Source organism: Bos grunniens, chromosome 2, assembly GCF_055505025.1.
Source record: "Bos grunniens cultivar Pamir isolate PY7600 chromosome 2, Bosgru_T2T1.0, whole genome shotgun sequence".
Lineage (NCBI taxonomy): Eukaryota > Metazoa > Chordata > Mammalia > Artiodactyla > Bovidae > Bos > Bos grunniens.
In genome coordinates, this window is record NC_141166.1 from 66,165,005 (window position 1) to 66,236,346 (window position 71,342).

Consider the following 71,342-nt stretch of genomic DNA (forward strand, 5'->3'; position numbering starts at 1 on the left):
ACTGTCCACCTGCTGTCCGAGTTTACTCTCCAAAGTGTCCTGCTTTAGGCAGTGAATTATGTAGTCCCCCAAATGTAGTGTGAAGGTTGTTAATCACTCAGTCATGTCTGATTCTCTGTGACCAGCAGTCAATCCGCTTCCCTAGGTTACAGGTGAGGAACTCCCCCATGTTGATAGTAAACAAGAGACCCTTCTTGGGTGGTGGGGAAGATGGGACTCAGGTCTGCAGTGTAACATTGTCTGGTTACCGAGTCTCTCTCTAAAGGCCCCCAGACGCCCCTCAGTGGGGCGCTGAGACGATAAAAGGAGCTAATGTGTGGAGGGTATCAGGCATGAGTTCTGGCAGCCCCATCAAGTAGCTCCTCCATCTGCCCACCTCCTTATTTCCCATCACATGTTCTCAGTCTTTAAGGACACATTTTTCTAATGGTGGAGCACAATAACCCTTCAGGATAATCACTGTTAACAGGGAGGATGAAGCAGGTGAGTCTCAGTTTATTTGAGAAGGATCAGGGCTGTAAGTGTCCCATACTTGCTAAGCAAGCAGTAGATATTGAACCCTTTCTCCAGTTGGTGCCTCCCTTCACTAAATTCCTGCTTCCTAAAGGCTATCGGCACTTAGAGCAGTGGACAAAGGCCACCCTCTGGGAAGATTGGTCCACCCAGGTACAAGTCCTCCTTGGGAAGTTCAGTTCAGCTCAGTCGCTCAGTCATGTCTGGCTCTTTGCGACCCCATGGACTGCAGCACACCAGGCTTCCTTGTCCATCACCAGCTCCCGGAGCTTATGCAAACTCATGTCCATTGAGTCAGTGATGCCATCCAACCATCTCATCCTCTGTCGTCCCCTTCTCCTCCTGCCTTCAATCTTTCCCAGCATCACTGTCTTTTCAAATGAATCAGCTCTTTGCAACAGGTGGCAAAAGTATTGCAGTTTCAGTTTCAACATCAGTCCTTCCAATGAATATTCAGGACTGATTTCCTTTAGGATGGACTGGTTGGATCTCCTTGTAGTCCAAGGGACTCTCAAGAATCTTCTCCAACACCACAGTTCAAAAGCATCAATTCTTTGGTGCTCAGCTTTCTTTATAGTCCAACTGTCACATCTATACATGACTACTGGAAAGACCATCGCTTTGACTAGACAAACTTTTGTTGGCAAAGTAATGTCTCTGTTTTTTAATATGTTGTCTACGTTGGTCATAACTTTTCTTCCAAGGGGTAAACATCTTTTAATTTCATGGCTGCAATCACCATCTGCAGTGGTTTTAGAGCCCCCAAAATAAAGTCTCTTACTGTTTCCATTGTTTACCCATCTATTTGCTAAGAAGTGATGGGACCAGATGCCATGATCTTAGATTTCTGAATGTTGAGTTTTAAGCCAACTTTTTCACTCTCTTCTTTCACTTTCATCAAGAGGCTCTTTAGTTCTTCTTAGCTTTCTTTCATGAGGGTGGTGTCATCTGCATATCTGAGGTTATTGATATTTCTCCTGGCAATCTTGATTCCAGCTTATGCTTCATCCTGCCCAGCATTTCTCATGATGTACTCTGTATATAAGTTAAATAAGTAAAGTGACAATATACAGCCTTGATGTACTCCTTTAACGATTTGGAACCAGTCTGTTGTTCAATGTCCAGTTCTTTTTTTTTTTTTTTTCAATGTCCAGTTCTAACTGTTGCTTCTTGACCTGCATACAAATTTCTCAAGAGGCAGGTCAGGTGGTCTGGTATTCCCATCTCTTTCAGAATTTTCCACAGTTTGTTGTGATTCACACAGTGAAAGTCTTTGCTATAGTCAATAAAGCAGAAGTAGATGTTTTTCTGGAACTCTCTTGCTTTTTCGATGATCCAACGGATGTTGGCAATTTGATCTCTGATTCCTCTGCTTTTTCTAAATCCAGTTTAAACATCTGGAAATTCTTGGTTCACATACTGTTGAAGCCTAGCTTGGAGAATTTTGAGCATGACTTTGCTAGCATGTGAGATGAGTGCAATTGTGTGGTGTTTGAGTATTCTTTGGCATTGCCTTTCTTTGGGACTGGAACGAAAACTGACATTTTCCAGTCCTGTGGCGATTACTGAGTTTTCTAAATTTGCTGGCATATTGAGTGCAGCACTTTCACATAGTCATCTTTTAGGATCTGAAGTAACTCAACTGGAATTCCATCACCTCCACTAGCTTTGTTCACAGTGATGCTTTCTCAGGCCCACTTGACTTCACATTCCAGGATGACTGATCACACCATCATGGTTATCTGGGTCATGAAGATCTTTTTTGTATAGTTCTTCTGTGTATTCTTGCCACCTTTTCTTAATATCTTCTGCTTCAGTTAGGTCCATACCATTTCTGTCCTTTATTGTGCCCATCTTTGCAAGAAATATTCCCTTGATATCTGTAATTTTCTTGAAGACATCTCTAGTCTTTCCCATTCTATTGTTTTCTTCTATTTCTTTGCACTGAGAACTGAGGAAGGCTTTCTTATCTCTGCTTACTATTCTTTGGAACTCTGCAGTCAAATGGGTATATCTTTCCTTTTCTCCTTTGCCTTTCACTTCTCTTCTTTTCACAGCTATTTGTAAGGCCTCCTCAGACAACGATTTTGCCTTTTTGCATTTCTTTTTCTTGGGGATGGTCTTGATTACTGCCTCCTGCATAATGTCAGGAACCTCTGTCCATAGTTCTTCGGGCACTCTATCAGATCTAATCCCTTGAATCTATTTGTCACTTCCACTGTGTAATTGTAAGGAATTTGATTTAGGTCATACCTGAATGGTTAGTGGTTTTCCCTACTTTGTTCAATGTAAGTCTAAATTTGGCAATAAGGAGTTCATGATCTGAGCCACAGTCCACTCCCAGTCTTGTTTGTGCTGACTTATAGAACTTCTCCATCTTTGGCTGCAGAGAATATAATCAATCTGATTTCAGTATTGACCACCTGGTGATGTCCATGTGTAGAGTCTTCTCTTGTGTTGTTGGAAGAGGGTGTTTGCTATGACAAGTGCATTCTCTTGGCAAAACTGTATTAGCCTTTGCCCTCCTTCATTCTGTACTCCAAGGCCAAATTTCCTGTTACTCCAGATATCTCTTGACTCCCTACTTTTGCATTCCAGTCCTCTATAATGAAAAGGACATCTTTTATGGGTGTTAGTTCTAGAAGGTCTTGTAGGTCTTCATAGAACCCTTCAACTTCAGCTTCTTCAGCCTTACTGGTTGGGGCATAGACTTGGATTACCGTGATATTGAATGGTTTGCCTTGGAAACGAACAGATCATTCTGTCGTTTTTGAGATTGCATCCAAGTACTGCATTTCAGACTCTTTTGTTGACTATGATGGCTACTCCATTTCTTCTAAGGGGTTCTTGCCCACAGTAGTAGATATAATGGTCATCCGAGTTAAATTCACCCACTCCAGTCCATTTTAGTTTGTGGATTCCTAAAATATCGATGTTCACTCTTGCCGGCTCCTATTTGACCACTTCCAATTTGCCTTGATTCATGGACCTAACATTCCAGGTTCCTATGCAATATTGTCCTTTATAGCATCGGACTTTACTTCCATCACCAGTCACATCCACAACTGGGTGTTGTTTTTGCTTTGGCTCTGTCTCTTCATTCTTTCTGGAGTTATTTCTCCACTGATCTCCAGTAGCATATTGGGCACCTACCAATCTGGGAAGTTCATCTTTCAGTATCTTATCTTTTTGCCTTTTCATACTGTTCATGGGGTTCTCAAGGCAAGAACACTGAAGTGGTTTGCCATTCCCTTCTCCAGTGGACCACGTTTTTTCAGTACTCTCCACCATGACCTGTCTGTCTTGGGTGGCCCTACATGGCATAGCTTAGAGTTTCATTGAGTTTTAGATAAGGCTGTGGTCCATGTGATCAATTTGGTTAGTTTTCTGTGATTGTGGTTTTCATTCTGTCTGCCCTCTAATGGATAAAGATAAGAGGCTTATGGAAGCTTTCTGATGGGAGAGACTGACTGAGGGGGAAACTGGGTCTTGTTCTGATGGGCAGGGCTATGCTCGGTTCAGTTCAGTTCAGTTGCTCAGTCGTGTCCAACTCTTTGCGACCCCGTGAATCACAGCATGTCAGGCCTCCCTGTCCATTACCAACTCCCAGAGTTCACTCAGACTCACGTCCATTGAGTTAGTGATGCCATCCAGCAATCTCATCCTCTGTCATCCCCTTCTCCTCCTGCCCCCAATCCCTCCCAGCCTCAGAGTCTTTTCCAATGAGTCAACTCTTCGCATGAGGTGGCCAAAGTACTGGAGTTTCAGCCTTAGCATCATTCCTTCCAAAGAAATCCCAGGGCTGATCTCCTTCAGAATGGACTGGTTGGATCTCCTTGCAGTCCAAGGGACTCTCAAGAGTCTTCTCCAACACCACAGTTCAAAAGCATCAATTCTTCGGCCCTCAGCTTTCTTCACAGTCCACCTCTCGCATCCATACATGACCACAGGAAAAACCATAGCCTTGACTAGATGGACCTTTGTTGGCAAAGTAATGTCTCTGCTTTTCAATATGCTATCTAGGTTGGTCATAACCCTCCTTCCAAGGAGTAAGCGTCTTTTAATTTCATGGCTGCAATCATCATCTGCAGTGATTTTGGAGCCCAAAAAATAAAGTCTGACACTGTTTCCACTGTTTCCCCATCTAGTTCCCATGAAGTGACGGGACCAGAGGCCATGATCTTAGTTTTCTGAAAGTTGAGTTTTAAGCCAACTTTTTCACTCTCCTCTTTCACCTTCATCAAGAGGCCTTTTAGTTCCTCTTCACTTTCTGCCATAAGGGTGGTGTCATCTGCATATCTGAGGTTATTGATATTTCTCCTGGCAGTCTTGATTCCAGCTTGTGCTTCTTCCAGCCCAGCATTTCTCATGATGTACTCTGCATAGAAGTTAAATAAGCAGGGTGACAATATACAGCCTTAACGTACTCCTTTTCCTATTTGGAACCAGTCTGTTGTTCCATGTCCAGTTCTAACTGTTGCTTCCTGACCTGCATACAAATTTCTCAAGAGGCAGGTCAGGTGCTCAGTAAATCTTTAATCCAATTTTCTGTTGATGGGCAGGGCTGTGTTCCCTCCCTGTTGTTTGACCTGAGACCAAACTATGGTGGAGGTAATGAAGATAATGTGTGCCACAGTATCCTATGTGTCACAACTAAGACCCTGCAAAGTCCAATAAACAAGTAATTTTTTAAAAGAAACAAACAAACAAAAGCCAGCGTTCTGCTGGTCTTTGGAGACCCAACTCACGGTTCCATGGCTGCACAGTGCTGGAGCATCTTTAAGGAGATACGCCACGTCCAAGGGCAAAGCAAAAGCCCCAGCAAGATGGTAGGAGGAGTGAAATCGCATTTAGAATCAAACCCCATACCCGCCAGAGATGCTCAGAAGGCTCAAACAAACTTTGTGAGCACTAGGACCCAGAGACCCCACAGAGACTGAGACAGAACTGTGTTTGAGTGTCTCCTGCAAAGGTATGGGTGATCAGTGGACTACTACAGGGACAGAGGTTCTGGGTGCAGTAGACCTGGGTATGGCATAAGCCCTCTTAGAGGAGGTCACCATTAGCCCCACCATAGAGCCATCAGAACTTACACAGGACTGGGGAAACAGACTCTTGGAGGGCACAAACAAAACGTTATGCACACCAGGACTCAGGAGAAAGGAGCAGTGACTGCACACAAGACTGGTCCCGACTTTCCCGTGGTTGTCCTGGAGTCCCTGGCAGAGGCTTGGGTCAGCAGTAGCCTGCTGCAGGGTTGGGGGCACTGCGTAGAGCAGTGTGTGCATGGCACTTTTTGAAGGAGGTCACCATTATCTTCATTATCTCCTTGGGAAAGATCATCCCAAGATCTCCATCTAGTGGCCACACTGTAGAACACACTCCTTGGACAATTTGATGACCAAACAGGTGAGCAGTTACCCTGAGGCCGTTTATGAGACAAAAACCCCAGGCTGGGACCCCTCATGCAGGACACCTAGTGATGTTGCTGACAGAGGCTGCCTGGGGGCATTTGTCTGGGCGTGCATTCCTCAGGCCACACTTAGACATGTATTCAGAGACTGCTCTGCCAGGCTTGCTGCCCTGGGTCCAGAACCAGTTACTCCAGAGTTTTTCAGCCTCAGCATTCTTGATGTTTGGAGCCAAATAATTTTGTCATGAGAGACTTGTCCTGCACATTGTAGGCAGTTTAGCAGGATCCTTGGCCTCTACACACTAGATGCCAGTAGGAACTCCTCCCAGTTCCCAGTTGTAACAACCATGAACATCTCTAAGAAGCTTGCCAAATGTCCTCTGGGGGTTGCTGGGGAGGAGTTGCCCCTGGTTGAAAACTACTGGTTGAAAACCTGGTTCAACAAATGAGCTTTTCAGTTAAACATTTCAGTTCTTAGCAAAGTGGCGAGGAGGGCAGGACCTCCAGGTCCCAGCAGCAGGTCCTGGGACCCACAGTGTGTGGGGTCCAGGAAGCAGGGATTAAACCAGCTGTGGGCTCTAGTACTCCACAAGCTTCACCCATGGGATCTCTCATTGCCCATATATGTGTAGGGGTTTTTGAGACTGATCTCTTTCACATTTCGTGGAAAACAAAGCCTGTTTCAGACAGGCCTGGATGAGTTCATCTCAGAATCCTCAGAATCAGAAAGGCCTGTAATTATAAGAACAGCTATGGTTGTTTTTCTTTCTTTCTTTTTTTTTTTTTCCATCAAGAAATAAGAACCAAGCCCCATGCTACTGTTTTTCTGCCTTTGTTCCTCTTCACTCAACTCTGCAAGGTGGGTGTCATTTTACAGACGAGAAATGGAGTTGCAGTGGTCAAGTAACTTGTCCGAGGCCTTGGAGCTGGTACTTGGTAGAACTGAATTTTGAACTTGGGTTTCACACAATCTTCTGCCAGTCCCCACTGTCCCCAGTGAGCAGACTTCTCAGATAGCCTTTAAAGAATTTGTCATTCGTGTAGGTGCTGATGAAGTTCTCCTTTCCTTCTGCCCTAGGTACGCTAATTTTGTTCTCCTTGAACAAGCTGGGTCACCTCAAGGAAAAACATCATGCCTCCTGCTTTTCTTGTGCTGCCTTCAGAGCCAGTACAGAGATTGGCACAGAGGTCTGAAAAAGCACCTAACAGATTCACCAAGGCAGCCGCCTTTCATTAGAGTCTCTCAAAATTATGTTTGCCCTGCCTGGAAGCCTCCAATATCCCACAGACCTTGCTGGCCCCTCTTTCCTTAGAACCGTACCTAATGAAGAGATCCATTTCATCTCCACCTACATCTCCCTCCGGCGGCAATCTAATTAGGTTCTTTCTACAATTAACTATTAGTAATTAAAGTGGAACAAAGCCCGTGTGTCATTCTTAAACTTCATCCATTAAACAACAATGTCCAATTTTGAAATCCCTCTTCAGGCAAGGAGGCACAGTACATGTGTGGGATAAGAATTCTCCAGATATGCTAACCTAAATTTAATTATGCAAGGAGAACAGAGGTTTAACTTCATTCTTCCCAGAACTGCTGTAATTAAAACTCAATTAGGGGCCGTGCTGGCCAACATCATTATCCAAGTGTCACACTCCTGAAGGGACAAACAGCTCAGCACCGTTCAATGGCTGTTGGCCTGAAGACTTTGTAAGGAAAGGGGCACTTTGGCCCATCCTCTGTCTTTCAATAGTCTTCTTCCCTTCACCACTTGTTCAGTTGCTTTCTCTTCGTTTATAACTTTTGAAAATTGTTCTGTCCAGGTCAATGGAGGAAATGGTCATTGCAATGACTTGTAATAATCTGTCAAGTGCTTATGACAGGCTGGGTGCTTCACATGCAATATCTTATTTAATCTCTACTTCAACTGTCAGAAGTAGATATCATCCTTATTTAAAGATGAGGGAATCAAGGTTCAGAGAAGTTACAGAACCTGCCAGTCACACCATTATGAAACGGTGGGGCCAGGATTTAACCAACCCAGTCCATCTCGAGTCTGTGCTCATTATATTACACTGGTGTTTTGAAATAATTTCCCATATGTCTGATATTTGAATTAAAAACATTCTTATTCTGTTTTTGATTGTAGAACAAACAAACAGGATTCTGGACTCTTCCTACGAGCCTCCTAGGTGGCTCAGTGGTAAAAAATTTGTCTGCCAATGCCAGAGATGCAGGAGACACAGGTTCAACCCCTGGGTTGGGAAGATTCCCTGGTGGAGGAAATGGCAACCCACTGCAGTATTCTTGCTTGGAGGATCTTATGGACAGAGAAACCATATGTACAGGCTACAGTACATATGGTTGCAAAGAGTTGGACATGACTGAGCACACACACATGCATATGCATGAACTCTTCCTGCATGCATTGTGTTAGCAAGTAGAACAAGGCACTGGAAGATTCCATGTCGGCCCCGTGCTGGGTTTGGAGAGTGACTGACTCGTTGAGTCATTCATTCATTCATTCATTCATTCATGTGAGCAGCAAGAGGCTCACCTGACTGGAGAAGGTACTGTTTCTGGGAAACGCACTCTTTCCAAATCTGGGCCACAGCTCTATGAAGTCACAAGGCCAGAGCCACTACAGTTATCAGAATTTCCAGGAACTCAGGGTTCACAAAGGGTTTTGGCAAATGTAAATTTATGGGACTTCCCTGGTGGTAAAATGGATAAGAATCTTCCTGTCAATGTAGAGGACATGGATTAATCCCTGGTCCAGGAAGATCCCACATGCCTTGAAGCAACTAAACCTGTGCACCATAACTCTAGAGCTCAAGAGCTGCAATAACTGAGCCCATACTGGCCACAGTAGGGTAGATCATGCACCACTGTCAGAGAAACACATCCCCGACCCAGTCTATGTCTTTGGTGGGGTTGTCTACACAGATCACCCAGTCAGTGGACAATCCTTGTGACTCTGTCTTGCGAGTACTACCAAAAGTGCACATGTCAGTCAGGCCAAGTACCGCCCAGGGCCACCACTTCCAGTGGGAAAGTTGTGCCCTTCCCTGGGAGGAACCCCTGCAGGGGATGAGTTGCCCCAAGACCCATCTTACACTCTGGTGGTGGTTTAGTCACTCAGTCATGTCTGACTCTTGTGACCCCTGGACTGTAGCCCACCAGTCTCCTCTGTCCATGGGACTCTCTAGGTAAGAATACTAGAGTAGATTGCCATTTCCTTCTCTGGGGGATCTTCCCCACACAGAGATTGAACCTGGGTCTACTGTACTGCAGGCAGTCTCCTGCATTGCAGGTGGATTTTACTGCAACCAAAGGAAGGATACCTTCTGATTTGCCCAAAGGCACTGATGGGATAGCGGTATTGTAGTCCTGCTGGTTTCAGTGTCCAGGCCCACAGTGCACTGGATATGCTACCCCTGGTTCTTCCCACACAGAAAACAGAATGAATCCAAAATCTCTGGAGGCAAGCCTCTGGACCCACTCCAAAACAGGAGGCAGAAGTCATGAGGACCTGGAGGAAAGACCTCTCCTTTGTCAGGTGATCGAGGCCCTCTCCACTCATACCTTCTCTGTCTAATTATTTTGTTCTACCACACTAGTACCTACTTCTCTATAGACAATGAGGTTACGTAAAACAGAGTTCTCTTTCAAGATGAGGACAGGAGGAGCTTGGTGTTGAGATAATCACTTCTTCCAATAACAGAGAATCATGGTAAGGAGCTTCAGAAGCCTCCAGATACAGGAGAGGGAACCCTCTGCACTGTTGCTGGGAATGTAAATTGGTGCAGCCACCACAGTATGGAGACTCCTTTAAAAGCTGAAACTAGAGCTACCACATGGTCTAGTAATCCCATTCCTGGGCATATATCCAGAAAAGATGAAAACTCTAATTTGGAAAGAAACATGCACCCCAGTGTTATAGCAGCAGTATTTACAATAGTCAAGACACAGAAGCAACCTGAATGTCCATCAGCTGATGAACGGCTGTAGAAGATGTGGTACATATACATTAGGTGGATGCAAACATAATTGCAGTTTCAGACGGTGAACTTTAAATCCTTATAACTAGGCTCAAACACACCTTTATTAATCAAGATAGGAACCATTACAATCAACACATTTTTGCCAGGAGAAATAAGTTTGTTTATTCCTGTGGCATAAAAATCTGTGCTTTGTGATTCAGTGAACTCTTGGAAAGTATTTTCTGCATCCTGTTGGTTGTGGAAGTGTTTTCCCTGTTAAAAAGTTGTCGAGATACTTGAAAAAGTGATAGCCAATTGACGAGTGGTCAGGTGAATATGGCAGATGAGCAAACCTTTGTATCCCAATTTGCTCAACTTTTGAAGTGCTGGTTGTGCAACTTGCAGTCGGGTGTTGTTGTGGAGAAGAATTGGGCTCTTTCTGTCGACCAATGTGGGCTGCAGGCAGTTTTGGGTACATCTTATCAGTTTGCTGAGCATACTTCTCAGATGTAATGGTTTTATTGGTATTCAGAAAGCTGTAATGGATCAGACTGGCAGCAGACCACCAAACAGTGACCATGACCTTTTTTTGGTGTAAGTTTGGCTTTGGGAAGTGCTTTGGAGCTTATTCTTGGTCCAACCACTGAGCTGGTCATTGCCAGTTGTCACATAAAACCGCTTTTCATTACATATCACAATCTCGTCAAGAAATGGTTTGTTGCTCTTGTGTAGAATAAGAGAAGATGACACTTCAGAATGACAATTTTTCAGTCAGCTCATGCAGCATCCACTTACTGAGGTTTTTCATCTTTCCAATTTGCTTCAAATGCAGAATGGTCATAGAATAGTTGATGTTGAGTTCCTTGGCAACTTCTCATGTAGTTTTAAGAGGATCAGCTTTGATGATGACTCTCAGTTGTTGTCAACTTCTGATGGTCAGACATTACACTCCTCATCTTCAAGGCTCTTGTCTCCTTTGAAAATTTCTTGAACTACCACTGCACTGTACATTCTTTAGCGGTTCCTGGGCCAGATGCATTATTGATATTGTGAATTGTCTCCACTGCTTTACCACCCATTTTGAACTCAAGATCGCTCGAATTTGTTTTTTGTCTAAAATATTTCCCTAGTCTAAAATAAATATAAAATAAACAGCAAACAATGTCATTAGCAAAAAAAAAAAAAAGTAAGCAATCCCACTGCTGGCATACACACCGAGGAAACTAGAATTGAAAGAGACACGTGTACCCCAATGTTCATCACAGCACTGTTTATAATAGCCAGGACATGGAAGCAACCTAGATGTCCATCAGCAGATGAATGGATAAGAAATCTGTGGTACATAAACACAATGGAGTATTACTCAACCATTAAAGAGAATACATTTGAATCAGTTCTAATGAGATGGATGAAACTGGAGCCTATTATACAGAGTGAAGTAAGCCAGAAAGAAAAACACCCATACAGTATACTAACGCATATATCCTGGAGAAGGCACTGGCACCCCACTCCAGTACTCTTGCCTGGAAAATCCCATGGATGGAGCAGCCTGGTAGGCTGCAGTCCATGGGGTCTCGAAGAGTCAGGCACGACTGAGCGACTTCACTTTCACTTTTCACTTTCATGCATTGGAGGAGGAAATGGCAACCCACTCCAGTGTTCTTGCCTGGAGAATCCCAGGGATGGGAGCCTGGTGGGCTGCCGTCTATGGGGTCGCACAGAGTCGGACACGACTGAAGCGACTTAGCAACAGCAGCAACGCATATATATGGAATTTAGAAAGATGGTAAAGATAACCCCATATTCGAGACAGCAAAAAAGACACAGATGTTTTGAACAGTCTTTTGGACTCTGTGGGAGAGGGAGAGGCTGGGATGATTTGGGAGAATGGCATTGAAACATGTATAATATCATATAAAAAACGAATCGCCAGTCCAGGTTCGATGCAGGATACAGGATGCTTGGGGTTGATGCACTGGGATGACCCAGAGGGATGGTATGGGGAGGGAGGTGGGAGGGGGGTTCAGGATTGGGGACACATGTACACCCGTGGCAGATTCATGTTGATGTATGGCAAAACCAATACAATATTGTAAAGTAATTAGCCTCCAATTAAAATAAATAAATTAAAAAAAAAATAAAGTGAGAAATGTACATTAAAATGATGTATAACACAACCACATTTATTTTATTTTTTTAACCAGTAACAAATGGCAAATTTCAACAACGCAAAACTACAATTACTTTTACACCAGACTTAGCATAGCAATACAATGGAATAATTATTCAACCATAAAAAAGATTGAAATAATGCCCATTTGTAACAACATGGATGGACCTAGAGATGATCATACTAAGTGAAGTAAGTCAGAGAAAGACAAATACAATATGATATCATTTATATGTAGAATCTAAAAAAAAAAAACACACACACACCCAACTAATACCAGTGAATTTATTTACAAAACAAGAACAGATTCACAAACCCAGAAAACAAACTTATGGTTACCGAAGAGGCAAGTGTAAGGGGAGTTAAATTAAGAGTTTTGGAATTAGCAGATACAAACCACTACATATAAAATAGATAATCAATAAGTATTTATTGTATAACACAGGGAACCATGTTTAATATCTTGTAATAACCTATAATGGAAAAGAATCTGAAAAATAATATGTAGTTCAAAAACAAAAGTCTCAAGATACAGCTGCTGCTGCTGCTGCTGCTGCTAAGTCGCTTCAGTCATGTCCGACTCTGTCCGACCGCATAGACGGCAGCCCACCAGGCTCCCCCGTCCCTGGGATTCTCCAGGCAAGAACACTGGAGTGGGTTGCCATTTCCTTCTCCAGTGCAAGAAAGTGAAAAGTGAAAGTGAAGTCGCTCAGTCATGTCCGACTCTTTGCGACCCCATGGACTGCAGCCTACCAGGCTCCTCCATCCGTGGGATTTTCCAGGCAAGAGTACTGGAGTGAGTTGCCATTGCCTTCTCTGCCAGATACAGCTGAGCTATCAAGAAAGGAGAAACACAAGGAGGTGGTAAGGGAAATCCTCAAGCTAATAGAGAAGCTGTGATTCAGATCATGAAGAGGGAAGAGGGTTTGAAAGCTGGATGGACCATGCAGCAGGAACCCCATCCCAGAAAGGGGTGAATCTCTCCTTCCTCCTCCCCCAGCCCACAACCTTCCCCTCTCTCAGCCTCTCCCCAGTCCTTGCCTCCTGGCTCCTTGCCCTCAGAGAAAGCTGTTGGAATCTCTCCTCCAGGCCCTGGCAGTGGTTTATACACAGAAAAGAGACAATGACAGTGGAGTGTGGTCCAGCCCCACTGTGAGGGGAGGGCAGGTGGATTGCCCTTGGGCAGCAGCACAGGACAGAAATGACTCAGACTTTGGAGCCAAGCTGACTTGGGAGGCCTTCAGAAAGGCTCTTGACCTCCATGTGCCTGAAGTTATCATCTATAAATAGGGATACAAGTTGCTCTTTCACGTGGTGTCCTAAAGTCTGGACTAGACAGGGTCTGATACTTAACAGGGCTCTGCACACAGTAAGTACTGCATTAAAGCTCCCACAGCTACAGCTGACCTGTGGGGAGCTTCTGACCTTGATCTATACTGTCATCTGATGAGTTCAGTGAGTGCCACTTGGTTTAATTCATTCAGCTAGTAAGCCTGCGCTGCCCTTGAAGGCCAGGTGCTATGCTCGGAAACAGTGGGGATCAAAGGCACATGGTTCTGTCCTTCTGGGGCCCACAGGCACCTCTGGAGCCCCTGCAGTCTGTTGGGGAAAGCAGACTCTGCTTCTTTCCCGGGACCCTTAGGGGAGACCATGACCCTCCCCCTTCCCTTCTCAGCCTACTTGATGTGCTATGGAGCAGGGTGGCTCATGAGTGTCTGCAGGTACCTGCGCGTTCTGGCTAAGGGCACCTCTGATGAAGGTGCTAGAGATAATTATGGTGATTCTGACAGTGGGGTGTTCACAGCTGCCCTGGCATCCTCCGGGGTTCTGCCTGGGGCTCAGAGCCACAGTACACCCTGTAAACCTGTGGGCTGAGAAAGCAGGCATTGTGCTAGGGGCTTCTGCATAGGGAGCTCATCTGCTGGCAAGGATCTGCCTTGAGATGGAGCTGATGCAGCCAGTCACAGGCCATCAGAAGCTGCTGGTGATGGTGTCTGAAGACCAGCCATTTCAGGAAAACAGTGTGGGGAGGGGGCTGGCAGGGGAATAGGGGTAGGTACAGGCCTCTAGTCCAAACACACCTCCACCCCTTCTGAATCTCTGCAACAATATCAACTATGATTCTTTTTTTTAATATTTATATATTTATTTAATACTTCGGGGAAGGCAATGGCACCCCACTCCAGTACTCTTGCCTGGAAAATCCCATGGAGGAGGAGCCCAGTGGGCTGCAGTCTATGGGGTCGCTAAGAGCCGGACATGACTGAGTGACTTCACTTTCACTTTTCACTTTCATTGGAGAAGGAAATGGCAATCCACTCCCGTGTTCTTGCCTGGAGAATCCCAGGGATGGGGGAGCCTGGTGGGCTGCTGTCTATGTGTTCGCACAGAGTCAGACACGACTGAAGCGACTTAGCAGCAGCAGCATTTAATACTTATTTATTAATTTAGTTGCAGCTCATAGGATCTTTAGTTGTGGCATGTGGGATCTAGTTCCCTGACAGGGATTGAACCTAGGCCCCTCAGCATTGGGAGCATGGAGCCTTAGCCACTAAGCCACCAGGGAAGTCCCTCAACTATGATTCTTATAATAAGTCCCTCAACTACGATTCACAAACCATTATCCAGGTGCATTCAGAAATTCAGAATTTGAGGGATTTTAGGGAAATAATATGGTTTAAAGACTGTATGGTATCTGACAACCCTGCGGGGTCTGGGGCAGCACCCCATAATCAAGCACACAAAATAGAGGAGCATTCAAACCTAGCCAGGAACAGAAAGACTATAAATTGCTCCACATTCATTTAGGAAGGAGTTGACCACCAAACAAGTTGTGCAAAATTATGGTTTACTGAACCTTTTGGATTTATGATCACAAAGAAGGGCTCGTCAAAATGTGTTAGTTACAATAATAGTAAAACAGTAATAATATCCTCTCATATTTGCTGTATGACTCAGGGAACTCAAACGAGGGCTCTGTAATAACCTAGAGGGGTGGATGGGGTGGGAGGTGGGAGGGAGGTTCATGAGGGAGAGGACACATGTAGGCCTATGGCTGATTCATGTTGATGTATGGCAGAAACCAACACAACACTGTAAAGCAATTATCCTTCAATTAAAAATAGTTTTTTCTAAACAAAAGAAAAAATATAATATCCTCTTGTATCCACAATTGCTTTCTCGATCTTACTCAAGTGGAATAAAACACCTCCAGAAAACTGCATTTATATAACAGGCAGTTTAGGTGAAAAACAGTTGAGGTGCTCGGTCAAGGCCCAGCCCCCGCCCATTCCATTCCCTGCAAGTATAGACATTCTGGAGCGGGCCCTGCAGGAGTGACTGCCCAGGAGAAGGCCTGTGTGAGGAGGCATCTGGAAGGACTTTTTTTTTTTTTAATTTTTATTGGCTGTCCTGGGTCTTCGTTACCGTGTGCAGGCTTTCTCTAGTTGCTGCGAGCTGGGGCTACTCTAGGTGCGACGCTCGAACTTCTTGTTGCAATAGCTTCTCTTGTTTTGGAGCGCGGGCTCTAGGAAGCTCGGGCTCAGTAGTCGAAGCTCATGGGCTCTAGAGCGCTGGCTCAGTAGTCGTGGTGCATGGGTTTAGTTGCTCTGCAACATGTACAATCTTCCCGGACCAGGGATTGAATCTGTGTCCTCTGCATTGGCGGGCGGATTCTTATCCACTGTGCCACCAGGGAAATCTCTGGAAGGACTTCTTAGAGTTCCTGCCCCTGAGGTGGGCAAGGACCTTCCCCAGTCCAGTGGAGGTGCTGCAGAAGCTGAGGGCCAGCCTAGCATTTCTGCTTAAAATAGAAAGAAGATGTCTCTCCTTTCCTCCCTGAGAGCTGTGAGAGCTTAAGCTCCTTGGCTTAAGGTGTTACCAGGCGTGTGTGCATGAGATGGGTGGGGACATGGCCTCAGCCTTGATGGGGAGCCTGGTGAGGGCCTCTTGGCTCCAGGGGTAGGATCCACAGAGCAGCCAAATGAATGGGCAAACTGCATGTTTCTCTGTCCACATTAAGTCCTTTCCTTTATTCCTGATCCTGAATGAGGGAATCCAGGGGAGAGGCAGAGTCCAAGCTCCGGCCAGCAGACAGTGCCCTGGAGGCCTCAGCACTGGCCACCTGCCAAGGGAGACATCAGGGCAGGTGAGAGTGTTACAGGTGTGTTTTCATTGCCCGGGGATGAGTCCCAGAGAATGAATTTCTCATTGCGTTACCTGAGAGCATTTGCACATTAAAGTTTGGGAACTCGTGACAAAAGAGAAGGGGCATCTCTGAGACACAGGGAGCTGAGAATGGCAGGTTTAGCCTCCTCTGCTCAGCATGGAGCCAGAAGACTGGGGCTTCCTTAGTGAGAACTGAGACTTCATGAACATATATACTTTGCTCACACGATTACTATATTATGTCATTCAAACAACTCTTTGAATAAGATGCTATTGCTTCCAATATATATTAGCACTCAGAGTGGCATGATCCAGGGGTGGAGCTGGTGTCTGAGTTTGCAGGCTGGCTGTCCCTGTGGCCATCTATAATACAGTAACCACAGGAGCACTCCACAGTGCTTGCACAGAGTCTCCACAGTGTTTGCTCTGCAACAGAAAGAACAGAGTTAATGATACAAGAACCTTAGGAACCTGATCCTCCTTTAGCTCATATCTCCTATTTTTAAAAGTCAATCCAAGGACTGTTTACCCAAGAAACACTGCCAAGCATTTGTAGATGGCTTTCAATGAACAAAACCCTTCACCACATCGCATCTCATCTTGATACTGTCAATGAAAAGGTAATGCTTGTAGAGGAGGACTTTATGTCTCTATTTTATGAATTTGGGGATGGAGGCTCACTGAGAAGTGTGCCTTCCACAGCCAGCAGGCAGATGGCAAGGACTTGAACACCAGCTTCTTTTATGATAGGTGTGCTACCCCATTAACTCCTCTCATTCTACTCTAAACTTTATTTTCAATCTTCCTGACCCAGTTTAGGCTGGCTTTACTACTTTGGGTTCCTAGAACCTAAAGGTTTATAGTCATAAATAATTGCACTCTAAGAGTTAATGTCAGGAAATTGACTTGAAAGGGACCATCTAGCACAACAGTAATGTTTCCTGACTCCAGGGACAAGGAAACACTTGCTGAGGAATTGTGCCTTCATTGAATCAACCTCACCTCCATTATCTTAAAATTTAAAAAGCATCTTAATAGGGAAAAATTAGGTTATGAGAAATCCAGAATTCAGATGCTTTTCCATATGTTTTTATCTGCTTACTAGCTGATGAGTTCATTTGAGGACTCAATAGTTAACCATTTTTTTCAGTTGAACCCCCCTGCTCCAAACTGTCAAGGAGCACAAATATTGATTTAAATACATGCATTGAGATAGCTTCTCACTCATCAAATGGAGGCAAGCTATAGTGGAGGACAGGGTACATTCACACACTATCAGTTCGTTCAGTTCAGTCGCTCAGTCGTGTCCAGCTCTTTTCGACCCCACAAACTGCAGCACACCAGGCCTTCCCGTCCATCCCCAACTCCCAGAGTTTACTCAAACTTATGTCACACACTATGACAGTCTTTTATTCATATATGACCTAAAACAAAAGTTTCATGAAACAACTTTTAATTTTTAAATTTTGTATTTATCTTTTCTTTGTTTTTAATGCTGGAGATGTCCCACTATATTGATTTTATAGTTCACTAATGGGGATTAAGATCTGCAGTTTCAAAATACTGGCCTATGAGTTCTTACTAACTCTCTTGTATCCAGTCATCACTTATATGTGAGCTGAGTTTTCGGTTTTAATCTCTCTCTTGAGCTACAGACTCTAATTCCCAACAGTCTATGGAGCTTCTCTGCTAAGAGGAACTCAAAGTGAATGTAACCCAAGCAGAACACAACACCTCTCCCCTCTTTCCTCCCAGTTTCCCTCCCTAGAGTTCCCCATCCTCTGAGGGGATCACTCTTGATCCAGGTGGCCACGCCAGACACTTGGTTGGTGTCCTCTTCTTCCCTTCCTCACTTCCCATACCCAATCAGTCACCGAGTCCTGTCCAATAGCCCCTCTAAATATCTCCTGGATTCATCTACTTCTTTCCAACAGACCATTATTATCTCTGAACTACTTCAACAGTCTCTAACTGGTCTACTTACTTTCCAATGTGATGCCTTTCAATCCACGCCACACACAATGGAGAGAAGTCCTTCTAGGATGCGAAGGCTGATCACTTCACTCTTTAGCATAAAAGCTTTCAGTGATCTCCTGGAACTTGTAGTAACATGGCTTCCTTGGCTTGGAACCCTCTTCTATTTGCTCACCAACCCCACATCTATCTCTGCCCAGCCCTACTCATTCTTCACGTCTCTACTACGATGTCACTCACTATGGGAGCTCTGACCCAACCTAGACAGCAAATTCAGGTCAAACTGGCCTAAGCATCCTTGTGCGTGGTCCTTTAGCCTCCTGCCATCACCTGTCCCAGCACTTACTGCCCTGTACTGTCTGAATAGTTCTGCATCATAGCCCAGTGTCTGCAACAGATACTTGCTGAATGAAAAAATGAATTCTGGTATGTAACCTAGTCTTTTCCTTCAATACATCATAAAAAATTTTTCTACTACATAATTTTAAAGGTGGGCATCCTGTATAGTATTGCATGAGTGTACAGCAATTTATTTAACTATTTGTCAAGCATTTAGGTGGTTATAAGGTTCCTCTGACTATACATATTATTATAGTGAGCACCTTTGCACACAGTTCTCAACACGCAATTTCAATTATTTTCTTGGGCTAAAATTCCTAAAATTTGAATTGCAAGGCCAAAATGTATGCATGTTTTAACAGGTTTTGATTTATATTGCCAGGTTGCCCTGCAGGAAGTCTGGGCTAATTTGCACTATTACAAACAGTATAAAAGAGTGCTCATTTTCCCTCATTCTTAGCAACACTGGGTTTGATTAAAAATATATATATATCCAATTTGAAAGGTAGAAAATAATAATTCCTTGTCACTTCATAAGGGATATTAGCATTAACAATTGCATAAAATATTTTCATGTATTATTCATCATATGAGGGTTTACAGATACACACAGGATAGTAATAACAGCTGTTATTTAGAGAGTGTCTACTTGTAGGCAATGTCGTATACAGAAGATTGTTTGTGAGAACTTATTGCATACAGAAACTGCTAAAAGTTCTGTTTACATTATTTGTCACCAAATCCTCACAAAAAACCTTACCAAATATGTTGCAATACATCTATTTTACAGAAAATCTAGCTGAAATAATGATAAATTATAAATGATTATAAATGACAATAATTATTGTTCAATTATTATGTGCTAGTTATTAATGCTTAGTGCTTTCAAAGTCCTAATTAATTCTCACAACAGCCCTACTGTATGGATGTGAAGTTTTGACAAAGGTGCTAATGTACTTCAATGGAGAAAGGACAGACTTTTCAACAAAGCTGCTGGGCCACCTGGAATTTCGTATGCAAAGAATATTCCTTGACCCTTATCTGGTACTATACACCAGATATAACTCATAATCAATCATAGACCTAAATGTAATAGCTAAAACTATAAAAATTGTAGAAGAAAATACAGGGATAAACTTGATCTTGGATTATGTAAGAATTTCTTAGGTAAAACCCCAAAATACATAAACTAAAAAGAAAAAGATAAGTAAAATTTTATTTTGGACTTGACCAAAATAAAAAATCTACACTCTTCAAAAGACATTGTTAAGAAAATGAAAAGACAAGTAACAGTCTGAGAAAAAACATTCCCAAAATCTGATAAAAGACTTACATATCTTGAATATATAAAGAATTCTTACAACTTAATGAGACTACAACTCAATTTTTAAGAGTAAAAGATTTGAACAGTCCTTAATCAAAGAATATATTCAAGTGCCCAGTAGGTACAAAGCAAAATAAATAAAACCAAATGAGATACAATTACACATTTTTACAATTGACTAAAATTAAAATACTGGCAATACTCAGAAATATTATATGATATCACTTATATGTGGAATCTAAAAAAAGTGATACAAATGAACTTATTTATGAAACAGACTCATAGAACTTAAGGTTACCAGGAAGGGTGGAGGGGAAGAGTTAGCAAGTTTGGGATAGACATGTGCACGCTGCTGTATTTAAAATGGATAACCAACATGGATCTACTGTATAGCACAGGGAACTCTGCTCAATATTCTGCAGCAACCTAACTGAGAAAGGAATTTGAAAAAGAATAGATATATGTATATGTATAACTGAATCATTTTGTGGTGTACCCGAAACTAACACCACATTGTTAATAATCTATACTCCAGTATAAAATAAAAATTTTAAAGAAGGACTACTAATACCAAGTATAGGTGAAGATATGGAGGAACTTAAACTCTCATACACTGCTGGTGGGAAAACAAAATGGTACAACCACTTTGGAAAGCAGTTTGGCAATTCTTTTAAGGAATTATCTATTTCAATGTTTTTTAAAATTTTTATTGGAGGATAATTGCTTTACAATGTTGATTTCTGCCATACAACAATGTCAATCAGTCATCAGTATATATGTCTCCTCCGTCTTGAACCTCCCTCCCACTTTCCACCCCATCCCACCCCTCTAGGCTGCCGCAGGGCATCAGGTTGAGCTGCCTGTGTTATATAGCAACTTCCCACTAACTATCTATTTTAAAAAGTTAAATATATACTTACTGTGTAACTGAATAATCTTGCTTCTTGGTATTTATCCAAAAGAAATGAAAACACACTTCTATGCAAAGAACAGTAGCAAACAATGATAGCAGCTTTATTAATAAGATCCTCCAAATTAAAAAAATCCCAAAAGTTCAGTAATAAATAAATGGGAAAATAAAATGCAGTATATCACAATGAAATATATATATCACTCTGAAATAAAAAGGATTGAACTGTGACATATGCAGTAACACAGATGGAACTCAAAATAATTATGCTGAGTGAAGGAGATGAAGTACAAAGGACTATAGAAACTACAGCTTAATTTATATGAAATTCTAGAAAAGGTAAAACTATAATGATAGAAATCAAGGGAGTGGTTGCCAGGGGCTGGGGATGGGGAAAAGTGATTGCAGAGATACAGAAGACTGTTGGGTAACAGGACTGTCTCCTGTCTTGATGACTGGTAGTTACACAACCATACACATTTGACATTATACTGTACAATTAAAATTGGTGGATTTGATTATATGTAAATTACACACTGTAAGTTTTATTGTAAAGACGATTTTGGAAAGAAAGTAGGAAGGAAGCAAAGGAGGTAGAAAGGCGAGAAGAGAAAAAAAAAATACTGTCAGGCCAGATAAAAGCTGGTTAATGTCATACCAATATGACAATAAATATGGCAATAAAAGTGTAACCATTGGAGCTATATTCTTTTGCCAGACAGAAGTCTGCAGCTAAACATGTAAAAGAAGGAAGAAAGAAAGAAAGAAAATTCAAGACCTATCATAATTCAGAAACTGGACTATTGAACTCTTGGGTTTATACCCACTTAAAGGTGCACACATGTGTACTAAAAGGCAAGTTCAGTGATGTTCACAGCAGTTTTATTTGCAATAGCTCCAAACTGAAAACAACCAAAATGTCCACCAATAGTAAAATGACTTGCAACAAATCAGACAATAGGTTTTTATACAGCAGTTGAAAAAAGCAAACGATGGTGACATGATATCCTGATGGATTTCATAGAGGTAATGTTGAGCTTAAGAAGTCATATGCAAAAAATACATGTGAAGGATAGAATTCCATCCATAGGGATTTCAGAAAACTAATCTGTGGTGATTGAAGTCAGAGTAGCAGCTTCCTGGGGGAAGACATGACTGAGGCAGACCTCTGGGGTCAGGAAATGCTGAATAGATGGATCTGGGTAGTGGCTGCACAGTGTATAATGGAGTAAAAATTTAGTAAGCTGGACACTCCAGATTTGTAAACTTAATGAATTTAAGTTATGCCTCAGTGGAGAGACAATTATTTTAAAGACATACCAGAAGATCAAACCAGTTAATCCTAAAAGAAATCAACCCTGAATATTCATTTCAAGGACTGTGCTGAAGCTGAAGCTCCAATACTTTGGCTACCTGAGGCAAAGAGCCGACTTACTGGAAAAGACTCTGATGCTGAGAAAGACTGAGGGTAGGAGGAGAAGGGGGTGACAAAGGATAAGATGGCTGGATGACATCACCAACTCAATGGACATGAGTTTGAGCAAACTCCAGAAGATAGAGAAAAACAGGGAAGGCTGGTGTGCTGCAGTCCATGGGGTTGCAAAGAGTTGGACTTAACGACTGAACAATAACAATGACAAAAATACTCAGTGCCTGTTCATTTCAGTTCCTTGATTTCAGACTTGGCAGACGTACAGACCAGCTAGGTTGGGTTTTTATCTGTTCTTTATGAAAACAAGGAACTTGTTAGTATGAAGCATGGGCATTCTGAGCCGCCCTGTGAGTGAAGATTTGTCTGAGAACTGTCTTGATGGTTGGAAAACTACTATATAGGCAATCCCATGTGTTCACATAGACTATGTTAATTATAACTTTCTTATCTGTTCATCAGGTCAGATTTCTCAACCACTCTCTCTGGGGCACCTGGAGCCTTGAGAAGACCTAATTGCCATCTCCCTGTCTGAGGACCTATTAAAAAGTGCTTTGAGCAAACAGCTTGAGCTGCAGGAGGAGTGGCGGCTGTTCATTTTACAACTTTCAGAGGGTCAGGGCCCCTTTCTGCTTTTGTCAGGTAACTCTGGGTTCCCAGATGGGTGAGCGAGCTTACTATAGTCCTCTTTGCTGTTTTTCTATTGAAGAAAATTTTTATTGAAGGTGTGTGAGCTCCCTTTCACCTGGGCAGAGGGGAAACACAGAGCTCACAGGCTAAGCTCAGCCTCACTGTACAGCCCCAGGGGCTGGTCACTTAACATCTTTAAACCTCACCCCAAAGATGTTAGGAGACATAGTCAATGTTCAGAGATAGGAAGATGCAACATTTTGAACATGTCAGTTCTCCCCACACCAGTCTATGGATTCAATGCAATCTCAGTAAGTTCCCAGAACTAATATTGTTAGTTTGTTTTTGTTTTTTCATAAAATGGGTTGCAAAGAGTCAGACACGACTGAGCGCACGCGCACACACACACACACAGAGAAAACTTGACAAGATAATTTTAAAGAATATATGACTGTCCAAAGGGCTAAAAATAGTAAAGACATTCCTGAAAAAGACTAGGTTGGGGGTAATTTGATATTGGGAATTATCATGAAATTATATGACAAATGAAACAAACTAGACACCAGCACCAGATGTACTCTGTGGACATGACGTGACATGGTGACGTTGCAGACAGCAGGGGAGGAAGTGCTGGACTGGGGCCAGTGGCTATCCAAACAGAAAAAAATAAAACTGAATTCTCTCCTCCTCCATATGTTATGGACTTCGTGTAAATTCCAAAGGTACTGAGGACTTACAGGTGAAAGGCAAGAGGATTTCTTCAACAAGAGAGAAGAGAAAGTACTAACTATAAAAAGGAAAGATTAATAAACCTGACTGCATTAAAATTAAGAACTCTATTCATCAAAAGATGTTGATGAAAAGTGAAAAGACAAGCCATATCTTGGGAGGAGATATTTGGAACATTAATAACAAATAAAAGACTAGTATCTGAAGTGTATGTTAGTCGCTCATTCGAGTCTGACTCTTTGGGACCCCATGGACTGTAGCCCACCAGGCTCCTCTTTCCAGGGGATTTTCCAGGCAAGAATATGGGAATGGGAAGCCATTCCCTTCTCCAGGGGATCTTCCCAACCCAGGGATCAAACCTGGGTCTCCCGCATTGCAGGCAGATTCTTTACCATCTAAGCCATGAGCAAAGCCCAGAATATATAAAGAGCCCCTGCTAATGCATAAAAGAAAGACAACACAGCAGAGACTGAGCAAAAACCACGAATAGGCATTTCTCAGAAGAGGGAGAAATTATAAGCCCATTATAATCAGGGAAACGCAGCACAAGAACCCAGCAACAAACCATTTTAGAAAAAAATGCTAAGTTTTGGGCAAGACATGAATCAAAAGGAACTTCTATGGTAATATATTCCTTTCTTTTTTTTTTTTAAAAACTTGATGCAGTCTCTTGGGAAAACCATTTGGTGGTTTCCACAATTGAGGGTTTGGATATTTGTGGCCCAGCAATTCCACTTCTAAGTGCACATGCTAGAGCAGGGTCAGCAAACCACGGCTCACAGGCCACTTTTTGCTTTTTTGTTTTGTTTTTGCCAAATAAAATTTTATTGGAAATCAGACATCTCATCTGTATGGCCTGTGCCTGCTTTTACTCTAAGAGAGCCGAGCTGAGTGGCTGTCATAGGGACCATAAAGCCCGAAACCTAAAATATTTACTAACTAGCCTTTTACAAAGTTTGCCAACCCTTACCTAGAGACATTTTTACAGCCTCATCTTGCTTTCACTTATCACATTTTTTTTCCTGCACTGGGTCTTTGTTGCTGCACATGAGCTTTCTCTAGTTGTGCTGCACGAGCTTCTCATTGCAACGGGTTCTCTTGTTGGGGAGCCTGGGCTCTAGCGCACAGGCTCAGTAGTTGTGGCACACGGGCTTAGTTGCTCCGAGGCATGTAGGATCTTCCCGGACCAGGGATCAAACCGGTATCTCTTGGATGCAAGGCAGATGCTAAACTGCTGGGCCACCAGGGAAGCCCCAACATTTTTTATGGACTTTATTTTTCAAAACAGTTTAAAATTTACAGGGAAGTTGAGAAAATAGTACAGAGAGCTCTCACATGCTCCTGCACCTCATTTCCCCTATTATTAGCATCTTATATTAGTATGCACCTACATGTTCATACATTGATATGAACTGAAAGTGAAAGTTGCTCAGTTGTGTCCAACTCTTTCAACCCTGTGGACTATACAGTCCATGGAATTCTCCAGGCCAGAATACTGGAGTGGGTAGCCTTTCCCTTCTCCAGGGGATCTTCCCAACCCAGGGATCAAACCCAGGTCTCCCGCATTGCAGGAGGATTCTTTACCAGTTGAGCCACAAGGGAAGCCCCAAAACGAGCTAAGGTGTTTACTATATTCACAGTTCCTTAGCTTTTATTCATTGTCTTTTTCTCTTCCAGGGTCCCTCTCAGGATGCCTCATTACATTAATTGTCATGTCTCCTTAGGCTCCTCTTGGCTGTGATAGTTTCTCAGACTTTCCTTTTTTTTTTTTTTTTAAGCTTTTTATTTTATATTGGAGTGTAGCCAATTAACAGTGTTGTGACACTTTCAGGTGGACACCAAAGGGACTCAGTCATACATACATATGTATCCATTTTTCCCCAAACTCCCCTCCCATCCAGGCTGCCACATAACATTGAGCAGAGTTCCCTGGGCTATATAGTAGGTCCTTGTTGGTTACTGATTTCAAATATAGCAGTGTGTACCTGTCCATTCCAAACTCCCTAACTATCCCTTCTCCCCATCTTCTCCCCCACTCCTGCAACCATAAATTCATTCCCTAAGTCTGTGAGTCTCTCAGACTCTCCTTGGTTTTGATCACTGTGACAGTTCTGAGGAATGCTGCTCAAATATTTTTGAAGATGTCCCTGGGAATTTATTTGATGTATTTCTTATGACTCGATAGGGATTATGGGCTTTGGGGAGGAAGATCAGAGAGGAAAAGTATCGTTTTACCAAGGGTACCAACTAACAAGAATTATTTCGGCTTATAATGACCTTGATCACCTGCCTAAGGAAGTGTTTGTCAGGTTTTGTCTGTCAAGGATTCTTCCCCTCACCTTCTGCCTTTGCATACTGGACTCTCTGGAAGGCAGTCACGATGGGCTTCCCAGATGGCTCAGAATCTGCCTGCCAAGGCAGTAGATGCAGGAGACGTGGGTTTGATTCCTGGGTTGGGAAGATCCCATGGAGAAGGAAATGGCAACCCATTGCAGTGTTCTTGCCTGGAAAATACCAGGGACAGAGGAGCCTGGAGGGCTGCAGTCCATGAGGTCGCAAAGAGTTGGACATGACTTAGCAACTAAACAACAACGGCAGCACTGTGCACAGGCTACACTTATGGGACGGGGATTATTCCTTGGGGGTGAAATGTATTATTTTCTTCAAGGGAAATCTGCCTCTTTTCTCCCATTCATTTATATATTCAATCACTGATATCAGTATGGGCCCATGAATACATATTTACTTTAAACTTTGGGTCAAATGTTACAATACTACTTTATTTTGTAGCTTGGTGTTCCAGTCTTATCACTAGGGATCCTTTCAGTTGCCTCCTGTATGCCTCTATCAATGGAGGTTTTTAAAGTTTTGAGCACTTTCTTACATGCTAGCAACACAAAATGCTCCAGGTTCACCATGTGTATTTCCTTTTCTGGTTCTAGAATTGGCCATTTCTCCAAGGACTCTTGGTTCCTTATTGGAGAATGGTATTAGAAACCAAGATCCGGGTGCTAAGATACTTATTGTTATTAGGGTGTCATTGCTTCTAGGCCCTCTTAGACTATAGGACAGGAACTATGTACGTATATATTAACCTCTGTGTGTGTGTGTGTGTATGCATATACAAATACTTCTACATGTAATCATCTGTATAAGCTACACATGGGTTTATACTAATGTCTCCCACTCTAATCCATTACCACATGGATCATTCCAGCTTCCTCTCTTTGACTATTTGTAAATTCCCACTCCAACTATAAGAAATTGGTTTCCCATCATCTGTCAACCATTTACTTGATTGTCCAATTCCTGTGTACATGCTTAATAATATCAGAATAAGTATTGCATGCCCCCATGGGAAACAATTTTATTAACCAGAGCACAATGCTTATGTGCACTTTTCCATGCCTCTATTCTTACTTATTTCTAAAGTTGCTTAGATCAGCATCTTTCTCCACCCCTTTCAAATGCAAATGTATCATTCATTTGCAATACAGTTAGATTCTCTTGGGACATTCTCATTCTTCTATAGGGTCCCCTGATCTCCTAGATGGATTTTTAACTTTGTGTATATTAAAATTCTGTTTGCTATTTGTGTGCCCAACTCAGTCACGTCCAACTCTTTGTGACCCTATGGACTGTAGCCCACCAGGCTTCTCTGTCCATGGGATTCTCCAAGCAAGAATACTGGACTGGGTTGCCATGCCCGTCTCCAGAGGATCTTCCCAACCCAGGGATTGAACTCAGGTCTCCTTCATTGTGGGCAGATTCTTTACCTTTTTATATTCATACCTAATTTGTGGGATGGTTGTGAGCATTAAATGAGATAGCATATGTAAAGTACTTAGTCTTCACTGTTGACAATTGTGTTCCTATTATCGCCCCCTCAGAAATCATGGTCAGTTACTTCTGCTCTGTGTTAAGTTACCTCCATGAACTTCACATTAAGCCCTTTCTTATAGGTGACCACCTGTGAGGGGTCAAGTCCACTCCACCAAAGAGGATTTGGGGAGCCAGAGCTGAGGTTAGAGGTCATCCGCTATATGACCTTTTTTGCACATGAGGAAAAAGGGGCACAGAGAAGTAGATATTGAGTAGAGTTCCCTGTGCTATACAGTAAGTCTTGTTGGTTATGCTGTACTTTAATTTACACTGACAGCGCATCTCCATTCAGACCAACCATACACTCAACTTTTTGCAAGGTTTCCAGGCTAGAATATCTGTTTTCTAGAGAGAGGTTTCTAGAGTTGTTCTCTTGAGTAAAGAAAACCTCGCAGTAGGTTAGTGCGGTCGACCCAATACTGCAGATGTAGCAGAGCTGAAAGGAGGCTGAGAGGATAACAGGACACATTCGGGGGAAAAACATTCTTCTGCAAGTGTAGGACTTCTGATCTATTAGCCCATCCAGTGCGGTAACTACAGTGAGCAATGGGTAACACCAGGACTGGGAAATGGGGACTGCGCACAGCCTGTGGTTGGTGTAGTACTAAGAAATGACCACACGATGTCACCAGAAGCCATTATTTGGAAACAAGTCAAGCTGGGCTCCCGGCCTACTTCTGATCTTTCAGTGCCTGTCTAGCAGATTCATGGGGTCGCAAAGAGTCAGACACGACTGAGTGATTGAACCGAAATGATCTAGCAGAAAGGAAATTTCCCTGGAGCTCTGAGTGGCCTCCATGCATGTGGCTAATGAAAGAAGGAAATTAATAAGCAAGTCCTCAAAAGTAACTTCAAATGGGAAGGATTCACTTAGACCAGCACTGTCCAATAGAAATATAATGTGACCCCTGAATACAAGCAGAATATGTAAATTAAATGCTCTACTAGCCACATCAAAAGAAAGTAAAAAGAAACAGAGGAAAATAACTTTAATAATTTATTTAACCCAACAGATTAAAAACTTGTCATGTCAATATATAATCAATACAATAATATTAATGAGATACTTTATTTTTGCATGCTGCCTTTGAAATCTCCTGTGTGAGTGTGTGTTTAATTTTTATTAAAATATAATTGATTTACAATGCTGCGTTAATTTAAGGTGTACAGCAAAGTGATTCAGTTATACATATACATATATATCCAAGATTTTTTTCCATTATAGGTTATTACAAGATATTGAGTAGAGTTCCCTGTGCTATCCAGTAAGTCTTGTTGGTTATGCTGCACTTTAATTTACACTGACAGCACATCTCCATTCAGACCAACCATACTTCAAGTGCTCAGTGGGGCCAGGGGCTGTCGTGCTGGACAGAAATGAAACAAGTTCACGTGCATCAGCTCTGAGAAGCAGCTTGCATGCACTGGAGAGATATGGGGGCCCAGAAGCATCCTGAGTGCAAGGCTAATTTAGCAAATAGTACCAAGTCAGCTTGCATTCCCCCAAATTCCTTGCCACTTGCTGGATAATGCCTGAAATTCTACTATCTGCTCCTTTGGGGCTTCACATCCTTCAAATCCTAAATGTGACACACTCTTCTCTTTTTTTACTTACGAGCCAGAGACCCAGGATCTGAGTTTATGGAAGGATATGGGCCAGGAGGTCTTCTCTCCACAGGAAAGGGTAACAGACAAGCAGCTTCTCTGGCCCACCAGAGACTTGTCATAGCAAAGAGAGTTCAAGGCCCTGTAACCCCCTGCCACTCCACCATCCCCAGTTAGCTTTCCTGAACCCACACAGGAAATGCTCAAGATGGTCAAATTTGACAGCCCTCCCATCAAACTAGCTTCCTAACCAGAAGTGCTAGAGGAAAGCCAGCCCGCTTGGCTCTCTGAGCCCAGTTCCTGCATCCCTTCTACCACCCTGGACCAACACAGCCCATCCACGTTGAGTTGGGTTGTCTCATCCACACGCACTAGGCAGTTTCCACCAGACAGAAAGGGAATGATGTCCTCACACTTCCTCCTCATCCCCACTCCCGCCTTGGGCAAGAATTTCAGTCCAGTGGTTCCTTAGGCTTTTGGCCCAGTCTACTGTAAGGACTCCTGTGGAGAGGGGAAAGGGGGGACTCGATTTCCCAGGCTATTGTGGGCCCTGGTAACATACTATTATCTGGAGGAAATGCTGAACATTCTGGCTCCCAGGGCCAAACAGCCGACAGTGTGGAAATATCTGAATTTCTGGAGAGATTGTTTTTCATTGCCTGGCATTGTGTTTACAGCACATGGAGGAGGAGAAGGGCATGCCTGCCACAAGGAAACGGCAACCCACTCCAGTGTTCTTGCCTGGAGAATCCCAGGGACGGGGGAGGCTGGTGGGCTGCCATCTATGGGGTTGCACAGAGTCGGACACGACTGAAGCGACTTAGCAGCAGCAGCCACATTGGAATAGAAGCCCCATTCCTTGAACAGACTGCTCAGATCAAAGTGCTTTCAAAAGAATTAACCAAAGTTATTCAACAAAATGCTTGGGTACCCACAGCCCACAGCAAACACAGCAGCCAGTATAGGAATACAGATGCTGAAAAAAGATTGGGAGTTCTAAGTGATGAAAAGGATGGTGGCAGTGAGTCAAAAGGATCAAACAAAGCTGGTGTGCTAGCATGGTAGCTTGGGGCAGCCGCACAGAGCTGAGGCCCATGTCCCATAGACATTGCTGCTCTGCCCAGCCCCCAGCCCCCATCCTATTTCTCTCCCTGTGGTCTAGAACCTGGCCCCACCACATCACCTCGACTGTGCCCCACACTCCCCTCCTACCAACCAAAGGGAACCAAAAAGTCAGAAATTTAAAAAAAATTTTTTTTTTTTTTGCCATGAAATTCCTGGAGAAGGGAACGCTTTCTGGTGAATAACATCTTCAGGAAGACAAAAAAAGCTAACTCAGCAGCAGTTGCTAGGAACTTATCTGAAATATCAAGTGTGTCTTACTTATCGGTAACTACTTGGTAACTTATCTAATTTGGAAACAGATTCTTCATGATGCAGCTCTCTTGGGTGGGACCGAGTAAAACAACAACAACAACAAGACAAACTTGCGGAAAAGCTACACATAGGTGTATTCATTCACATTTGCCCCTAAAGGTTCCCAGACCACAACTCTCATTCACTGGAGGTGATTACTGGGGTACAGCCTGAACTCAAAAAATAAGCCAGGGGTGAAGAAATGGGCCTTACGGTTCACTGTCCCACTGTCCTGGGTGTGTAACTATACAATTTAGCCTGGAAACTGCCTGCACCCCTTCAAAGTTGGCTGTGGGGTTGGCAGGTCAGTGTGAGAACTGTATGTTTGAACTGTAGGATTTGGTGATGCCTAGGGTCACATTTGGGGCTTCCCAGGTGGCACAGGGTAAAGGGCCGATGCAGGAGATGCAGGAGATTTGGATTTGATCCTGGGTCAGGAAGATCCCCTGGAGGAGGAAATGGCAACCCACTCCAGTATTCTTGCCTGGAAAATCCCATGGACAGAGGAGCCTAGTGAGCTACAGTCCATGGTATTGCAAAATGATGGACACGACTAAGCACACACACATACAGGGTCACGTCTGGGGAGTGTGCAGGATTTTGCATGTGGATTTGCCTTCTTATCCAAAGAAGCAGCAGGTAGGCTGGTGTGGCAGAAAGGGCACTGACTGGCCTGGAAGGTAGTCTCTGCCTGCCATCAATGGGTGGTGTGAGCTAACATTTGTCACCTACTTCTCTGGGCTTCCCTGTGGTTCAGCTGGTAAAGATTCCCCCTGCAATGCGGAAGACCTGGGTTCAATCCCTGGGTTGGGAAAATCCCCTGGAGAAGGGAAAGGCTACCCACTCCAGTATTCTGGCCTGGAGAATTCCATGAATGTATAGCCCATGGGGTCGCACACCCCGCTTCTCATTATAAGGAAGAAATAAAAAGCAAAGCCTATATTTAGCTAAGAAAGTGTGAAATGGCAAAGTCCAGAATTTCTTTCAATGGTGCATTTGTGTTGTATGTATGTGTGTGTGTGTTGTCAGTGTCTGATGTTGTAATTCTCCTCAAATTTGACCACAAAATACCACATAGCCTAAATGCCAAAGCCTAACACTGTCCCTGTTAATAGCATTCCTATTTGGATGCCTTTAAAAAATACCTAGGAAACCACCTATTTCTGTTTAATCTGCAAAAAGTTTTAGTTTTAAAGGTAAGGTGTTTTTGAGTTACTGAAGCCTAGTTTAAACAGTACAAAGTACTGTGTTTTTAAAGCTTAACTAGACAAGAATTTGTTTCCTTTGAATGACAAAAAAAAAAAAAAAAAAAGCTATTTTCTTCTCCAACAAGGAGGGGGGTATGTCATCACATAGCAATAAAAACTGAAAATCCAACCAAATTAGGACTGACAAAAAAATGGCAGCTGGTAAAGCCTGAAATTGTAACCTATTCTCCAAGTCGTGGAGAAATAAAATTAGGGCAAGTTCAAGGATGAGAAGTATCAGTAAAGTATCTAGGTTTTGACTCTTCAAAACCCCTGAGAGGCCCAGTGATTTCTGGTGGAAATTCCCAAAACCCTCAATCATGAGTCACTGTAGTCTGCTGCCCCCTGAGCCTCCACTGGTTTTGGCAGACATCAGCACCCCATATCTCCAGCCCAGCACTGGTGGGGAAGCTCTGATTGGGAGAGGATGGGGCTGAGGGATGGGTGGTAGTGAAATGACCTTATAAGGCAACTTTAAGTCCTGGGGAAGGCCTGGTGTTTCATCAAACTAGAAAAAATGTTAAGATCTGAGACCTCCTGCCCCTCCCATTGAGAGTCCAGAGAAAGAGGGAGATGTGTTTAAGGACATCCTTCTATTTAAACACGAAGGGTAATCAGGGTAATCCCCCTAATGATTCTATCTTAAGCAAGCTCTGGAGGATGGAAGACGTCTAGCTCACAAAGGTCAGACCTTGATGTGAGTGTACCATGGAGCCGGTCAGAGCCTGGAAGAAGCAGAACCCAACGTGGGGGTATTCATACCTTGGGAATCACCAACTTCCCATTTTACAGGTGATGGACTTCAGGGTCAGAGAGTGAAGTAACTTAAGGACTCCCAGCCAGGATTAAGCCCAGTCTGCTTCCCAGGTGATGGGAGCAGGACCTGGAGTGGGAAGGAGTTCCCACCTTCCACCTGGCCACTCAAAGCTGGGGCTCTGTGGCAGAAAGAATGGGTGTTCCCTGGGATTCTCATAGACACGCACATTGGGGCTCAGTGCTGAGCTGTCTGGGATGTGCTTCCTGGCACATAATTACCACCATCAAGATTATTATTAGCATTAGGCGTTTACATGACACTTAATATTTCCAAAGCATTGTACAGCCATTTAATTAGTTTTTCCTTGCAACATTCCTGTCAAGTCTGCACTTGATAGCTGGGAGACTGACAGGGGCAGGCAGGAGAGGTGAGGGGATAAATGCTAAAGGTTGATGGAGAAAGAGGGATGGCAGCACTGTCTCTTGGCTTTCCTTCTCTGATGACCTAGGGAAGATAAATAACCTCCTATGCTCCCTGCAAATTCTGTACTCCCAAGCCCTAGGTCCCCACAGTCAAGGTACCTGTAACTTCCAGGAGGTAGAGGATGTGAGGAGAATCTCTTCTTTGGTGTATTTTGGCTCAAGGTTCAGATACCTTCCAAAAAGAAAAAAAAGACCCATGTCAAGTTCAAGTTCACATTCATTCAGAATTGTTGACACCTTCAGTTTCTTGCCAAATCTCAACTACACTGCAAATTTACAGAGTTGTGATTTCCAGACCTAAGACAGCCTCCAATAGGAAGACTTTTTAGCATTTGACAAGTCCTAATTAGGTTTGCTCACTCCTCATCTAAGAGCCCTGTGGGGTCTGGGGAAACTGGGGTCTGACGTGCCCCCTCAGTGACAGAGACCTTGCAGCAAAGCCTCTAGTTCTGCTCCTTGGGTTCAAGGACAAAGCTGTGGGAAAAGGAAATAGGAGGGAGCCAAGGCTGAAAGACTAAAACTCCTGGTGATTAGCTGAGGGAGATAGCACTCTGGGGTCCAGCCCCCTCTTCTCAGCCCACCTGCACTTTTCTGAAGCAAGCTGAGAGGCCACCTCCTTTTTCTCTGCCTGGAAAGTTCTTTCACCAGGGCCTGGGTGAGTTGGAGCCAACCATCAGCACAACCCCTTCCACATAGCACCAGCTGAAGGTTCTCAAGGATGGCAAAGTTTCTCACTGGCCTGCAGAGGACCTGGAGCCAAGGTAGAGGGGAGTGGACCCCTATCTCCTATCAATTCTGATCCTAGGTCCCCTCCTTCCCTCTCCATCCTCACCCTCATCCTGGTCAGTAAGAAGGGCTGCTGGAGCCTTGGAGAGGAGCAATCCCGAGGGATGAGGGATGATGGCTAGGAAAGGCTGGGTAACCCGGATTTTGCCACTGTCCTCCACCGGCCTCCGAAAGTGGTGGTGGGACAATTGAGGCTCAGGTCTAGGAAGCCTAGGGACTCCTCCTCTCAGCGGGACTCGAGCTCTCTGCACGCCCCAGCCAGGGCCCCCGCTCCTGCTGCCGGAAAGCAAGTCTGGGAAAGACTGGGCTTTGGCGATCACTCTGGCAGCCGTAGCTGCCGAGACCAGACACTGAAAATGGAGGTGCGGGTTGGGCTGGTGGGGTGGGGGTGAGGGTTCCCAGCAACTTCGACCTGCCAGGACCAGCGTTTTTGCCCCCGCAGCCCGCTGCAGCCAACCAAGAATGAGTTCACGCGGGGCCCCTTCCAAGGTCACTGAGCTCAGAAGCGCGAAGAGCACCAAAACCCGCAATGAGTGGCTGCCCGACCGCGCTACACCCGGAGAGGCTGTCAGAGTGAGGGAAACAGAAGGTCATCTCCCTGCAGAGGATTCCAGTCCCTACCAAGAACCAGAGATCTGCCTACCCCCGGAGAGAACTCGGAAGGCCGGGCCAACGTTCACCCGAAGGAGCTCCGCAGCCTACACGAGTCCCGCCTGGCTGGAGCGTCTGGGATCATCGAGGCCGCCTCGGTGCGGAGAAAATGATAACACCCCCGTCCTCCCTGGGTGCTCCGAACAGACTTTCCTCCGCTCCTCCAAGAGCTGGGGATCAATTCTGCTCTTCGTTTTCCGCTTGCTATAAGCATCCCCTCGGGCTACGTTATGACTCTCCGTGCCTCAGTTTCCTCCTTTGAAAGTTGGAGAGGCAGTGCCACACTTCTCAATAGGTTACTGTAAGCATTAAATGAACTAACCCCAATTAAAAGCTTAGAGCTGCTCCCAAAGCACACCGCTGTATGCTGGATACTCTTCCTCAGCATCCTTACCTCCTCTTAAGGGGACCTTCCTTCCATCTGTTTGTCTCTCTCCCCTTACCCCTCTCCTTCCCTCTCTCCGCCATCTCGATCCCTCATCCACATTCTCCCCTTTCCTTGTCTCTCTCCTTATCTCTCTGTCTCTCCGGAGGGCTTTGTAGACCCGCAAAATCTGAATGAAATATGCAAAATGAATCCATTCTTTTTCTTCTGTCGGTCCTGCCACAGAGGCGAATCTGAGCTGTGTGTACTTTGGAGCCAGCGTTTTCCGCACCAGCGCCGCCGAAGTTCCCGCGTCTCGGTCAGCTTGCCGCAGCGCACTCTTGTCTGGCATCTTGTGATTCCTGAAATCTGGGTTTCTTGGCCCACCTGGGAGAGCCAAGGAGGTGGTGGGTTGGACACTGAGTCCCTGCTGCTCCTCGGTCCGGCTAGGAGACAGCGATCACGCTGCCACCGTGCTCAACCCACAGCTACAGCCGCGGTGCCGCCGTGGTAGGCCCAGGCTTGGAGCTCGCATTTCCTGGGCCGACATAGCTTAACGGGGTGGCCACCAACTCCGGGGCCTCAGCACCCAGGCCAGAGGGCACAAAGTTCCATGGGTCAGATCTGAGAGGCTGGGAAAGCGCCCGTGTCACAAGCAATATGAGTTCCGCGCTGCCGAGAACCGGGACTGCGAACTTTTCGCCGGCCTCTGAGTGCAGCTCGATCTCCCGGACTCGGGAGAAAAATTCCGAGCCGTACAGACCGCCAGGACGTCAGGGCCAGGTCACCAAGTACACCAAAGGATCGGTTAGCGTTCACAAGGACAAGTGACCAGACCCTTGATTTTTCCATCTGCAGCTAAGAACTTTAACCACTGGCCCTGAATCTCAATGTGCGCCGGTTGTTAAGACGCTGAAATTCACCACTTCCACTTCCGAGGAGCCGGTGGCCCAGAACGATTCTTGGACACGCAGACTGGAAGACGAGAAACGTCCCCTCCATCCAGAATGAAAAGGGTCCCAGATTCAAAGTGGCAGCCTTTCTGGGTGTCCCACGGGGAGTTTCTATTCCCAGGGGAGGGGAAGCGCGGCCTCCGCCCAACCATCGTAAAAAGCAGCGGATCCAGCCTCGCGCTGCCCCTGGTCGTTGGGAAGCTGAAGAGGAGGTTAGAGGGCCCTGCCTGCTGCTCCGTCAGGTGCAGATCTTTCCGGGGCGCCCCAGTCGGCACGTCTAATTTGGGCGCAGGCAGGCTGCCCCAAGCTTGCGCGCCGGCCCTTTCAAAAAGCACCCACAGCGGGCAACTCTCGCTTCCCTCCAGCTTCACTAACCCGAAATTCCAAGCAAAAGTCACGCTTTCTCGGGATAGCCAGAGGAAAATACTGTCTCCCACCCCCTTCTTTCCGTTCTTTATTAATTTCATGGTGAGTTTTAGGGGAAGTGGCTTAAGATCTGAGCGATCCTCCTTTGGTCTCAACGCCTACCTTTTTTGCTTCATCTATCTAGGAGCCTCCAGTTAGGAGCTACTCCGGCCCGACCCCAGGAGTTTCAGAGTGTCCATGGCTTCGCCCGTTTTTCTAGCAGGGTCTAGCTTCCGTTCTTCCTTGACCTCTCTGACAATGACTGCAATCCAGGGTCCTGGGTCTTCTCTCCTAAGGCTCCCACATGAACATCCATTATGTTCTCCCTGGCTCCGTGACACCCGTCCTCCCCAGCCATGTCCCACACTGTAAACTGACTGAAGTTTTCCTGTTTGTTTCTTTTTAAAAAAGGTTTAAGTAAACGGGCATTTGGGATTCCTTGGTGGCTCACATGGTAAAGTGTCTGCCTGCAATGCAGGAGACCCGAGTTCGATCCCTGAGTCGGGAAGATTCCCTGGAGAAGGAAATGGCAACCCATTCCAGTATTCTTGCCTGGAAAATTCCACGGAAGGAGGAGCCTGGCAGGCTATGTCCGTGGGTCGCAAAGAGTCAGACATGACTGGCTTCATTTCAAACAACTATTCGGGCCACCAAGAAGCATCCTGACTCCACGCAAATGAAATCCCCAGACAACTGAGAAAACAGTAATATTAATTGAAGCAGCTACATATAAGATATTAGGATATAAATGGCATGTAAAAGTCCAGAATCTATTAAGAGCTGGAAATAGAAACACAGGACATACACGTCTACATATACTTGTTAGATTCAATGTTAGATTCAAGGTCAGAGTCGAGAAGGGATCAATCTAATCCAATTTCCTCAGTTTATGAATAAGGAAACAGGCCCAGAGAATGCCAGGGACCCTCTCAAGGTCGCATAGCAGAGGAGTCGAAAGAATCCAATTCTGACTCCCAACTCACTGCCCATCCTACTCCGACTCAGGTGCTTGCTGCTTTAGGAATCACAGAGCAAACAGCTTAAGCTCTCATGAGGCGAGGGGATTCCGTGAAGGATCCCCTTCCTGCAATCTTGTCTCTCCCCTGTCTGGTGTGGACTGTCCGGAAATGGTCTGGATCTCCCGGCCCAGGGAGTTCAGATCAAATCTCCCCCCTATAGCCTCCTCTTCCGGAGAGCAACACAGGTGCAGTTCTCCGAGAGCACCGATAGGTGGCGCGTTCCTCACAGGAAAACCAGCCGGGAATCCTCCCGCGCTCCTAGGACCCTGCTCTCCGCCCTAAGAACCCGCCTAGGGTCTCTCTCGAAAGAAAGCGGGTAGAAAGGGGTGCAAGAGAGGGGCTCAGGTTCGTGCTGGAGGTTTGAAAAGACACTAGAAACCTTGATTCTAGCCCTTCGGCTCAGAGTGACCACACTGTTTTAAGAAGCTAAAGAGCTTGGAGCGCAGAGGGCACGGCTCTGCTCACTGGCCCAGAGACAACACCAGGACTTACCAGGGTCACCCCTAGGGGGCGTTATCTCCCCTCAACAAACGCGTCCACGAACCCGCTCCTTCACGCAAGCGGGGCTGCTGCCTTTCTCTACCACCATCCCCAGGCCCCATTCTTCCGCCTACTTTTTTTTTTTTTTTTTTTCCAAATATTGGGAATGGAGTGGGGGGGAGTAAGGGAAGCCGGGAGCTTTTTTCAATTGCGACGATAATTGTCCCCGAGATGGGTTTCTTAGTCTGCTCATCCATTATTGACTTCTTTTCTAATATTTGGTTTTGCCGCTTTGATCGCCAGAAGATCACAGACTTGACTCCTTTGCATAACAATTTTGGGGCGGGCATACTCGGTGCGGGAGGGGAGGGACGTGCCTGGAATGGCTTTGGGGTCGGTATTCCATCCCTCCCCCGTACTTCATTCCTGACATTGAGGCCAGCCTGCCTCTCACTGACTTCCCATCCCTAACAGCATCATTCATGCCTGGAAAGTTCTGAAGGCGAGTGGGGGTGGAGAGGAAGCAGGGAACCCCCACTCCTCGTCCCTCCCCGAAAGGCAGCAGGAACCTTAAGGCCCTCCAGTGGGACAGAAGAGAGGAGGGACTGTGTCTCCCGCTCGCCTCCCATTGCTTTCCCAACCCCAAGAGATGCTTCCTCTTCCACCGCACAGACGGTCTGGGGAGAGAATATACCTTATTTGAAGGTGAATTGAATGGAGTTGGCAGACCCAGGGAAGGAGACCACTGTCCCCTGTGCTCTCATTTGGCACTTAGGCCTCGGGACAAAACTCAGATGTCCAAGGTTCCCAATACCAGCGGCAGCCTGATCTAGTTCCTTCCCGCTCTGAGTCTCAGTTGCCTCATCTGTGGAGTGGGCTTATAGACTATTCTCTCCCTGAGGCCCTGTGATGTTAACCTGGCCACATGTTGCCACTCTTTCCCCCAGTGAGGACTTAGGGTTTGGGGATTTCGTAGGAAGGTTAATCAGGATTTATCAACTGCTTCCTTTGCCTTTGCCTAGTTCAATGACGGGGGTGAGGGAGTGGTGATGGCATGGGAGGTGAGCAGTGGGTTTGGGGTTAGAGTCCTCTGGCCCTTGCTCTATCACACACCTCACTTCGAGCCTCAGTGGGAGGGAGTTGCTCTCAGGTTCGCAGCTGGCACACAAAGGCACCCCCGGAGACCTACACATGGACAGGCACAAGCACAGCCAGGGCACAGAGCCCATGCAAACACTTACACTTACATACCCGGACACAGCGCAACCACGCGAGGGTTACAGGAGCGCAGAAATGCACACAATCCTTTCGTGCAGTTGGCACACACGTACACACGCACTCACCTGGAGTCTCTCACACACAGAGTCACGTAAAAACACTCAGGCGCCCGGCTGCACCGTCGCCCCCCAGCTCTGGTTTCTGCAGGAGCAGGGGGAGAGGGAAGGTGGCCCCGAAGGCCGAGACCTGGCAGTGACCCCTCCTCCGCACCTCACCGGCACAAGATCCAGTCTGAGCGAGGAGGTGGGGGGGGGGGGGGTCGGGAGGTGGGGGAGGGCACCCGGCTTCTCTCCCCTCTTTCCCTCTCTTCTTCCAGGCTCGGTGGACTTCCTTTCCCCACCTGCCCCCCTTGCGGACCAAACTTTTCCCTCTCTCACCTCCCCGCCAGCTGCCAGTAGCGCGGATCTCATGTTGGAAGCCGGAGTTTCCCCGCACCCTCCCCGGGAAGGGGGTCGGGGAGGTTGCACCCCAGTGGATGAAACGGGGGCGCGGCCTGGCTCGTGCCCGGGGGCCGGTGGGGAGAGCGGCGAGAAGGCGCTGGCCGGGAGCCCGAGCGCCGAGAGCCTGGTGCGCCGACTTCTGCTTGCTTTCCCCGGGCCAGCGGCAGAAGAGCCGTGGGACCAGTGTTTAGCCCTGTAGGAGTAAAGGGAAGAAGGATGACTGCTGGGGCGAGCCGGAGACCGCGGTTTTGGAGCCGTATGGGCGTGCAAAGGACTCGGATGTCGTATGTGTATTTTTTTTTTTTCTTGAGTTATTCTTTTTTTGTTCCCAACTTTGGAGTTGGGTCTGACCTCCCGGGGAGCATGGACTGAGCCGAGGGGGGGCAGCAGAACCCGGAAGCCGCCCTGGCCCCACCTCGTGCGCACTCTCACATCCGTACCCACCGGTGTGCACACGCTCGAGGCCAGTCAGTGTGGACCCCGACCCGCGCCGAGCCGCATGGAGGCGGGAGCCGCCACTCGGACAGGTGGGGACCTGGGTGGGCAGCAGGCCCCCTCGGCCTGGGGTCGCCAAGCTCTGGGAACCTTCTGGGCAGGAGGAGGGAGTGAGAGAGGGCGAAAAGCAAAATAAAGGAGTGAAGAAAATTCGAGCGTAGCCGCTGAATTTACTCTGGGCTTTCTTTTTAGGCGGGGGTGGTGGTGTAGGGGGCTGTGAGGATGAACATTAGGGTTTCGGTTCTGGGGTTTGGGTGGAATTCTTTGTAAGGAGAAAGGCGGGATGCCTGATTAAAGTGAAGAAAAATATATAGAGAAGGATATATAATCGCCTTGCTTTCGGAAGCCCTGAGCTCTAAAATCCCCAGCTCCCGGGTGGCGGGGGGTTGGGGCGTGTGGTACAGCTTTAGGGCGGTTTGGGGATACAGAGGAGAAGGTAAAGGCTCCTTTCCGTAATCTGTGCCAAGGGGCCTTGCATCTCTCTCCCCAAGTCCTTGATCCAGCCCTAAGTCGACAAGTCAGCCCGCCCGAAGCGACGGTCTGGTGTCTGCACCCCGGTGTCCGGGAATCAGGCGCCGACAGCGTCCGCAATTTTCGGGAATCGCCAGAGATGTTTCCCGTATTTCCCATAATCAAGCAGAGAAAGGGCTTCATTTTCTCTGCTTGCCCAGCTTTAAAGGGGATAAAAGCGCCCCGAAACCAAAACTGTTGCTAGAACAAAAAGTCCGTGCTGTGAACGGCCTCTCGCTCCCATAAAAGGGAGAAAACCCTGAGGGAAGGCAGGCTGATGGGTGCATAAATTCAAATATTGAAATCCTCAAAGGTGACCACCTCCAACAGCGGGCTTTTGGGGGGCTTTTTAGGAACCTGGACATTTGTGGGTATACTTCTTGCACACAGAAATAAAGAAATATCCCCTGCCCACCTCCAGTCTTCTAGGGTCTCTATAAACAAAGCAGCTGCCCCAATTTCTAGAGTCAACAGAGCATTTTATTTCTATGGTTTGCTTCCCACATACCCCCATCTCAGCTTTATCCCTTCCCCTGCTTCCCCAAGTCCTGCTTCAAACTTTGGGTACAATCGCTTAGGATCCCTAACCAATACCCATTGAATCCCCCTGCACCCACTCACCCCCTACATTATTATCGCTTCCAAATGAAGACCAAAACTCCCAAGCGCTAATTGAATTAGTCTATTGAAAGGACTGTCAGGTACAATGACGTGGCTCGAGGCCCCACATTTCCCAAGGTCTATAGGCTTTGGGGACCTGCGATGTATAGTCTGACCTTCCGGCTCATAATAATACCGAGGCACTTGTAGCAGAAATCTCCTCGCATTCACTCCCAACAAAACCGCTGGTCACCCAGTCCCCGTAGGAAGGCTGTGCGCTATTGTGTTGCGACAACTCATTCATGTCCCGCGCCACAAGGCCCCACCGCCATCTGATCTACACTCGAAATGCGATTACCACCGTGTGCATGCAACACGCTCATACTCGGCCCAACGCATGCACGCCTGGCCAGGCTGCAAGGTTTGCTTTCACAATTCTCCCCCTCACACCCATCCACGAAAGACAGGTGGAAGCAGGCAGGACCATGACATTTGTCTCTGCCTAAACGAAATCTAAAGTTCTGTGGAAATGCGGGATGGTGGAAGACTTCTCCTTTCTAAACAGTGTACACCAAAACCTTCACCAAATACATTTCACTGTACCCAGCTGGTGGGGCAGACTCAGGTGTACACACTGATGTGTACATTCGCTAGCCTCCAGCCATGCACACAAATACAGAGACATACAAACAAAGCTTTTATGGACTCATTTCTGTCTCTGGTTCTCAGATGCACAAGCGCAATAGACACAAATATAGGCTCATTCCCCCATAGCCATGGGCCACTCTCCAAATCCATAAGTGGTTTTTGCAAGACTGGAAAACAAGGGCACAGTATCCCAGCCTCTACTACTCATCAGTTCCTACTTATGGTCCCCAAACTTTTCTAGCTTCCCCCAAACACACAAACACTTCCCCTCTGGCCAGGTGCCTTTTGCTTAGTGGCAGGCCCTGGTTAGTTAGCTTCAGTGGAGGAAGTCTGGGAGCGGGAGAGAGGCAGGAGGGTTGAGAGGGGTCCCTGTCTTGCTTACCCCACCCTCCACCATTGAAAGCTTCTTTCGGCTCCCTTCACCCTTCAATGAAGTGAGGAAAGAAATGCTCCTTTTGGCATTAAAAATCCTTTTCTTTCTCATCATTCTCCACTTCTATGTGGGCTGGCAGAACTCGGGGACAGTCAATTTATTGCAGAGATATAGCTATGTCAGTGGCCTTCTGTGAGCCCTCTAGCCCCAGCGGAGCGGCACAGCTCAGAACTAAACTTCCATATCTTTGGCCCTGGAGCAGAGGGCATTTGAAGAAAAGGATTCAATTGGATTTGCGAAAATTCTCCCAACCTGCTTCCTGACAGACCACCTCTTCCTGGACATCTATCAAGTTGGTAGAAATTCTCAAAGGCACAAACCAGTACCCCTTAAAAGACTGCCACAAAAGTGCACTCACACCTGCACACACATTGCTCCACAAACACTTAACCCCTCTACCTACAGGCTTTTACATACAACTCACCCTGCCCGTATTTCCTCACCCACATGTCCATTCTTGGGCACCCTCCGAGTCCTCTGGACCCTCACACACCCACCTGGTTCAACATTTGCTCACTGTGACACCCTACTATTAGGCTTGCCAGGACACCAACCCGCTAACACAAAGTTCCCAATAATGTGTTCACTTTCAGGAATAAGAGAGGAGGGCGCGGGCCCTAGTAGGGGTCTCGGAGAGCAAGTGGCTCTGGATGCGGAGCGTCGGCGGAGGCCTGGCCTGGGGGAGGATGCTGTTGCGGGGGGCGGGGGGCAAACCAGCGCGAGGAGCACCGCCTAATCCAGCCGGAGCTCGTGGGCCGCGGGTGCATTTATCATCCCATTACTGTAACAAATCCGGGCTCCACTACATGAAAGGTAAAATGAATTACCGACGTTAAGCCGTCAATAAAGTCATTTCTGTAAATGGTGTCTCCAAAGGGCCGCCGCATTATTCAGCTGGCTTTATCAGCTGGCTGGAAATTACGTGGAGGAGCCGGGCCGCGCGGCGCGCGGGGCCGCTCACTTTGATTAAGCGTCTTGCCAGCGCGATGTGACAGAGCTTTTGACCAGGGTTTTATTCACAAGCCTGTGATGAACGCCAAGCTGATCAGGCGGAATGAAGAGTAATTAAAACCTATAAATTATCTTCCGCAGCCCTTCTCGAGGCGTCTCCTGCAGGCGAGATAAGGCGTCGAGACCCTATTTACGGCGCTGAAAGGGACCGCGGCGCACAAAAGCTACGCGGCTAAATAGGATATTGATAGTGTCCTAATTAGAATTTAATTAAGTACCCACGCTCGCTTGCGGGATAAAGATTTCAATTTTGCGAACTTAAATATAAATAAAATCCCACCCCCATTTCGGGGAGAATGGGTGGGGCACCGGGAGATTTCGGGGAGCCCTTGGGTACAGAACTGAGGAGGACCCGGGAGACCCTCAGGTGGATTTGGGGGACGACTTGGGAGGTTTGAGGAGATCACGTCGGGCCTGGTTTAGCGCAGCGCTTCGGGAAAGTGGTTCTCGCCGCCCCGGAACCGCCGGGAAAGTCCACCTAGGAATTCCGAAAAGCCCCGAGCATCGGAAGACCCTCGGCTGACCTAGAGATGCAGCTAGCAATACCAACTCCCGCTCTCCACTAGCCCCTTGTGAGAAACTTCGGTTAGTGCGGGGGTTACGGTTATTGTGATTTTCGTTTTATTCTCTTACTAACCCTCTGTGACTTTTCTGAGCACAGGGAGATTATTTTGAATGCTTCCGTTAGACAACATCCTCAAAAAGATCCTTTCTCCGTCGCCCCAGTTAAGGATGGCGGTCCCGGCTAGATGCTCGCTGGAGCTCCGTGATAACACCCTCTCGGAGGCCTCAGTTGCCTGAGTTTTTCTACGCGTCACCATATAGTCGGATCCCGGCCCTCCAAAAAGGCTTGGTAGGCAAACCAAACCCCGCCGATGTTCAGCGCTTCACCTTCCCCTACCCTGTCCCTGGCAGTGGAAAAACTTCGGGGTGCCTCGACAAGGAAACAGCGAAAAAGAGCCCAGCGACTGGAGACAGATCTCCGTGAGCGTGGGAGCGGCTGGAGCCCCTGCAGTTCCTCCCTCCCCCCCAAAACCTGATAAGAAAATTCAGGGCTACAGTGAGAGGCCTTCAAGGACTGGGGTACAATCCCAGGAAAATCTGGGCTACTGGAGGAAATTCGCTGTCCAACTGGCTAGGGCAAATACCGAGAGTGCAGTACTTTTATCCGCTAGATTTCACTTCGCGTGGAAATCGAAAACGGAGGTTTCCCTGAGCTCAAAAGCCAGGGCCTCGCGGGTATCCGCACCCTGACTTACTTGGCTCAGGACAACTATAAGATGCCCGGACCGCTCGACTCTGGCGGCCAGGAAAGGACTCTCTCGCGCCCTCTGGACCTGGCTTAATGGCGGCAGGACAGCTCCTACGGGTTGTCAAAGGTCCCGCCAGGGACGGGCATGGGTACGGAAACCCCGGGAAGGGCACGCAGTGCAGCCGGCCAACATGCACTACAAACCTACAGACCTAGCTAGGCGCAGCTGGCCTCTGGCGTTTGCTACTTGTGAAAAATAAACCGCTCCACTGAAAGTAGCCAAATCTAGGTCTGTTTCACATCTCCGACCATCCTCGGTTCACCTCTCCCCACCCCACTCCCCCCACTCCCCAAATACACACCATAGACACACAGACTCCGACAGTGATAGCACTCTTTCACCCTTAATGACAAGCAAGAAAAAGCTAGAGCGAGAAAATAAAAGGCTGTTTCTTAGGCATGGGGGTTGCCAAAAGAGCCGATGCCCCTGCCTCCTGATCCTGCGCCTGCACGGACGCACCCATAATCCTGCATTTCTCCAACAAGTTGTTTATGGAGTTGTCTATTTGCGTACACCCCTCAATCCACCCCTTCTCGGTCTCCTTTGCCCCTTCCTCCGTCCTGGCCTGAAAGAGGGGGAGGGGCTCGGGTGCGGGTAGGGGAGGGAGGGCCGGACACACGGGGCCCGCGCCGCGGCTCCCCCTCTCCGCCTGCGGCCGCCGCCCCCGGATTATTTATCCGCAAAGTCCCGCGCGCGCCTATTGGGCCGAGGCCCGGGTGTCAGCGCGAGTCCTGGCTCGCCATTGGCCCCGCACACGTGCGGCCCTGACTCACGTGCTTCCGGTTTGAAGGCAAAAAGTGTGCCTGGGTGATTTTTTTTTTAAGCGAGAGAGTTTGAGCAAAGATCCGAGCTGTCAGAGATTTGAAAAAAAAAAAAAAAAGCAGCCCCGGCGCTGGCGGAGACGCGCTCTCCCTGCAAAAAAAGCAAAGGCGATTAAAGGCGCTGCCAGCCTCGCGCTCTGGGCACAGCTGAGCGTGACACTCGGGGAAGTCAAACCCCTCACTACTGCCTAGGAAAATGGCTAGACTTTAAAGACTATTTTTTTTTTTTTTATCTTTAAGGAAAAAAAAAATTCTTGGAGATTTTTTTCTTTCCTTTTCCTTTTCTGTTTTTTGTTTTTTTTTTTTTTTTTCTCTTTTTACCGTGGCTTACTCCCCATTTAAAACAAATTGATTCTGGTTGCAGAAAGAAAAAAGAAATAGCCAAGTGTCTCCATATCTGGATATCTACAAATTAGAGAGAGACAGCGAGATCTGCTCGATAAGAGCGAGAGATCCAGGCCAGGCGCCTGGGCTTTTTTTTCTGCACCCGCCCCGTGCCTTCGCTGGGGCTTTGCCGGCCTCCTTCCTCCGCGCACCCCCACGGGCCGCTGGCAAAGTGGGGTGGGGAGCGAGGCGGGGGGGGCGGGGGCCGGCGCGGCGGCCGAGGCGGCGGGGCGGCCGAGCATGGAAGAACAGCAGCCGGAACCTAAAAGTCAGCGCGACTCGGGCCTCGGCGCGGCGGCGGCGGTGGCGGCGGCCCCCGGCAGCCTCACCCTGAGTCTCAGTCCCGGCGCAAGCGGCAGCAGCGGCAGCGATGGAGACAGCGTGCCGGTGTCCCCGCAGCCCGCGCCCCCCTCGCCGCCCGCGGCGCCCTGCCTGCCGCCCCTGGCCCACCACCCGCATCTCCCCCCGCACCCCCCGCCCCCGCCGCCGCCGCCGCCGCAGCAGCATCTCGCGGCGCCTGCTCACCAGCCGCAGCCCGCGGCCCAGCTGCACCGCACCACCAACTTTTTCATCGACAACATCCTGAGGCCGGACTTCGGCTGCAAAAAGGAGCAGCCGCCGCCGCAGCTCCTGGTGGCGGCGGCTGCGGCGGCCGGAGGAGGCACAGGCGGAGGCCGGGTCGAGCGTGACAGAAGCCAGACCGGCTCAGGTAGAGACCCCGTCCACCCGCTGGGAACGAGGGCGCCGGGCGCCGCCTCACTCCTGTGCACCGCGGACGGGAACTGTGGCCCACCCGAAGGCTCCCCGCCAGCCACCGCCGGCGGGGCGGGCGCGTCCAAAGCTGGGAACCCAGCGGCGGCGGCGGCTGCGGCAGCAGCAGCGGCCGTGGCGGCGGCGGCGGCGGCGGCAGCAGCAGCGGCCAAGCCTTCGGACAGCGGCGGTGGCAGTGGAGGCGGCGTGGGGAGTCCAGGTGCGCAGGGTGCTAAGTACCCGGAGCACAGCAACCCGGCCATACTGCTAATGGGCTCAGCCAACGGCGGGCCCGTTGTCAAAACTGACTCGCAGCAACCCCTCGTGTGGCCCGCCTGGGTCTACTGCACGCGCTACTCCGATCGCCCGTCCTCCGGTGAGTACCCAGCCCTAGGCTTAGCGGTGAGCCCGGCAGACGCCGGTAGAACTCTCAGCCGCCGGGCTGGGGAGAGCGTGCGTGCCGGATCCCGAGGGTTCTCTTTTCTCATGCCTGCTCTCTCCTTTTCACCTTCGATTCCAGTCACTACCGAGTGTTATACCCAGTTTTGTGCTCCTGGGCTCTGCGACTACCGCCCGGGAGGTTATGGCTCAGGGTACAGGGAGTGGGATCCTTCAATTTTGAACTCCGAGCCCTTCTCGCCTTCTTTGTGTTTTACCTTTATTATTCTTAGTAAAGACTCAATCAGTCTTCGCTTTTTCTTCCAGGGAAAGGGGTTTTTAGAATCAGCGGGAAGGTGGGCCTAGCGATCTGGGTCTGAAATCCTGCGGAGGCCGAAACTGAGCAAGGCTTTGATTAGAGAAATTATCTTCGCTTTGTGTCCTTGCAGACATAAACACCGTATCGATATTTTTTGCAGAGAGATCATTTGCATAGAGATAGATGTAAGGAGACACAGGAAGAAAGAGAAACGTGTCTGATCGCTGTCCTTCTTCTGCAAGCCGGGTAGCCAAAAGGGCCTGACCCGCCTGGGTAGAATCCAGGGAAAGGCTGTTTCGGAAACAGTGGGTGCCGAGAGCCCCTGGCTCCCGATTCTCTGGAACTGACAGATAAACGGGGGAGAGGACAGAAGATACCTTAGGCTCAGGCCAGAGACCTGGGCCGAGGGCATAAGAGCCAGCCCCCACCTCAGCTTCTCCGTGGCCCGCCTGGCACATCCTCCCGGGCCCTGCCCCTTCCTTTTTTCACTCCTTCCTTCCGTACATCTGCCCGTTAGCAAATTTCTGCTAGCCATAGGCCCGTTTTTCTCAATTTTCCTTTGGCCCTTTCCCCACATACCTCTTTGAGCTTGGAGAACCCCAGGCCGAGAGGTACTCAGGGGCAGCCACGAGGCCCCTGGTGAGGAGGCTGTGGTCTGCCCGCCTCCGGGGACCGCAGCTCCCAGGAGGCTGATGGGCGCCTCGAGGAGGGCGGCAGGGGTTCTGGCCTACGATTGGGGTTCCGCGCCCCGGTCTGGCAGGAGGCCGGGCTGGCGTCGCGGTGCGGCGCTCCACTCCGACTGGTTTCTGACTTCCCACCGCTGCTCCGCTGCTGGCCGGGCGCGGATCGATGAGCGCTATCAGCCCCCGCCATCTCGAGCCCCGTTATTGACACATCGGGCTCCCTGAACCTCCGAAAAGCTGCTTTGATTGACTCGCCTGATGGATAGAGTGATTGAGCTGTCAGGCTGTGCGGCTCAGGCTGGCCAGGAGGCTACGATTTTATTACAAGTGTTCATGCCTCTGCAACGGCACCCATACACACAGTAACAACAACAACAGCAACAAAACAACTGCCACAACGCTCTAACAACCTAAGAGATGCCCATCTCACAATGGGGCCTTTCTGAGGTTGCACACATTTCCTGGGCCACTTCTGCTCAACCAGCTAATTACTAACCTAAACCAAGGCCTTCCTGGCCCCTCACCCCGCCTCCCAGTGCTTTCTTCATCGGGCTCAGGAGTGGGGCTTGTCTTTGTTCTTGGCTGCTTTCCTACTTACAAGCCTGGGGAGGCAGGGTGCTGGTTTCTAATCCTGCAGGGGCAGTTCAGGGAGAGGAACCTCAACCCAGTCTTGAGTTGCGGTGGTCGGCCAGGCCTGTACTCTTTTGTCACAGGACAGCTGGTGACCCCTGGAGCTGGTCTGCCCCAGAGGCCAGCTGCCTGGTTTACCCCTCTGTCACTAGGTTTCGAGATGCCGGTGCAGACCCTACTTTCCAGACAGTTTTAGAGGTTAACAGGCCAGACAGGGACTTCACTCAGCTCAGGAAGCTCCCATAACCATGACAGGGCCCAGCAAATAAATGCTAGAGACGACTTGCATGTGGAGGCCTCTATTTCCTCCTCTCTTCAGGTCTGGGCTTCATAGCCAGCCCTCTTCCCAGACTATTTTTGAGGGACCCTTCACTTTCCTAGGAAGGTTTCCTGTGGCCTCTTCCTATAACCATCTTAGGGCATAGCACAGATTTTTGTCCGGATTGTCCCACCCTTTCTGTCCCTCTGCCCCTGTTTTGCTTCTGGATGTGGGGAGGGGGAATGCAGTTTTCTTGCAGATCACCATAGGTGGGCAGAAAAGACAGCTCTGACTTGCTTTTGTTGTTCAGTTTTCAATCCTGAGATTGCAGCTTCTGTATCCGAAGGACTAGGGGGAGAGACCTGCCTGTGCCACTGGGTGTAGGATGGGGAGGGTCCTCTCTTTCTTACTGGTACCATCCAAGGGACAAAGCAGAGACCCCAGGGGCCTGGGCATGTGGATAAGGCATACAACTGGGGGAAGGCCTCTTCTCCCCTTTCCAGGAAGCAGGTGGACAGTGTCTTCCTGGGACTCCATAAGGGGCTTCGTTTTAGGCCAGAGGGAAAGAAGAGCAGGTAGAGAGAACAGATGCTGAATGTTTTGGAGCTAGGCAAGCCTCTCACATCGCCCTCCTTATCCCCTTGTTTTCTGGAGTCCGTAGCTACAAGCAGATGTGGTCTTATTGTAGGTGTGTGGGTGTAGATGCGCTTCTTAAGGAGGGGGAGAAAAATAGTTCGCAGGATGGCAATTCCCGCAGGGCAGTCCTATCCCAGTCTTCATGACTCCACTGTTGAGCCTCTTTTTATGCCAAGTCTGTGAAGACAGCAGGCTCCTGACCTCCAACTCTGGGTTGGGCCTGATAGGGCTCCAAATATCTTTCCATCTTGGACTCTATGATTTAAACCTATCACGGCTGGGTCTGTTCTGAATTGAGGTGTGAGGTGCATACACAACTTGGGCAGGCCAGTTTTCCTCTGTGACCCTTGTGGCATCCCAGAGGATTCCCAGAGGGGAACCCAGCGACCCCAGTAGCCAGCAGATTGATCTAGGGGCTCGTGGGCGGGAGGAGCTGCACGGCCTCTGCTATCGCCCCAGAAGCCCGGGGCGAGATGCTCCAGCTCCGCTCCGCAATTCTCACGCAATTCTTCCTCTGCCCTCTCCCCCCTGCCCTCTGTCCCTTGTCCCCACCTCCGATGCTGCAGGTCCCCGCACCAGGAAGCTGAAGAAGAAGAAGAACGAGAAGGAGGACAAGCGGCCGAGAACGGCGTTCACGGCCGAGCAGCTGCAGAGACTCAAGGCGGAATTCCAGGCGAACCGCTACATCACTGAGCAGCGGCGGCAGACGCTGGCCCAGGAGCTCAGCCTCAACGAGTCCCAGATCAAGATCTGGTTCCAGAACAAGCGCGCCAAGATCAAGAAAGCCACGGGCATCAAGAACGGCCTGGCGCTGCACCTCATGGCGCAGGGACTATACAACCATTCAACCACCACGGTCCAGGACAAAGACGAGAGCGAGTAGCCGCCGCCGGCAGAGGCCGCGCGGTCCGGCCGCCGCACCCGCGCCCCCTCCTGGCACCGCGGCCGCCCCAGTGTGGGCCCCACGCCCCGGGGAGAAAGAATCAGCGTAAAGGAGGAAGGGAGCAACAGGGAAAAGAGAGAAAAAGAGGTTCCCAGAATGGAGAGTCACATTGGAACCAGACATTTTTTTTCAAAAGGGAGAAAGACTCAGACAGGTGCTATCGAAAAATAAGATCAGTTCTCTCTTCACAGTATAAGGGACGAAAACTACGAACTCTTAAAGCTCTATCTAGCCAAACCGCTTACAACCTTGTATATATTTAATTTCAGGTAAGGAAAAGAATTATGTGTAGCGATCTCTATTTGCTGGACTTTTTATTAATCTCCTTTATTATTATTGTTATAATTATTATAATTATTATAATTATTTTATCCCCCGCCTCCGCCTCGCTGCCCCTGGCCCAGTTTCGTTTTCTTTTGAATGTTATTGCTTCTCCGGTGCCTCCCGTCCCGCATCGCTGGCCCTCCGTTTCTCTGGGACTTTTCTTTGTGTGCGTGAGAGTGTGTTTCCTTGCGTGTCTGCCCTTCGCCTCTCCCCCTCCCCCATCTCCCCAGCCCCTTCTGTCCGTCTGTCTGTCCTGTCCCCGACCCTTTCGTTTTCCGGAGACTTGTTGAGAAATACGACCCCACAGACTGCGAGACTGAACCGCCGCTACAAGCCAAAGATTTTATTATGTTCAGAAACCTGTAGTCTGAAATAAAGTGTACACTGTGCTCACGAGCGCCTGACGGCCCTCCTCTTTGCGGGCTGGGGAAGGGCGAAGACGCAGGGCGGCCCTGCGCAAAGCGGGTACACACCGAGCGCGGAGCCCCGAGGCTCCGCCAGGCCTTAAGATCCATCACCGCACAACGAATACAGGGTACAAGGAGGGCGCGGTGATAGGGATGGCTCGGACCCGGGGATGGCCCGGGTTTGGAGGGTCTAGCGGGACACGCCTGGTCTCTGATAGCATTCAAAGGAGACCAAAGGCCGGAAACCCCAGTCCTGACTTCGGAAACACTGCGGAGCTGTTGGTCTGCTTCCCGCGGAGCCAGGACCAGCCGGGCTGCAGTATACTCTGGTTCAACCTGCTCCTCTCTCCAGCTTGCTTCTTTTCTTTTTCTGTCTCTTTTTCTGATGCAGTCTTGCTAGAGGTTTTCTCCTTTAGAAGCAAAAGGACTTCCCGGGGCATGGCAGAGGTGAGGGGCTGCCTGGAATACTAAGCGAGGGCCACCTTGGCCTGTCTGGACTTCACTGCTCTTCCAATGGAGAAGTGATTCGGTTGTCTAGACGGCTGGTCGAGGACGGCACAGGAACCTGGCAGGACTCATGGTGGGCGAAGTCCGGAGAGGAGGCCCCGATGCAGAGAAGCCATGTGGAGCTGCAACCCCTCAGTCAGCTACAGGGATTGCTCTGGGGCGAAGATCTCAACATGCACACAGGCCTGCCTTTGCCCCAAATCTAATAAGCGAAGTTCCTTTCACAATCCCAACAAAGCCTGGCTTGCTTTCTGATAGAGGGGGGCACAAACACCAGCCCCCTGGGGCCCCAGAACCCCCAGATTTCCAAGAGGGAAATGTCTGAACACTTGTCCCAGACCCTAGGGCCTATCCTTCCTGGGTAGCCACTGGGTCCCACCATTCAGGGACTAGGAAGAGAAAGGGGAGGTCCCTTCTAATCTCCCTTTGGTCCAGGATTTTTTTAAATGGTAAATTCTGTTCTCCCCGTTTTTCTTTCTCTTCTGTAGTATGTACGTATGCAGCTATATTCATATGACCAGATATGTAGGTGTCCCCAAAAACTCGGGTGCATATGTGATCATGTGTAGATGAATACTGGTACATCTGGGTGCCCACAGGGTTTTGTGTATTTCTGCATTATGTGAACATTATGCGATTGGATGTTCATGTCTCTGTAATTAGATGCATACTTGGATGTTTGTGAGTTCACAGTGTGCGCACATGTGCTTATTTGTGTTTGCAGGTGTGTTTGTGCATGTAGGGGAACCCTGCTTCTGTGCTCTTTCCTTGGGTTTCTTTCCTGTTGTTTTTGCAGGATTGATTATTGTGAGAGTGGGAATGACCGATCAGTCTGCCTTTCTTGAAAAATTCACCTTGGTTTGGGCCTGTGCTGGGTGTGAAATGACAGTGCCAGGTGTCAGGCCTTGGAAGCCAAGGGAGTGTTGAAGTTCCTGTTGAAGGGCTTGAGGGGTTGGGGTTCAGGGGCCTGGAGTTGCAGAGCACATTTCACATTGCCATGGGTTCCCAACTTTATTGCATTCCATTCACATCTTTTTTGGGTGTGTAGAGTAACCTCTACACATAATAGATGCTCACCCAATCCTTGAGTGAAGAGTTGAAAGCAGTGAGGTGGACCCTTCCCTGGGCCAGTTGTTTTCTGGTGACTGGAAGTATATCCTTTGCTTTTCTTGGGGTGGCGATGCAGGGGAGGAGCCCGGAATCTTCAAGTTCTCCACAGCTTTTGGTTTTGGGGCTGAGATCTGAGGCTGAGGGTACCCCTTCCAGAATCTGGCCACAGGCAGATAGGATGTTAGGGTGCCCAGTTCTACAGAGAATCTTTCTATCCAAATGCATGGAAACTGAGCTACTCTTCCTTCTCCCTTCCTCAGTGTGGCCCCTTAGGATACCTGTGTCCCTCAAGATCACAGATGCAGAGTCAGGGGCCAACTTGAGTAGTAACTCCAAGAAGCATCCTGTTCCTTAAGGCCCCTCTTTATCTGTACCAGGAGATCAAAGCCAAGAGTTTTCCCTCTGGGGGAGAGAGAGGTGGTCACCTCTCCCCAGGATTATATTGGTAAATTGTATGGATGTGTCAGTATTATGTAATTTGACTTCTGGCCCATTATCTCCTTTTGTCTTCCTATCACTATGGGTAAATAGAATTTTTTTCTTTACTCAGAGGAGGAAACTAAAGCTTGGAGAACTTAAACATTTGGTCCATGGCTCCTCTGGTCCCCCTGTGTCTTCCTCTTTGTCACACCTACTCATTACAACTGCCTTTATCTCTGAAATCTGGCTGAGGTCCTCAAGAAATGGTCCAGTATGACTTTCCTATCTTCTCTCTTTCTTCCCCATCCCCATTTTTATTCCTCCTGATTGGGGCAGAGACTAGGGAAGGAGGACTCCAGTCAGACTTCTTTCATGCACCCCCTCTAAAAAAAGAAAGTAATAATAATCATAAACAGGCATTGATTTCTCTGATTTATGGGTCTGGCTTAGCCAGCTGCCTGTGTATTAAAGTCTGGGGCTGCATCGAAATAAATACTAGAGTGTGCTATCCCAACTTCCTTATATTCTACCTATTTTTTTAAAGATTGGATTGAACCATAAACTTAAATCTTCCTCAGCCCAGGAGGAAATACACACTAGCCAAGTCTAAACAGTATTGATCCTTGGCTCTTTCTGAGGGCAAAGGTCTCTTCTGTTCTCTTGCCAGAAACTCCTGTTCCTTCAGTAGGGTCAGGAGGAGGAGGTGTGGAAGGGGGTGGACTACAGAAGGGGTATTCGGGTGTATGGTGGTACATTGTAGGTCTGTGTTAGCTTGTATGTTTGTGGGTTGTATTGCACGTGGGCGTTTGTATAGAGGTGCTATTGACTGATAAATAAATATATTTATTTAGGCTTGGGAGGTGTAAGTGTGTTTTGAGTGTATAGGCACCAATAGCGATTAGTGTTTGTGGGTGTGTGTATGTGTGTCCAGGCTGCCAAGGGCACAGAGAAAGAGTCTGTACTAACCTGCCCCCCATCTGGCCCCCACAGCCCTGTCACCTGTGACAGGGCTTCCAGATGCCCCAATGTCCTCAGTAAAAAAGCCTAACTGCAGGGGTAGCGGTGACCCTGGCTGACACCAAGAAGCCGAGGCCAAGGCCAGGGTCAGGGAGACTGGCCTCCCCAAACTCCTTGCCCTGTGAAAGTGTCTGCTGTGGCTTTTCTGGGGATGGCCATCTGTTTCTCCAAAGGTCAGCCTTGCTTTTCTTCTTCATGAAAGCCCTTCCTCTGGCAATACAGGCAACCTTCATTCCTCATCTTCCAACAGGCACAGGCTGGGAAGGGGATGGCGAGCCTGAAGACCCCTCTCCTCGCTTTGCCTCACAGCCTGGGGCCCATTTAATCTCTATGTCACCATGGCTTAAATTGGAAATCATGTTCACTCCATCTGGAGGGAGGTGGCCAAGTACCGCTCCATCCCTCATCACCCCACCAGAGACCTCTTCTCTCTTTTACTCTGAACCCAGGTGAAAGAATTGTGGTAACTTGTGGAAAGGGGCAAGACTGGGGACTCCACCAGCCCCCACTCCTCCCCAAATGATTTAGGCCAGGCATTTAATTGTTGGAGGGGATCCACAGGGAGTCTGGAATAAAAAGTTTCATTTAACTGGGGGTCGGGGGTGGGAGGGGAAATGCCTGGCAGGGTGTGAAAGCATACTGGAAGTGAGAGGCAAAATCTTCAGATTTCCTCTAAGTCCAGTAAGGGCCTCAAGAGTGTCACTGAGTGGGTGGTACCAATGCATATATAGACATACAGCACATGTGCACATACTTCTGCATATCCAAATGCACAAAAAATGTACTCACATATATAATACTTGTACACCTATGTAAAATATGAGCAAATATACAAACAAGTATCTAGATATCTAGAACTGACATACAGAGATGGGTTCCTAGCAAGCAGATGGCCATGGTCAATGTAGAAATTTCTGGCCCTTTTTTTACATGACCCAGGAGTACACCTGCTGGTGTCCAATACATATCTGCATGCCCCAGCTAATGGGCTTTGCTCCTATCCAGTGTAGAGACAGGGCATTGTTTCCAGGGCTGGGGACACACTAGACTGCCCACTTCTTTTCATGAAGGCCACCAGAGAACTGGGACTAAGGTGAGTGGATTGATTGTGTGGGGTGGAAAGTCTGGAGTCAAGGCAGCCCCTTCTCTCTCCCCAGAGACTCTGGGCTCAGACACAAATGTGCTGCTGCTACACCTGTCTCCATCCCTCCCTCCCACCTACCTTGCACCTTCCCAGGTGTACCTCCTGGGGGTGAAGCAGATCCAGGGAAGGAGAGGGCAGACTTCTGAAACTGATTTCTTAGAGAGTTGGGTAAGTCTTGGGCCATTATAATTTGCACTTTGAGTTTGCTTCTAAATGCAGCCTTTCCCAGAGATGCCATTCTGGAGATGGAGCAGGCCCCTCCACTCTGGAATTCTTCCCAAAGATATGGGGTAGGTTGCTGTGAGCACATTTGGAAAGATTTCAGGTTGCAATAATGGATTGCAGAAAAGCAGAGATCGGAGCACTGTGCATGCTCAAACACACCCAGCTTATCCCGAGAAGAGGATTGGATCCATGCTCCAGATTTGCCTTTCAGATGTGGGAATGGGGTGAGGGGCGGCTGTGGGAGGATGCAGGAGGAGCCCTGTGCTGGGGGAAGCTGTGAGCACAAGCCTCCCCACTCAATTCTGCCAGGGGACAGAGCATACACGCAAGCAATCTCTCAGGGACTAGCAGCTACCAGAAGATTCCTCCCAGACCCAGCTGCCATGCAAGTGCAAGTGCAGGGGTGGTGAGAAGCGCCATCCTGGGTGCACTCAGTACCCCCACTCCATTTCCCCCCGCCCTCTCCCACTCACTCCTGGCACCCCAGGAACAGCAATTACATCGCAGAGGGGAGGGAGACCCCTGTAGGTGAGATGGAAGGAATCCAAGGAAGAGACAGACCTACTAAAATTGAACATTCCTCAAGGACAGACGACTGCAAGAGTGGGCTAGGACCCTGACTGAGAGGCCAGCAGATTCAGGCCGGAAGGCACACAGTGGTACCCACTGATGAAGTGAATGCAGTGGGAAACCACTGATAAAGCCCTGCTGCTGCCCCACACCCCCCTCCAGCTGCAGTGAGGCGGCCGTTAACAGTCTTTCATCCAAGATGAAAATTCATCATTACAAGAAGACACATCCAGAAATTTAAAAATAATAACAGATTCTCTATTTACTGACAGCCAGTGTCCCACGTTGCTAGCCATTTGACACAGTTTACTTTTTTCAACCTCACACACTTCTTTGAGTTGAATATTATCAGCCCCATTTTACAGGTAAGAAAAGTGAGGTCCAGGGACATTCTTGCCAAAGTCACACCAAACATCGTTAAAGCTTACACAGTAATTATATGTCATAAAATACCAGGACGATTCTCCCGGTGTGCTATGTTTCCACAGTAAGAGAACTTCCGCATAAGTCGGGATGGGGTGGATTTGGGTTAAAGGCTATTCTTTCTCTTCTGAACTCTTAAGTAGGAGTAGTCCTCAGCCGCCATCTCCAACCTCCCACTCTTCTCTCAAGTTAGTACCTCACGTTCGAATTCTTGCTCTCAAATCCCACTTCACCCAGGTTGGTCTCAGATTAGGTTCCCCGGAGGTCTTCAAGATGACCCCTTCCCACCACAATCAGCAGCGTCTACCCTCACAATCTCCTCTCCCTCCTGAGCCCAGTCTGGCTCGGCTGACACAGCCCGCCCCTGGCCTCTCGGACCTTGGCTTCTCCCGCCTGGCTGGAGCTGCCTGCGCGCCCAGCGCGGTCTGCGGAGGGCGCCTCGCAGATGCACTTCCGGTCAGCGCAGCGAAGGCCGTAGGCTTGGACTGCGCTGACCTGTCGAGTCAGGCTGGAGATCGGAGAGCATCTGGGGCTCGTCCTCTCTCGGGGAACCTCGAAACCCCAATTCTGCTAGCCCAGCGCGGGATCCTGTCCACCGGCTCGATGGAGACGCCAAAGGGAGGGCTGCCCGGGCGCCGGGCTCCGGGTGATGGACAGGGACCCGCCTCCCTCCACCCGCAGGCGCCAATATTCCCGCATCTCCTACCCGGGTTCCCCCAAGCGACTATCTCTGTACAGTTTCGATTTGTGTCTAGGCCGGGTTCGCTCTCCTTTCAGTAATTTTCTATGGGCTTCCCGGCCTCTGGGTTCCTCCTTGGTCCTCTGCTCCAAGGTTTCCGTTTTCGTTCAGAAGACTGCCCTCCTGCGGTCAACCTCTCCGACCACTCGGACTCGGCCTTTGCGGAGGGTGTGCCTGGGCGTCTCTTTGGCTTCCTGCCCTCCGTCTCCTCTGGTCCGTGGCCCGGCTCCCAAGTTTGCTCCCGGGATTGGAGGCTATGAGGGAGGCCGGGGACTTCCGACCTCTCGCTTCCCTCCCTGGGCCGGCGCGCAGGACCGGGGCTGACCTTGGAGGCGGCCACGCTCCCCGCTCCCACCACGTTCCCCAGTCACCCCCGGCCCCCTTGACTCCCGGGCTACCAAGTCGTGGCCCCTGGGGAAGCGCCCTTCCTTTGGCGGTGCGCCCTTGCCCTGGCGGTATCGCGTAGCGGCTGGCAATCTGAGCTGCGCAAACCATGTTTTGGAGCGGCCGGGCCTGGGGTCAAACCAGGAAGGAGGAGGGGTGGACCTCAGGCTGTGGAGACCCGACTTTATTTGTTTCAACTTGTCCTGAAGGGTTAGACGAGGCGCGCGCTCGCGCACATTTGCCACCGGGAGCCGAAACCCTCGCTGGCTCGGCTGCCCGGCTCGGCCAGCCCGCTCGGCGCCCTGCGCGGCCCTGGCTGGCCCGGAGGCCCTGGCGTCCGAGAGCTTGGGCGCCTGCCTGCTTGGTGCCTGGCTGGGGCGAACCTGGCCCGCGAAGGGCCGCCACCTGCATTTTCCTGGACTAGGTGAGCGCCTTCCGAAATCCCCGATGCGGGATCTTTTTTGGGGGGCGAGAGAAAAAGTTGCTGCAGCAGCCCTGCCCCCTGCCGCCTCTTCCCACAATAAAGCGCCCACTTTCAGGTGGCAGACTTTTTTCCATCTTCCCTTTCCTTTTCTGGAGATATTTGGCCAATTCGCTTTCCTAGGCACAGCTGTGGTTTCCCCCTCAGGTTAACTGTTTGCATGGAATTTCTTTAAAACTAGCGCAGTCCTCTTGCCCTTGGTCAGCATCTTTTCTGAGCGGCGCCCACCCAGGCCCTATAGAGCTTCCAGGAAGGTGCGGCCGGCTAGGCGGGCGTGAGAAGGACGGAGGCCGGGCGAGGACTTTCGGTCCTTGGCTGCAACTCCCCCGCCTCCTCCCCTTGTGGACTGAGCTCTGGCCTTCAACGCTAGCCTCACGACTTCAGGGTCGGTTCAAGTGCGCTGTCCCTCTGCGGGCAGAAACAGAGCTCCGTCGGAATCGCTAGTTACCTACTCGGGGGAAGACGGCCAAACCCCAGTTTCATGTTCCTAGGGCCTCAGTTTCTTATCTCTTCTCCAAAATGCCCTAACAGGGTCGAGCTGTTTGGAGTTGCAGAGTGAGAAGTCTAGGGTTGTGGGTTTGCGTAGTGGCAAGGGAGTGAGGGGACCCGGGGTGTTAGGGGAGGAGAGAATTGGAAGGACAAAGCCTCCCGAAGCCACTTTCATTCAGCTGAAGTGAACAAAATTCCCTTTTGGGATAGAACTATTGGGGCTCTCGGACTAGGCAGGATCAGGGGATTCCAGGTGGGCGAGATTCTGTGTTCCATGCACCCCACGTGCAAACACTTTGACCCCAAACCGAAGCTGCCGCGGGTGAAAGTAACCAGAGATACCCGGGGTTTTGAGGAAGCGCCCCCACAGTGCCCCGCGCAACTCAAGTGAGGACTGCTGACTTGTGTAGAAGACGCCTCTGCCCCCAGTCCTGGCCGGGCCTCGGTGGAGAGGGCTTGCTCTCCTTTCTCTTGGACAACCTGATCGGATATTTCTCCCTCTCTGGGCTTCTCTCCTTCATGTTACTCCAGGAGAGCTGCTCACGTTTGGATTTGGCCCACCAATCTAAGCAAAAAGACCCGCCTGGTGAGGCGCGGGAGCCGCGGCCCTCCCTCCAGCTTCCTGGGGGTAGGGTGGGGACCCCTCCCCTAGAGATTCTCTAGAGCCAGAGTGTTGATGATCATTACTTTAAATTAAAAGTCCTCCTTTTTTTCTTTCTGTCTAAGCTCCAACTTAGTTTCAGAGAATGAAGCGTGAAAGCTCTATTATGGAGATTACCGATGCTTCATTTATTCCCGCAAATGGCAAACACTGCCCGGCAAAGACCAAGCGAGCGAGTTCCTTGTCTCGGATCCTCAGCCGTCTCTGGGCTCACAAGCTCACTTGGCTGTGAGACAGCATCGTCGGGAAAAGCCCCTACAATGGGCTTACCTGGGGAAGGGAAGAGCTCTGTTCGCTGGGGCTGCAGCCAGCAAGCTCCCGCTGGTTGGAGTAAAGACCTAGTTACATACCCCTGACTTGAGAATTGAGGGATTTGAGATTGGAGAAAAGGGGTGTCCAGAGGGTTACTCTTGAGGATCCCTGTGATGTTGAGTGTATGTGACTGGAGAAATCCCATGGACAGAGGAGCCTCATGGGCTGTAGTCTATGGGTCCCCAAAGCAGTGCAAATCACTGCTAACCTTAATGCTGCACCTCCCTTTTCTATTTACAGTGGAGTTCCTTGGAATTTGCAGTGTGTTCCAGGAGAGCCAGGAGACCCATGTACGCTGTCCTGACCTCATTCATTTTCTCATTCCAACCCTCTAGCCCTCCCTGATCTTCTCCATGCTCAGGCGGTCAAGGGCTTGTGTCCATAGTGACAACTCTCTGTCCACAGTTTTATTTTGATGCATATATGCAGTCTCGATGGGTCCTTTTGGAAGTAGATCCAGAGCCTTTCTATCTTTGATGTACAAAACTCACCTAGTGACTTGGTGGTTGTTGTTGTTTAGTTGCTTAGTCCTGTCCAGCTCTTTGCTACCCCATGGACTGTAACCCTCCAGGTTCCTCTGTCTATGGAATTCTCCAGGCAAGAATACTGGAGTGGGTTGTCATGCCCTCCTCCAGGGATCTTCCCAACCCAGGGATCAAACCCAGGTCTCACACATTGCAGGCGATTTGCCTTCTCCATAATCAGTGATTCTTTGGTCATCTCACAACGAGAAGGTTGAAAAGAAGTGTAATGACCTCTAGGGGGAAAAACGATAAAGATTTCTTATTCTTTTGAGACAGAGCAGTGAAGTTTGAAGAGGAAGAAGTATAAACTCCTAGAAGGAGAATTTCCCAAGTTCAGGCTTAAATTCCTTTGTGACACTGTATTATTAACTCCAACACAGTGGCAGGCCCACATTCCAGTTATCCCATGCTGGGAGCCCCTCCAACACAAAGGCTGTTGTTTGCAAGGGGGGTGGTGGATAACCAGGAGGGACTGTCAGTCCTTCTTTCTCTCACCTTATCCAGCTCACAGGTTGCAGGGAAAGTGGAAGTTAATTCTGCTTCTGTTTTAGAGGAGCTTGTTTTTCTTAAGAAGCCACCTTATGGAAGTGTGTGAGACTTGCCTTGGGGTATCAATAGGGACCATCCTGGAAATGATGCATTTCCCTTATTAGGTGGCTGGTGACTTGTCTATAGCTTGCAATGGAGTCAAGCCCCTGTAGTTGTCCTTTCTGCCTTTAATAGATGATGACTTTTTTACCACAAAGGTCCTCAGTGGTCAAGAGCAGCAGTCTTAATGGTTCTTTGAGGGCAAAGTCACCTCACAGAGCCTGGGGAGTTTCCACTGATGCAGTAAGGGATGACAGAGCCAGCTGGATGGGGAGGGGATGCGACGGTGAGTAGATACGATCACGGATCATGCGTCACTAAGAAAGGGAGAGGGCTTGCTGCTCGCACAAACAGTGGTCAACTTTCATTAATTGTTCAGTTATTTTAACGTGAAGGCAAATACCAGAATGCTCTAGTGCCCATTTTGGATTAATGGCCTGCAATCTTAGATAAGGAGGGAGTCAAAGAGAGAATAGAGGTGTTCAGGAGTTTTCAATCTTCTTTCAAATTTAGAAGGCTTTTTTTGTGGGGGGGGATGCTGTGGTTTCCACTCCTTTACTCCACCAAATGTATGAAGTGGGAGTCAGTGAATTGAAATTAAAAGGTATTCTTTGGCCAACAGAGATTGGCTTCTAAGGATAACAAACATTAGAGGGAAACCTCTGTTGTATCCTGATAAATTATTCAATCAACTGAACTTGACCTAAGTCAAGTGCCTGTGATGCCCTGAGGTGGGCATTGGTGGGCTGCACTCTTAGCGTCCCAGGTGCCATGTTGGTATGGTATAGCCCAGATTTCCAGATTAGCCATGTGAATTCCTGAAGTCTGATTATTTGGAATACTGTAAACATCGGAACCCATCCCTTAACTTTAATAATATCAGAGGCAATACCTCTGGGACTGATTCTGGTTGGTTAACTTAGCTGAATTTATGATCTGTCAAAGAGAAAACAAAGGCAGGTTTAGGTGCACCTACCTTAGTTTTTTATGTCAGTAGCTTCAGGAAAAAAATTATTTCCCTACTTTTAACACATAGATCTGTTCAGGTTAGTGGAATAAAGCACAGATGTACAGAATTTAGAGATTATATTCTATTTCTCATGATACTTTCCCTCCTTGTCTTTGTATTTGTTTTCAGGGGCTATCCACACTCATGTCTGAATTTTTGGTGGATATTTTTCCTGGGAAATGTGGTTGTATGGAGTAGTCTCAAGAAGCTTTTGAAAGTGTAACCTTGAATTGGGAACAGGGATGGATGCAGGGGGAGTCCTGACATTCTGGGCATCACATAAAAAGTATGAAGCTAGAGGAGCATCTCTGAAATGACTCCGGGTCTATTTCAGGGCAATATTCTTTGAGGTTATTATTAAGGGAAATACCTTCTTCAACATAAGCATCACATTTCTGTATGGGCAAAACTTGGGCAGAAATTTGAAACATCCTGCCTATGAACATCCATGGGGCCATTCTATGTTAAATTGCTTGTGGTAAGTTCACCATTGCAGGCCTAGCCCTTGAAGTTTACATTCTTGGAATTCTAGGACTCTTTCTGGGATTCTTTTATGCACAGTCTATACATGTAAACCAGTTTAAGTAAAAATGACACCGTGAATGAAACAGAGGTTGGCTGAAGTCAGACAGACAGCCATGTGGTTGTTTAAACTGCTTCCCTCCCTCACCTTGTCCAGACCAGACTATGGGTGGAGAGCAAGCCTGTGACAAGTCCTCCTGCAAAGCGTACCATTTGTTCCCAACTGCCTAGAGTTCGATAGGATGTAGGTAAGGGACAGACTGGGAGGAGCAACACCCCAGAATTCTGCTTTAAAATCAAGTGAGTTTACCTCTAATGAGTACCTTTCATAAAGTCCCAGGATGATGAATCCTGGGGAGGAATTCGGAGCTGGCCTTGAAGTGAAAAGGTGACTGATTTCTTGTTGGTGTTCATAAACGTGTGTGCATTTCCTTCAAGAGGTTACAGTGCTTACGTGGAGGCTGCCTATGAACTACCTCAACCTAAAGGGAAAGTCCCTTTTTTCTTATTAATTTCTGCAGTGAAGGACTTTATAGAAGAAATGGTTTCATGCACTTTTCCTTGGAAACCCTAGACAGTGAGCTGTCAGCCTCCCTGTGGGGTGGAGAACTTAATACCCTCAGAAGTGGGAAGCCAACAATCAAACTGAGTAAGTCCCAGAACCACCCAGGATAAAGACAAAAAAAAAAAAAACCCTCTTGGATGTTCTGACTCAATATCCTTGGCGTCAGGACAAACAAGTCATCGTAATACTGTGCACAATTTTTCTAAACTTATCTGGAGTCTCATCTCTGACATTCAGACAGGCAGATGCCAGAGTGAAAGTGGAAGTTTATGCCACTGCTTGACCATCCAGGCTGTTATTTATTTAGTTTCATATGTGGGACGAGTGAGGAGATAGATATAAGAGGAGAGAATTTCTGGGAATCTTTCATGGTTGATACAAGGCTGATCTTTTTATAAAAATGGAATTTGCTGTTTAATAAATAAAACTCTACATGTCAGTCTGGGAAATGTGACGCTTATTTGAGTGAATAAAAGATTGATGAGGAGTTGAATTGTGGGCTGTGGTGGGTGCAGCTTCATCCTGTTTCTAGATTCACGTTCGTCGGAAAGAAGGCAAGTCTCCTCCCCCAGGTAACTCAGGGTTCTGGTCAGGCCTTGCCTGTGGGCAGACCTCAGCCTCAGAGGCCATTGTGGGCCCAACGAGATGTAAAAACTTCAGACTCTGGGTCATTTTTTTTTTCTGGTCTTCAAAGTAACTGTCCACACTCTCCAGTTGTGGCAGGAAATGGAGACAAATGACTTTAGGGGGAAGGGGTGGAGGGTGCACATGAGCTTATGGTGCCCAGTTTAGATTGTTTTCTTTCCATCACTTCATGAGTCTGAATGGTGGGAACTTTTTATCTGGAAGAGAATTATTTCTGTGCACAATTGTCAGTCCTGCCAGGAAAGTTATAGCTGCCCTATAAAAGGGGACTGACTGCCTGTCTCCCTTTGTCCTAGGTTGGGAAGGCCTTCTGGTCAATAAATACATATTAATCATGTAAAAGGATTGACATGCAAATGAAGGGCACCATTGACAAGCTCTGGATGGCAGAAGAGAAACCCTCTGCAGCCGTGGTCCTGGCTGGAGGGAGCCAGGGCTGCACCAGGCTCTTCACAGGGTGTTTTCTAGAGGGTTAAGCATTCTTTTCCAATAATGATGTGAAAGAGTTAATTGAACTGGAGGTGGCTTTGGGATATTTTGCTTACAATCCTTCTTAGCTCTGCCCCATCTCCAGATTTTTTCTTTTAATTTTAAGTCTGGTAATAGGCAGGCCACCCTTTGGATCGCCGTGTCTCTCAGTCCAACTGTAAGTCTCCAATGGTACTTTGTTCTTCTGATCAAAGAAAAGTTGAACCAAACAGGGAAAATGGTTAAAAGCTTAGCTGAATTTTTTGAGGAATGCGTGATGTTGTAGGAATAATTATTAGTTGCCATTATGAATTACTGCTTATAAAATAGCATGTTACATATCGTCATGGCTTTCTTTACAAAGCAAAGACACTATAAAATGACCTGGTGTAGGTAGAACGACATTTGACTCATATTTTTCTATGTGCGTGACACCTGTGGGTATGTACAGCCCACACAATGATTTTTAGGTTACATATGACCAGTGGAGAATATGATTTGTTGTCAAGACATATATTGAAAATCTTTTGCTGTAAGGACAAAACAAAAATGCATTGTTGTACGCTCCCAACAGATCTCTGAGGTGAATATAGTTTCTTTATCCTTTATGAATCATTAGAATATAAGAAAATATTTTATATCCTCTGGTAAACTAAGTTATTCAGAAATAGAAGTGAAGGGAATTACCTGAGTCAGTGGATGGTCTAACTTTGGTCTTCTTTAGGGGTATGTGATGTTTTAAAAGGTGGACAATTGGCATTTATATAATTTAGGCTTAGAGTTATGCCTGTAGGTACTTGCTAGCTGAGATGCAGGCATTCAGTAATTTTGGAATTGGACCACAAACTTATTTTGGTGATATTCCTGCTCAGGCTATAGGTGTCAAACTGGGCCCTGGTTTAGTAAAGACGATGGACGTCTGGGGTTCTGGCAGGTCAGGCCCTGGGAAGAGTTAGCAGGGTAGTGTGTGTGTATCTGATGACTTTCTTTTGTGGTCTGTGTCTAATATTATCTAATTCTCTGCAACTGAATAACAGATCTAGTCACATTAACTGGGGGTGGGAGGGAAGCAGGAATATAAATGGTTTTCCTCTCCTGGTCTGAAGCACTAACCACGATGCCTTGTGAGTTAAATGTATCTGAGGATGACTGTGGGACCGCGATCTTTCAGTGTTTGGGGCTATATTACTGATTTGCCAAAATCACTAATATTAACACGATAGTGATTTGCCAAAACAGTTACATTTTCCTTTTAAATGAATTCATGAGGATGCTTTTGGAAGGAGGCTTGTTGACTCTGAAAATCAATACCCAGTTCGAAATCAAGCACTGTCTCCTAAATTCTCACTATGGATGTATTACGCTTAATACGCTTTGCTAATGTTTATCTTAGATTTTAAATGAATCAAATATTACCTAGAATTCAAACCTAGTAAACATGTTGTCTATTGAATTACTCTGTGTGTGTGTGTGTGTATGTGTGTGTATAAAGGAGAAAGTAGCTACTGCCAGAGATAAATTATTTAACACAATTTTCGTGTATTGTGAAGAAGCAGGCTGAGCCTCATTTTTTGGATTATGATTTGTATTATGAAATGCTTATCAAATGTTTTCCAAAGATTAGTTTAATTTTAATTAAATAAACCTTTCTCAAGAGAAGGCTCCCAACTATTTCTTGTACCCAGAGGCTAACGTACTTGTTGTTTTTAATTATTTTCTGCTGTTACCCAAAGTGCTTGGGATTCTCCCGCCCAATTAAATCAAAGGCGCAGGTTCCTTATACACAATATGTTTAATATTTAATTTTAATTAAATTAATTAAATTGTTTATTTAATTTTATGTGCATTATTGTGCATAGAATAATGCAAAATTCATGATCTTAAGAATTAGGGTGGAGAGGTGAATCAGAGAGCTTTCAAACAAGCTAATTATGGAGCTTAAAGGAAACCTCCCCTTCATTTCCAGGGGAAACATCCTGACATAACCTGAACTTTCTCTTGCAGTGCTCCATGGCCAGAGCGCTGTGGATGTGGGGTCGTTGGCCTCTTTAGTCCTCTTGATCTTGCCCTGCAGTTTGCAGCTGTAGCAGCTGCTCGGCAGAGGAAAGCGTACGTGCGGGCCTGTACATGCTGTTGTCACGGCTCATGCGTAAGTGACATTTTCTACTTTGCTGAGGAGCCACCAGCACGGTGCTCCTGGGGTAGGGCCATTTTCTACCAGAAACACAGGCAAAACTTCAGTAACGTCTTTTCCATTCAGGAAAGGCCCATTCTAATGGCTTGGAGCTGCCTTAATCTAGGCCAGTGCTTAAAAATGTGGAGGCATGCAGAGGGGCTCACCTTTTGATTGGAAGCAGTTCCTTAAGGGTAGGGGGAGGTGCCCACTGCCCTGGCTCAGTTTCCATTACAGTTTGCATCTTCAGGGCATGGTTTTCAAGGGTGTTTTTTATCTGCACAGTGCTAGGCATAACTGTCTCTCACTAGAATGCTTAGTTCTTAAGAAATCAGTCTGAACAAACATAGGATATAGAGACCCATAAGAACCCATAGAATGCTTACTTTGCTTTGCCATCTCTCCCATCTGACTTGTCTCTAAAACAATGAACTCTGGAGTAAAACAGTTTGAAGCACCCGAGATGAAGAAACTCCCTGAATTTCGAGGCAATTTTATTGTCTCCCTTCCCTACTTTCCTGACTCCTAAATAATGACACTCTCACCATCGTGGCCCTCTGAGCCAAATTTTCCAAACTTGACCTCATGAAGTGCTGTAGTCACTAAACTTCTTTTCATTTCGGGGTTTTGCACATCTGGACCACGGTTGACTATTTACACTTATCACCACTCTATAAATTTTTTTCTGTGGGTGGGTGGGGAGTGTTTCTTTCTAAAAGCCTTCTTACAGAGACTTGTTAACTGCACTTTGTGAAGTCTAACCTTTAATGTGATTAACTCAGCTACTGAGAAAAAAAGAGAGAAAAAAATTAATGGAAAGAAGGAAGGAAGAGAGAAAGAAAAATAGAGGAGAGAAACTACTGTTCCTAGGTGAGACTGTTTGCCTTTTCGGTAGCCACCTTAAGTGAGAATGAAGCTGCTAAAAATAAACTATCTTTTTGTTGGTGTTTGTTTTTTTCCCCTCTAAGGCTGGTTTTGTTTCAGTAGCTTAAATATTATCATAAAAGTAGCTGATGATGCAGTAAATTAAAAATCAGGTTGTGGAATATTTTTTGAAAACCTTTTTTTTAGCTTCTGTGGCATTAACCCAGTTGGGGCAAACATTAGTTTTAAACCAAAAACATTTGTCAGGAGGAATATTTGCTTTAAATAAGGGTTTGGGAAATACTGAGAAGCACAGTTAGCCAGAATGGGGAGAAAAAAGAGTAAAAGAGAGTAAAAAACTAAAAACGGAACCCAAAATTTGGAGAGAGATTAATGTTGGCTTGCTAGGCATAGAAAAAATAACTCACCCTCCATTTATGTTGCTCTTCTGAGCTTAAAAACATTTTTAGTGCAAAACATAAGCCTGTGTAGCTGCAAGAAATGTATCTGAGAACAGATGCAGTTGAGTTTGTGGGGCACTGCTGTTTCACCACATTTAGCATCAAATTATGAATTAAACAAGAAGAATGAATAACAAATTAGGACTCGCCTAAGCTTAGCTTTGTGCAGTGGGACAATGAAAAATTATTTGAATTCTATTCCTTGATGAGGTTACAGATTTTCTTCCAACAGAAGATATGCGTTAATACGGTGGAGACAATTATTGGAAGTTCATTTTCTGTGCACATCTTAGAAACCTTTTCATGGAAACAGAAAATTCCTGCTCAGATTTGGATTTTAGAAAAACCCTTAGTCTGTGTTACGCACTCTGTGGAAGGCCCAGTGTAGGAATAATTTCTTAAAAGTATTCTGAAGGAAAGCTTTAGAAATATGGAAGCTGAGCTGTGTGTGTGTGTGTGGGGAGTGGTGGTTGTTTTTTGATGTGTGGGAAGACAACTGCTAGAGTGTGGCTTTTGGAGTTCTACAACAGGCTGAGAAATGACAGGCTTCTTACAGCGGGGCTGTTTGTGAAAACAACAACAACAACAACAACAAACCACCGCCGCCCCCTCCCCCCCCCCCCCCCCCCCCGCCCCGCCGCCCCCAGCCCTGCCCAAAAGACAGAAACCCTCATGCTTTCCAAAGCTGACTGCACTTTTAAAAGTACAGTCAACTGTTCCTCCTCACCTAACTGGAACGGGGAGATAATATGCTGCGACCCTCGCTAATGCCTTCACCACATGCTGAAAGTGGGGTGAAGAAAGGAAAGGTTGCTGGAAAGTTAACAAGAGAGCAGACGCGCAGACAAGTTAGATATACTGGGAGGAATTTCTTGTGTGGCTAGATGTGAGAAAACTTTCAAGCCCTTAATGGAACCCATGTGCATCATCGTTCCAAGCTTATTAAAGAGACTAAATAGACAGGCATGTAAGGAGACATAAAAATATCACCTGGGCTCACACTTAGGGTATTTCAGAAAATTAAACAAAACCTATCCCTAGGTCTCTGCTGCATAATCACTGGTTACGCCTAAATGATGCCACTTTGCTATTTTATAAGCAACATTTTACCTTCAAAGAGTTTCTGATTTATGGAAAAATTTGTGAAGATGGTTGCCTTCACTTTATTATTACAATTGCCTGGTGGGGGTGGGTGCACAGGTTTACTTCTTTCTGAGCATGTTCTCAAGAGGCAGAAGGCTTCCTGGAGAATGTAGTTTGTGTAGCTTTAGCAGAGCTCCTGACTACCTTGAAGAAGATGCAGGGGCTTCATACACAAACCTGGTTTTGAAAATAAAACAACAGTTGAGTATTCAAATAGCAGGGTTTTTTGTTTGTTTGTTTGTTTGTTTGTTTTAAAGCTAGGTTTAGTGGAAGGACCAGATTTTCATGGATTGTTTTCATGTAGGTGCCTGTGCCTTTCCTGCTTTCTAAACCTCCTAGCCTATTTGCTTCTACAGGTACAGTTCGTGTTAGCTTGCTGTGTCTTTTTTGGTTTCATCTTTGAGATTCTGACAAAAACTGGGGGGCACAACCTGAAGCCAGCCTCATTTATTCCCACCTTACTCTCCAAGTACAAGGAAGACCTATGCACCCACAAGGTCTGTCTGGTGCCCTGGCCTTACTGATTCTGTTTAGGGGGCCTTGAGCCACAAGAAGCCAATTTACTATGTTTTTTTTCCTCAAAATGAACTTAGTTTTAAAAGTTAGGGGGCTAGGGAGGTAGTGTCCCAGGGGGAACCTCTTTCGGAAATTAGTCACCAAAATCACTTCTCAGAGGGTTTTAAAAAAATCTCCAACTGATTCCCTTCTCCCACTGCCCTCTCACCCCCTCCCTGCCTTCACCCCAATGTGCTAATCACATTCAGGCCAAAGGCAGGAATGGGCTACCTGGCTGCAGCCCAGAGGACATTTTATTTTATTTACAGATGAGCTGTTAACCCCTGAAATATGGATTCATCTGGAAGCTGTGACACCAGGAAGGCTAGCCCCGTTTCGGCAGCTCCAGCCCAGAGCTGCAATAGTACTTACCTTAATTAGCTGTGTCATTCAGAACAGAGCCAGTCAGCCAGCAGGCCTGGGAGGAGGGCCCAGCCCCCTTCCAGCCTTCCCAGTGTGATGGTCTCCATTAATGTGCGTGCAGCCCAGGGCCTGGCCACGGAGTGGATTCTACTCCAGCTATGGATAGAACCTCGCTGCTTTCTTTCACCACGTGGGGCTCCAAAGTAATGGCCTCAGACCTGGGTTTGTACCCTCCCATTTCTATTTCCCAATAACCGTTGACCTCTTTGAAGCAATGACTTTGAAAGGATATGCCCTTGCTCCAGGAATACTGCAATTGCTTGAAACTTTTAAGAGTTTCTCTTTCAGAAACTAGTTTACAAATCATATATTCACACACACTCCTCATCACAGGCACATAAAAGGAGTCTTGTTATTTTATATCTGAACCTCACTAATGCTCAAAATAGCATTTCCAGTCTGATCACTTGCCTTATTCATCAGACTTGGCTCAGAACGACTTTCAACTCTTACTCAAACTCAGATCCTCCCTGAAGGACAAAACTTCTCCACCACTGAGGATTTTCAAAAGAGTGTGCCATGCAATCTGATGCACTTCTAGAAGAGTCTGTGCGGCTTTTAAGCATAGCAGTGTAGCTGGAATAAAATATGAGTTTCCAGCATGTCTCTTTGGAAGGGGACAAGATACATTTGGATGTGAAAATTCTGGGTTGGTGAAAATTCCGATCTTGAAACATGGCCAGCAGACTTGCCATACCCCACCCCACCCCATCCCACTGATTCAGCCCAAGCCTTGCTTCATTGGGTGCTGTGGAACTAGTGAACATTTCAAGTGAATATTTGTTTGCATTTCAAACATGGTGGGTCAGGCCCCTCTGATGCCAATTAAATGGTTTGGTTTTAAGGCATGAGCACATGTCTGGAGTGAATCTAGCAATGGGGTGTCTTTTATCAAACTCTTTCTCTAACTTGCTTCTTTATGTCTTTTCTCCCATAATATAGATCTGTAGACAATAGTGATGTATAAAAATTCATTGGCCATGAGACATTCTGAGAAATATTTCTGTTGATAGGAGACCTAATCTGTAGCAAGCATGTTTCCTGATTCCATTCATTTATTATATGTAATATATGTATATATGTGTGTGTATATATATATTAAATAGCCCTCGGATACCCCACCTTTTCTTCTAAAAACAAGGACATTGGAAGAGGGCGATTAGGAGACAGAGTAGAATACACCCTGATAGCCCTGATCACATATGTGGCATCAATAAAGCAAGAGCTTCCAAAACAATCTAAAGGTAGAGAATTTGATACCTGACATCTGATTGAATAGTATCAACACAGTCATTAGGGGAAGCATCAAAGCTCTCTAAAGTCTCCTTCTTGCCAGCTTTCTGGTTAGCCTTGTTTTAATTTGAATTACATTTGTGGCCACTCTGACCGAGCCAGTGCTTGATGGTGCCCTACTGGAGATGGGTTCTCTTTATGGAAAGAGTTCTCTGCATGCCCGGAGCCCAGAGAGGGCCAGTGGGGTGGGTGGGGAGTGCGTGGGGACAGCCCTCTGGCAGCTTTGAACAGTGCCCCGAGGGGTCCAGGCTGCTTTCTTCACTTGGATCAGGAAACCTGTGTTCTGCTACCAGGTGTGTGACAGGAGAGTGGGACTTTTGTTACTTCCGGTATGGATCTATCATTTGTAAGATGAGGGGACTGGGCTCATTCAGTTGCCCGCCTCTGTCCCTTACTTGAGGTCCTTGACAAGAGTAACAGGGAGAAGGGGCCTATAGCAATCACCATGTTTCAGGTGATTGCCAGAAGTAGTCTGTACACCACCTGCTGAGGCTGCCCTGGCCAGCCAGACCTATTTCCTTGCTTGGGCCTGGGGGTCTTACAGAGTATTGGGCTCACAGATGCTGTTTCATGTGGACCATGTGGACCAGTACTCTGACTGGGACGTACATGTCCCTTTGATGAATAAAAATGGGAAAATAAATGCCTTATTGTTTAACAGATTTAAAAATGAATAACAGTTATAAGATATATGGAATATTATTGTCTCTTGGTAAATGGTGGTTGTTATTTTTATTAG

General features: G+C 47.3%; 1 protein-coding gene and 2 long non-coding RNA genes across 3 annotated transcripts; 1 reads left to right on the top strand and 2 right to left on the bottom strand.

Moving 5' to 3' along the window:
- Positions 1 to 14,908: 14,908 nt before the first annotated feature.
- On the bottom strand, positions 14,909 to 33,140 carry LOC147378191 (uncharacterized). Its single transcript, XR_015151465.1, has 2 exons — positions 33,068 to 33,140; positions 14,909 to 16,670 (listed from the first exon to the last, which is right to left on the bottom strand). It is a non-coding gene; the product is annotated as an uncharacterized LOC147378191 (long non-coding RNA).
- Positions 33,141 to 45,134: 11,994 nt separating this feature from the next.
- On the top strand, positions 45,135 to 50,874 carry EN1 (engrailed homeobox 1). The gene is made up of 2 exons (XM_086367190.1): positions 45,135 to 46,685; positions 49,781 to 50,874. The coding sequence occupies exons 1-2, from the start codon at positions 45,800 to 45,802 to the stop codon at positions 50,095 to 50,097; spliced, it is 1,203 nt and encodes a 400-aa protein (XP_086223316.1). The 5' UTR covers positions 45,135 to 45,799; the 3' UTR covers positions 50,098 to 50,874.
- Positions 50,875 to 68,332: 17,458 nt separating this feature from the next.
- On the bottom strand, positions 68,333 to 69,396 carry LOC147378193 (uncharacterized). The gene is made up of 2 exons (XR_015149735.1): positions 69,260 to 69,396; positions 68,333 to 68,509 (listed from the first exon to the last, which is right to left on the bottom strand). It is a non-coding gene; the product is annotated as an uncharacterized LOC147378193 (long non-coding RNA).
- Positions 69,397 to 71,342: the final 1,946 nt, after the last annotated feature.

What these genes read in the sequence shown, in the direction of transcription:
- EN1 (XM_086367190.1), top strand. Translation starts at nt 45,800, where the DNA reads ATGGAAGAACAGCAGCCGGAACCTAAAAGTCAGCGCGACTCGGGCCTC. An exon ending in CTCCGATCGCCCGTCCTCCG is followed by an intron (nt 46,686 to 49,780) that starts GTGAGTACCCAG and finishes CCGATGCTGCAG; the next exon opens with GTCCCCGCACCAGGAAGCTG.